Below are 72089 nucleotides of genomic sequence, written 5' to 3'. Positions count from 1 at the left end.
CGATATGACAAACATTTACAAGGTTTAAATATTTCTCTAAATATGTTTTCAGGTGCTTTCATTCTGTAGGTAATATGTGTACTTTAGGAGGATTATTTTTTATCCCATCAGAAATATCACTGTTCCAAAATGTCCGCGATGTTGTGGAAAGACTCCCGGGTACTTTTTCAATGGGCGTGTTGTGTGTTATTCATTTAATATGGTGCGCTAAGGCGGTAAAGGACACTGGTTATCCAGTGCCTTTACTAGTAGCACTCAAATTGAGCATGCGCGTGGCGGGGGAGGTGGGGGTGGGGGAGGTGGGGGTGGGGTCTCCTTTCCCTGGAAGTTGCAAAAGAAGTACAGTGAGATTGAAACCAAGGTCTTGGTGGAGGTAGGGGTTGGGTTTTCACCTGTCTTAGAAAAACACAACGTCCGTTTGTTTACGTTTTCCTATTCTGGCACAGCCAAGAGCTGGTAGGTGAAAAATAATGTAGATTTTCCTAGTAATTTATGACGGAAAGTCTTAATTTTATTAAAGACACGGAGGCGAATATTATGCGTTCTTTTCTTACTTTATTTTAAACAGCAGCAGTCAAGAAACTACAGCTCCCAGGGGGATTAGCGCCAGACTAACCAATGGGAGTGAAACAGTAACTAAGACTAAGCCAATCAGCATAAGCCATCTACCATAGAGAGTACCCTTGACTGCAAACAGCCCTCTTTTCTTGAGCGAGTAAGTTAGATAGAATCATAAAACAACGGGTAAATAAGTCCGACAATTGCCAATGCCAAGGAAACGGAACAAAACTCTTGGACCACCGCGATGAAACGAGAGGCGGATGAAGGAGGCAGGAGGTTCTGCGAAGGTTGCGATGATGCATCCGGAGATTTCCTCTTGAAGGGAGAGAGTGAGGAGCCAGCGGCGTTATCCGGAAGCTGGAGGAAGTGCTGGAGTCGCTGGGTGGGAGAAAAAAGTACATATTAGTAGAAGTACTGTGGTGGGATAATATTCGCCTCCGTGTCTTTAATAAAATTAAGACTTTCCGTCATAAATTACTAGGAAAATCTACATTTTATTTCAAGACCGGAGGCTCTATTATGCGAGTTTAAAGCTTGTCAATAACAATTGAAGAAGCAGATCTAACAGGTTTACAATAGAAAGTTTTAAACACATTGTCATTGGACCAATCTGCAGACCTGAGAATGTCCTCTAAACTGGAACCCAGGGCAAACGCCTTGGAGGCCATGGCTCCCCTGGACGAATGTGCTCCAAAAACGGAGATATCGATCCCCGCTAAGGACATGATCCATTTAACCCAACGGGCTAGAGTTACTGAAGACACCGGCTTGTGGGGTTTACGAAAGGAGATCAACAATTGATTGGAAGAGGACGTTCTCAGGTTAACAGTTCTCTTTTCGTATTCTTTTAAACAAAGGCCCACACATAGTTTTGGTTTGTCGGGGAAGAAGGGGTAGAAGACAGAATGTAAGTTAGTTTTCGTACGTTTGGAAATGTGAGACAAAACCCCAGAGGGTAAGAATTGGCGGGCAGAGACGTCTAGGGACTTAACGTCCGACGTCCTTTTGATAGAAATTAAGCATAGTAACATAGTAAGCTTAGCCGAAAGCATTTTAAGCGAAAGACTTGAATTATTCGGCCAAGAAAGAAGTAGGTTCAACACTAGGGAAACGTCCCAGAGGTGAGAATATTTGGCAGAAGGGGGTCTGGAGAGTTTCACGCCTTTTAGAAGGCGACAAATCAAAGGATGGATCCCGATAGGGTTGCCATCTATGAGTGAGTGGTTCATGGATAGAGCGAATCTGTAAAGATTTATTGTGCGATAGGACTTGCCTAGACCCGCCTGGGCGGCTAGAAAGTTGATAATTAAATTTAGATCTGTTGAAAAGGGATTGGCACATTTTCCCACACACCAGCTTGACCAGAGTCCAAGCTGATGTGTATGCTCGCCTTGTGCCGGGTGCCCATGCGTTATTGATGAACTCTGAAGCCTCTGACGAAATAGCGAAGGATTGTTGGGTAGACCGGAAATGTGCCAGACTGACAGGGTTAATGATTTGTTGAGAATCAGGTTGTGGGGACATCCGAAAGGGTCTAGGAGAAGTGACGGAAAATTTGGGAGAAGGATTGGGAAGTCCACCACGAGTTCGAGTAGGGGTGGAAACCAAACCTGTGATTGCCAAAAGGGGACCAACAGGACGAGGGACGCCTTTTGACGTCTGACCTGATTTAAGACTCTGTTGATTAGGATAAATGGAGGGAAAGCATAGTTGAGAGATCGAGACCAGTCTTGGAGGAACGCGTCTGTAGCTACGGCGAGAGGATCCGGACGCCAGCTGAAAAAGTGAGGAAGTTGAGCGTTGAGTCTGGACGCAAAGAGGTCTATCTGGAAAGGGCCCCATTTTCTTTCTATTTGGCGAAAGACTGAATGGTGTAATTTCCAATCGCTGGAATCGGATAAGTGGCGTGAATGCCAGTCCGCGTTGGAGTTCAACGAGCCTGGGAGATATTCGGCTATGAGGGAAAATTTGTGGGACAGACAAAATTCCCAAAGGCTCTTGGCCAGTAGTGCAAGAGGCTTGGATCTGGTGCCTCCTAAATGGTTGATGTAACGTACCGCTGAAATATTGTCCATGCGGAGCAGGATAGAACATCGTGCTCTGTTTTTCGTAAAGCTTCTGATCGCAAAGGAACCTGCAAGAAGCTCTAAACAATTTATGTGCAATCTGGACTCCTCTGCGGACCATGTACCGCCAGTCGATATCGAACCACAGCGGGCGCCCCAGCCTGTGAGACTTGCATCTGATTCTAACACAAGATCGGGCACAGAGGGGAAGATGGATTTGCCGTTCCAGGCCTCTAAATGGGATATCCACCATTGGATTTCCATTTGGGATTCTTGATCTAGAGACACGAGGTCGGAGAAGGCCAAACCTCGCCGGAGATGAAGAATTTTGAGGCGGTGGAGAGCGCGGTAATGAAGGGGTCCTGGGAAGATGGCCTGGATCGAAGAAGAGAGAAGACCGACGACCCTTGCGAGCGCTCTGAGAGAGATAGAGTCTTTTTGAAGAGTTAAAATCAGCTCTTTTTTGATCGCAGAAATTTTGGAATGAGGAAGAAGCAGAGAGGCCGACACTGAATCTATCTGGAAACCTAGAAACTCTATCTGTTGTGAAGGAAGGACCACAGATTTTTCGTGGTTTATAAGGAAACCGAGTTCTGTGAGAAGGGTGGATGTTAAGTGAAGATGGTTCAGCAGGGAAGACTTGCTCTGGTGCATGATCAGAAAATCGTCGAGATAGATAATAAGTCTGATGCCCAAAGATCGGAGATAGGTCACGACCGGTTTCAATAGTTTTGTAAAGCACCAGGGAGCGGAAGACAGGCCAAAAGGGAGAGAGGAAAAATGAAATGTTTTTGAATTCCAGTGAAATTGTAAAAACTTCCTGTGAGAAGGGTGGATAGGAATGGTTAGATATGCGTCTTGCAAGTCTAGTCTGACTAGCCAATCGAATTGGAGTAAAATATCCCTGAGATGGATAATGGTTTCCATCTTGAAATGGCGATAGACGACAAATTGATTGAAAGATTTTAGATTGATTACTGGTCTTAACTTTTTGTTCTTTTTGTGAACGAGGAAGATAGAGCTGACGAAACCTGAAGGGTCCGGAGCGCAATAGTGGATAGCCTCTTTTCCTAAAAGGGATTGGATCTCTGAAGAGATTAGAGAGGACATTTCGAGAGAAAACTTTGGGAGGGGAGGAAGATAGGATTGGAAGGGGGGAGAAAGAAGTTCGATCTGGTATCCCCGAATAGTGGAAAGGACCCATGGGTCTGTTGAGATTGACTTAAATTTTTGGAGAAAGAAGCGAAGACGACCTCCTACGGGAGGGCCAGAAAGTTGGCTTACCTTGATTATTGGACGATCTGGAGAAGCGTTGACCACGGTTGCGGAAGCCCCTTGATCTTTGTGGGTAAAATTGGGGTTTGAATTCCTGTGGATAGGTGTTGTAGGAGTTTGAGTATCCTCTTGAGCCTTGATTTCTGTATGGGTGGCCGGTAAAGCGGCTCCTACCTCTACCGGCCCGGGCAAAAACACGTTGGTTGAAGACCTTTTTTATTGATTGTTGGGCTTTGTCTAGAGATGAAAAGGTCGAAACGAAACGGCTAAGGTCTTTAATGAATGAAGCGCCGAAGAGGTTGCCATCGGCCTGGATGCCGGGGTCCCGAGTGGCTAAATTAGCCAACTTAGGGTCCATCCTCAGAAGAAGGCCTTTGCGTCTTTCATGGATAATGGTGGAATTTGCATTGCCTAAAAGACAGAAGGCTCTTTGGGTCCAGAGAGAAAGATCTAAGGGGTCAATAGGAGCGTCCTCTAGTCTGGCTGATTCGGCCAGGTCGAAAATTCTAGCTAGGGGACCGACCACGTCCAAGAGTTTATCCTGGCACGTGGTCCAGGCCTTGTCCACCCCTTTGCGGGGGTCCTTGCCAAATTTGGTAAAAAAGGTAATGAGACTCTCATCAATAGTCGGTGTTGCGGTAATGTTGGAATCCAACGATGGTCTAGGACATTCTGATTTCAGTTTGGACCGTGTTTGTTTGTCCAGAGGTAAACGTAGGCGGGAAGAGATATATTCGCCTACATGATCCAATGGGAGCCACTCTGTTGAGTTAGGGTGATGAATGAGGGACGGATCGAACAAAGGAACACCCTCGGCGTCTACCACACTGGTGGAGGGGCCGCTTGGAGAAAGTTTAGTACGTTTACTGGGGGGGGAGGAATGGGAGAATGAATCGTCAGGATTGTCAGACTGGGATGAGTTGTCCATGTCATCATCATCTGTGTCCAATATTTTCGAAATCACAATCTTTTTTGGCGCAGGAATATGCTTTGATTTTGTTTTACATTTTGAGGGAGGTGTCGAATTATGAACGGAAATCCCCTCCTTGGAAGGAGGCCTGGGAGGAATAAAGTCCTCAGTCTGGTGTGAGGCAAGCTCACTCTCTGTGTGTGCGCCTTTACGTGATTTAATTGAAAATAGTTTTCTTTTTCTGCTTTCCCCCGCAGAATGGGCCATAGAATTGGACACCATGGACATGACTGAGTTTTCAATGTTCTTGGACATTTTATCCATTGATGTTTTTAAAGCACTTTTCACTGAGGATTGAATAAAATCATTTAAATCTTGTTTGAAAGATTCCTCATCATCCCCAGAGTCTGACCTTGAAGGTGAATTGCAATCCATAATGGAAAGACATTTTTATAAGTGAAATACCAATTAGCAAAGTGTTTGGGAAACTAAGGGTTAATGAGGGAGCAGGACGCTCCCTGAGGCACGATATGGTACTCCCCCAGAGACAGGGACAAAAGGAAGAGCCGGAGGAGGAGTTCAATGAGAAGCGGCACGTCGAGAAGTGAAGCCATGTGTATGCGCGGGAGGCCAGAGACTCGCAAGCTGCCGAAACCCTGCTGCCGAAGACGCGAGGTAAACTCCTGACAGGCGCGCGTTTGAAATGCAGCGCGCGCTGTCTCAACGGAGTCGAGAGGAGCAGATAGAACGCGGCGGTTGGCGCGCGTTAGGAGCGAACGGCCGCATGAAGGGGGGGGGCGGTAAATAAATATATGCCGTAACGGCAGAATCAACAGAATACAAAGAAACTACTCGGATATAAACAATATCAAGATATAACATAAGAACATTTGAAACAAAACATCAGAATATACGAACGACCAAAAGAGAGTACTTATCTTGACTGCGAGCAGCAAGAAAAGAGGGCTGTTTGCAGTCAAGGGTACTCTCTATGGTTGATGGCTTATGCTGATTGGCTTAGTTTTAGTTACTGTTTCACTCCCATTGGTTAGTCTGGCGCTAATCCCCCTGGGAGCTGTAGTTTCTTGACTGCTGCTTAAAATAAAGTAAGAAAAGAACGCATAATAGAGCCTCCGGTCTTGTCATAAAATTTGTGGAAAACCGTAAGGATTGTTTTATACCATGACAGTTATGCCCCCGGTTTGCTTTAATAATCACTCTGAAAGGATTCTGACACCATCCAACTTCTTTATAAGTGATATTTCATTATGTGTTTGCTGTTTTAGGTTTATGTTTAAAAAGGAAAAAAATTATGTACTTCACTGCTTCTCTCAATGTGTTTAACAACCTGGATCGAAATTTTTCTAGCTTAGGAGTCAAGAGTTTTCAAATCTATTAAGGACACAGAGGCAAGGATTATGCTTCTCTCTCTCTCTTTACTGCAATTTAACAGCAGACAATTAAAACATTAATAACAAAAAAACTATTTTTCCTATGAACCCCAGTAGTCCATAATGTCCACCAATTACAGGTCTGCCCCCTGTATATCTGTCTCTGGCAACACAGTCCTTCCTCTTTCTTTGCAATCAAAACCAAACAAATACTTACTCCTAGGAACTGGAATCTCCCTGTAACACTGGAATACTGACGTCTTCACCATCGACTGTAGTCCGGCCGGAAGAATACCAAACTCTCTTTATCCTCTGTCACCACAAGAACGACCAGGTACCCTTGTTCTCCACTCCTGGAGAACAACAAAAGAGATATGTAAAAACCACCTAATCTCTATTCATGATATAACGGGTGGGCATTACAATTATTCAAATATTATGCATAGCATCATCAACAAATTTAGCAAGATAAATAACACAATAAATTATCTTCAGGATGGGATAATCCTCGCCTCTGTGTCCTTAATAGAATTGAAAATTCTTGACGTGTCAACTAGATTTTTTTTTATTCTATGTCAGGACCGGCGGCATCGGATTATGCTAGTTCAAAGCTGATCCACCACTGCGGAAACAACATCAACAATAGGTTTGTGATAGAAAACTTTAAATGTGGAGTCTGAGGACCAATCAGCTGCTCTCATAATGTCCTACAAACGAGAACCAGCAGAAAGTGCCTTAGAGGCCATAGCTCCTCGAAATGAATGTGCCCCAAACATAGAAGCATTTCTTCCAGATTCCCCCAATATCCATCGAACCCACCATGCCGCAGTTTCCCAGAGACTGGACCAAAGGGTTTCTGTAAAGAAATGAGCAATTGCCCCTGTTTATCTCTCCGAAGCTCATGAGTGCACTCTTCATAAGCCTTCAAACATTTGACAATACATAATTTTTGATGGTGAGGTAAAGTTGGATAAGTAACACATCTAGAAGCTGTCTTCGTATGGCTTGAGATAGTAAAAGAAACTCCAGAAAGGAGTAAATACTGTACCTGCTAAATCCAGTGCACGAATATCTGAAACTCGTCGACATGACTGAAGACAAAGTAAAATAGTTAGTTTCGTTGAGAGTTGCTTACGTGAAAGATCTTCGTTACATGGCCAAGCTCTCAAGAACTGTAAGACTATATCCACATCCCATAATGATGAGTATCTGGGCTGAGGAGGCTTAACCATTCTAATACTGCGCATCAGCTTGCATACTAACAGGTGTTTTCCTACCAGTTTCCCTTCTAGGTGGGGAGGACCCGCTCAAATTGCCGATCTAAAATTGTTAATGGTTCTGTAAGCCAAACCTTGTGAGGCTAGGTCTGAAAGAAAATGAACTATCATACTAATATTCGTCTCCAAGGGGTCAATACTTTGTTCACTATACCAACGAACCCATCTTCTCCACGAAGACTCAAATCTTTTGTGAGTGGAAGGGGCCCAAGACTGGGATACGAAAAACAATGCTTTGTCCTAAACTCCAGGCACTTGCTATGGTCTACAGAAATTCTCCACGCCATAAGCGATAACTGTCCTATTACCATCAGAGGATTTGGAGATCCCACTGGGTCCAGCAATAAACCCGGATCCCTGGGGATCACAATCGGTTGTGCACACAACATTGGCATCACAACTGGGAACCATGGTTGGTCTTTCCAAATGGGTGTCACTAAAATTAATTCTGCCTTCTGTCTCCTCACCTTAGATAGTACTCCCTGAATCATGGAAAAAGGAGGAAATGCATAAAGTATCCCCTTCTCCCATGATTGCAGTAATGCGTCTGTTCCCTACACCAGAGGATCCGGTCTCCAACTGAAAAAGCGAGTCAGTTCAGTATTGAGCCTCAAGGCAAACCGATCTATCGAACAAGGGCCCCACTGAAGATTCAACTTGGGAAATACTAGAGGACTGAGCTTCCAATCGCTGCCATCCCTGAGGAAACGGGAGTTCCAATCTGCTACCACATTGGCACGAGCCAGGATTGTATTGAAATTAAGTATGTTTGACCACTGACTTTGTGTTTCACCATTGTGCATATTAGTTGTTCAATGCTCACCAGTAGCACATTACATTTCTTATTCAGCTTAGCTGCCTATTGGCTTTAACGTGGCATTAGACATTACATTCTGTATTCAGTTTAGATGCCTATTGGCTTTAACGTGGCATTAGACATTACATTTTGTATTCAGTTTAGCTGCCTATTGGCTTTATTGTGGCGTTAGACATTGCAGATGAGCTGTGTAAACCAAGCTTGTATTTTTTGTATTTTCTCTCACCGAACACTAGCATGATAAGGAAGCGCATATTTTGTGTTTTTCTCTAGTGCGGCCTTGGGGGAGACAGCCTTGAAAATTTGGCCAACTTTCGACAGTGTTTCTTCCAACTCTGGCCTACAGTAGCCAGCATGTTTTGAATATTATAAAAGGTGTCCCTGGGCAGCAGTGAGGGGGACTTCAGTCAGGAGTGGACGTCAACTGCCTGACCTGTCCCGTGAGGGTGGAAAATCTCTCTCTCGCAGTTGAACAGTGGTCATCAACTTGCTGGCCTGAGAAAGATTACGAGCATTGATAGGGCCTACGGTGATTAATTTTGACTTTTATTCTTTGCTTTGAAGTCATGCTATAATATAATCACATATATTTGCTGTGTACATTGCAATTGAGAATCACTTTGATATATTTTCCTTTCATTGCTGTGACTATTTTTAAACATGTGCCTCCTAATACTAATCTCCTCTCTCAGGAACCTCGTGGTGAAGTAATAATAAATGTCTTCTTTAAACTAAGAAGTGCATTCCAGAGATTGTTGTCAGCTCGGTCATTAGTGAAAGCAAAACAGAGATACATACTGCTGTCACTGAAATGTGATGTTGTAGGCAACATTGCCAGAACTCCTTCGTAATTTCCACCAGAACACAAGATCTAGTCCCTCCTAAGTGGTTTATATACTGAACTGCTGAAATGTTGTCCATGTGTAGAAGAATGCAACATTTCACTAGCTGAGAAAGGGGGAGGATTGTGAATGCTCCCGCTAATAGTTCTAGGCAGTTGATATGGAGTTTCAGCTCCTCTGGAGACCACCGGCCTCCTGTCTGAACTGAACCATAATGAGCACCCCAGCCCCCTTCTGCACATGGGATCCACTCTGTGGAGCATGGATGGATAATGTTTTCTGGATCAAAATATAAGGTGCAGGGAACCTGGCCACCCTCCTGTATGTTGTGAGACTTGTGTTTGCCTGACGGCTTAGGTTCGTCATGTTCCTGGTCAGAACCTGATGAGTGTGAGAATAAAGAAGGAATCCCTTCTTTCTGAATAGAATATTACATACCGGTCTCAGGGACCTCCAATGCTGGAAAAGAACTATATTCATGGTCCTTTATCACGGACGTAGCCATTAGCGCCAGGATTTCTGCAGATGATGCTGATCTCATTGAGGCGCGTCAGGCAAAGCCCACATCAGAAGTCTTGTCATGTTTGGAGCCAGTGTTAGGAAGAGAGCACCCTCTCAATTCAAGTTGGCCAAATCTCACAAGTGGCTGAGTAAAGGGTTCCAATGCCTTTATAAGAGCCTGATTTACTGAGTCCTGGACATGATATCCCAGGGCTTCCACCAATCTCTCCTCCATATGATGCTCATCAGCTGCTTCAGGAAGGTCCTGAAAATACTCCTCCTCCTCGGCGTAGTATACCATGATTTTAATGAGGATAAATGAAGGAGTTCACAAATGGTCGGGGGGGAGGGCTCCAGCAGGAAGAAGCTCACAAAGTGAGTTAAACAAATATATATATATAAATATATATGTATATAGCAAGATAAAATGTGGAGGGAGCTCCTGCTGATAACCCCTGAGGCAGTGCCCTGCAATGTTTAATCGCCCGTCGGGCATTCGAGGGGCCTAATTATAACTCAATAAGCACAAGCACCATGTTCTCTCCAATCTCATAGTCAAATACGGAGGAGATCAGGGAGGACGCATATGCGTCATGGAAATAGAAAGAGGACTAGTCCTCTTTAAGACGGTCGCGGTCTAGGAGTCTCCAGGACTCCTAAGCTTCCTCACATGGGCAAAGCCCTTTACACACAAGCACACTCTCGAAGGTGACAGCACTTCAGTCCGATGTTAAAATAAACGGACTACTTGGGCTGGAGCGAACGCACAAGTCAATCACGTCCCAAGCGATCGGACGCGCGTAGCGTCCTGAATATTCTGGAAGCACTGCAACGTGTTTCAGGGCTCTGCTTCCACTCCACTCTGCTATTATATGTATTATTAGAATCAATATTATAAATAAGTACCGTTTTTGTACATCATAAGTAGCAAGTGTAAAAGCTCACTTATCTGTTGGCTGCAAGCAGCAAAGAAAGAGGAAGGACTGTGTTGGCAGAGACAAATATACAGAGGGCTGACCTGTGATTGGTGGACATTTTGGACTTCTGGGGTTGATGGGAAAAGTAGTTTTGTGTTATTAAGTGTTTTAATTGGCTGCTGTTAATTTGCAGTAAAGAGAGAGAGAAGCATAATCCAAAGCGTCCGTTCCTGACATAGAATTTAATCACACTGGGCAGAAAAATGGGCCAGGTGGCAACCCGAGCATGAACCAGGAAATTCATAGGGAGCTGGCTTGGCTTTAGGTGCCAAAGAACAATTGAAGCCATCAAAAGATTTGCTATGTGAACGATACAGCTAATATCAAGTAAAATATGATCAACACTTTTGTCATATAAATTATAGCTTATTACTTAAATGCCTTTCTTCCACTGTAAAATACATGCCAACATCTGTAAGAAGGAAAGAAGGACATTTTGAAAAATTAATGGGAGGAAGTAATTTTTCCCATTCACTTGCATAGAAGTTGGAGCAAATTAAAGTGGAAGAAAGTTAAAATTAAGCCATTTTTGGTTTAAAAAATGGGCATCTCCAGCCTGAATCGGGTTTGTTCTCAAAGATGCCATAGTAAATTAGATTATATCATTATTTTATGTTTCAAAACTATTCTTTTCAACTGATGTCACTGCAGTCATGCACTCTAAACATGATTTTTTCCAACCTACACCGCCCTGATCCTAACAAAATTGCTATAAGTAATTCAAGCGATGCCAGTTAGTCATGTGCATTATATATAGGGAGAATATTGTTGTTGTATGCGGAACATTATTGCTTACTAAACCTTAGGTGAGTGAAGTACCCATATAGCATTCCCCTTAAACTGAATTTCTTTGAGGTGATTTAACATTTGACTCACAGTGAAGTAAAGTGATTTGTGTTGGATCACACAGTTTGTTCAAATGTGGAAGCCAGGGTTTGAGCCCAAGTTCCTAGCTGCACATTAAGCAGTTCAACGACTGGATGGGTATCTCCTCCTCTCTTCCACTTTAAATTGTGTGCCAGCTGCTCACCAAAGAGATCAAAGGTCAGAATCATGCAGGTCAGTTGATAGTTGTCTACTGTGAGGATACATTGGCTCCATGCCGCTACACCACTCTTTGTTATTCAGTGTGTTTTCAAGAACTGCAGCTTTGTGGACAGCACTGCTACAAGCTACAGAGGTGGTGGAGATGGCTACGGCCAAGTGAAGGTGCAGCCACCACAGCTGATAGCACCATTGCTGGGGTGCAGGCTTGGGGGATGCCATCCATAGTGACGTTGATGTTGCTCGCAGCCAGTGGTCAATGTATGGTGTGGATAACATGGGCTCTTACCTAAAGAAACCTGAGGTGGAGGTGGCTGTACAGGCGAGTGGAGGCTATGGTCAGCCATGGGGATTGTGGTAAAAGAAGGAGGAGGTGGACAAGGTGCAAGAGGAGCACCTCTGAAAGCACTGTGGGCTTTGGGGACACCACATGGACCTAAATATCACAACAATCTCCATGGCCATACTGGTAGCCAGCCCACTCCACCTTTGTGGCCATGCAGACAGCTGTGTGGTAGAGTGACCTCTCACTCAGTTAAGGGTTTTGGGAACTTAGTAGTGACCGTAGTAAATGCCTGAGAACAGGCCTGCAAGGGTCTAGGGCTGTACTGCTCTGCCAGCAATAGAGGAGTTGTGGCAGGTGCCTTCGACGAGCACCGTACTAGAATGCCTTCGCCATGGGCAGCATGAGAATCTGTGGGCACCGAAGTTGAGGGGTGCAGTAACCCCAAGGGAATGCAAGAGTCAGGAGTACTGGCTACCATTTGTAACTGTAGTTCAACTTTTTATTTAAAATACAGTAGGCATGATGAGCAGTGGGGTGTTTTACACATCACAGCAATTGAAACATAAGGGAGATAGTTCTTGTTTGCTATGAATACTCTCTCCTTAAGTTGAAATCTAGATCCTCCTATGATGACCTTCTGGTTCAAAGTAAACCAGAGCAGCACGGAGTGTAAACCATGAAAACCTTGTTAGAAACAATACAATAATAATATTTGCATGGGTCTCCTTTTTACAAGAAAGCAAGGGAACCTGGAGTAGTCACCGAAAGTGCCCGGGTAAAAATTCAAATGATCCGGGGCTGTCCACTTTTTCAGCTATAAAATAGTTGTTGCTGGTGTCAGAGACAGCATGTTGAGCCGGCGTGCCCTTTCCTGGGGCAGCACATGGATTGAGGACTGAGCTCACACCAAAGAAATGTAATGGTTGAGGGATGTGCTGACACTGAGGCAGTAGAAGACTTAGGAGTGCTGATTGCTGGTTTGTGAGCTCTGGGAGAGTTGTAGCATAATGAGGAGAAAGAAAAAAATTAAGATTGTTCACACAACTTTCAAGTGTATATTTATTTAGTCTACTGAGTCCAACATGGTTGTCAAACATGTACGCTGGAATGTAAATGGTCAAAACACCACCCAGACCTCCTGCTGAATTTCCGAAGATGCACTCTGCATGCTGATGAGGATGACTGTGCCTACCTGGTGAATTTCAGGCAAAACAATATCAAACAAGCATTGGCAAAGAAAATAGTCTTGCCCATGCAAGAGCTATTGGCTTTGCCAAAATGTTCTAGCCATATTGTACTCCAGGGGGGCTGCTGTTCAGCATGGCTAAATGCAAGTGGGGTAAAGGAGAATGAAGTGGAGTAGAGTGGAGTTTTATGGAGTGGTGTAGTGTCATGAAGTAGCGTAGAGAGTCTAGCAAGAAGTGAAGTGTCATGAAGTGGCATAGAGTGGAGTGGTGTAGAGTGTCATGGAGTTTTGTGGAGGGAGTAGAGTGTCATAGGGTGAAAGGGTGTAGAGTGGAGTAGAGCTGAGTGGACTAGAGTGTCAAAGTGGAGTAGAGTTGTAGAATGGAGTGGCATAGAGTATCATGGATTGGTGTAGAGCTGAGCAGAGAGACATAGAGGGTATTGCGTAGAGTGGAGTAAAGTGTTGTAGAGTTGAGTGGCGCGGAGTGGCATAGAATGTCAAAGTGGAGTGGCATAGAATGGAGCAGTGAAGTGGAGTAGTGTGTCATAGAATAGGGTGGAGTAAAGTGTCATGGAGTGGGGTAGAGGGAGTTGCGTAGAGAGTCATGGAGTAGTGTCGTCGAGTGGCAGAGAGTGGAGTAGTGTTGCAGAATAGAGTGGCACTGAGTGGAGTAGAGCATCATAGAATGGAGTAGAGCTTAATGGAGTAGAGGGTCATAGAGTGGAGTATAATGGAGTGTAGTGTCATACAGTGCATTGGAGTAGAGTGTATTAGAGGGAAGTTGCGTAAAGTACAGTGGTGCAGAATAGATAAGAATAGAGTGCACTGGTTTTGAGTAAAGTGGTGTGGAGTCCACTGGCATAGAGTTCAGTGACATAGAGGATGGTGGTGCAGAGTGGATTGCAGTGGCTTAGAGTGCAATGACATAGGGTGGAGTGGTGCAGAGTGCAGTAGATTGGTGCAGAGTAGATTGTTTCAGACTAGAGTTAAGTGGAGTAGAGTGAAGTGGTGCAGGGTAGAGTGGAGTGGTGCAGGGTAGAGTGGTGTAGTGCAGGGTACTGTGCAGAAGTATAGAACCAAGTGGCATACAGTAGAGTGGTGTAGAGTCAGTGGCATGGAGTGGCGTTGAGTGCATTAGTGTAGAGTCCAGTGGCATAGAGTAAATTGTTTCAAAGTAGATTGAAGTGTCTTAAAGTAGATTAGATTGGATTGGCATAGAGTGTAATGGCAGAGTGCAGTGGTGCATGGTAGACTAAGTACGGGGTAGAGTGCATTGGCTTAGAGTAGATTGGTGTAGAAGAGAGAGGCGTTGAGTGAAGTGGTGTAGTGCAGAGTAGAGTGTGGTAACTCAGTGTGGAGTGGTTAAGTGTGTAGTGGTGCAGCGTAGTGTGCGGTGACATGGGGTGGAGTAAACTGGAGAATGCATGGTGTGGTAGTGCACTGCCATTACAGACAACACATCATAAGTTGAAATGATAGTTACATTTGCATAAACATACAGTTTTACTGATAAAAGTGTACAGCGCACAAACAATGTGTGGAAATGTCAAATATTTGTTTCCACCATACTTCAGAATTACCAAAAATGTGATTAATTTGTGTTTTCCATATTGTGAAATATCTGCACAGCTTATTTGGACATTTACACTTTGTTTTGTGCTAGAACAAAATAACATTGTACAGCACACACCGAGTAGCCAGCATGATTGTCACATAAATCCTCTCACTTTGAAGTCAGAGAAAGAAAAGTAAACACCAAAGTCCCTGGAAGACAGTCTGACATTTGACCACTCTTTTTGAATCCACAGCAAATGTGACAGGATAAGAACACAATTTAAAGGCATGTTTACAGAAATTCTGTACTGGTGGAAGAATAGAGTAAATAGGGTTTGGGCAAGGCAAGGGACGAACTCAAGCTGGACAGCCTAAAACAAATAAAACCAGCAGATAGAAAACAAGCAAATGTGAGATACAAAGCCAATAATAAGCAATGGGCGGAATGCATTCCCAGGAAAGCTTTTCAAATGTCCCCAAGATGTTGTTAGCAAACCAGACAGCCTAGTAGACTTCGAACTAAAAAGGACACGGTTCTTAAATATTAGTATCAAATAACCTGTTAAATAGGTCATAGTATCATAAGTCAAATCTTTCAGTATTATTATTCAAATAAAGCCATTCACAAGTAGTTTTTATAAATTGTTCACATTCACTCTGCAATCGTAACAGTTGAATTTGCAACTAGATTTAAAGTGTATAGTTTATGCTAAAAAAAAGTTCAGCATATTGTCAATAACAATGATTGTATTAATCTTACTGGTATTCATATAAATTACGCTGCATAGAGAGGTCAGTGGTAGTAATTTTAGAAAACTCACTCCATGGCAGTACTATTCAGGAGTGGCTACACAAACTGTCAGAATTGGATTTATGGGGTGCTTTTATGCTCAATTGACAACATTTTCTCAACTAAGCATAAAGTGAATATAGTGGAGATATCAATTTAAATGAGTTGGAGGAAACAGGACAATCTTTGCTGCATGAGCACTGGTATAAAATAACGTTTTTGAACAAGTATAAGCAATAACAATTTGATGGATTTAATTGATGAATGTGGTAACTTTAATCAGGTTATTACACTTCTAATTCATGGAATTATATTTTTGTGTTGACCTTAGTAGCTCACCACTGTAAACTAATCCCTGGGAGAGGAGTCAGGGAGTGCCATACACACAACAGCCAGCCTCCCCCCCCCCAACTGCATCAGCTTCTCTCCACTTCCCATATTTTGGAGAAAATATATAACTGGCACTAGGGTTGCTACTTGACTGGTACTTTACTGGTACCACTGGTAATTGACCAGTGCTGGTAAGGAATAAATACTGGCAATCTCATTGCTGGTGCTTCAATGAATGCCCCCTGCGGGCAGAAATTGTTGTACTACTGCTTCCCTTGTCTGCATTCAGTATTAGAGGTATGTAAAGAAAAATACCCACTTGGACAAGGTAGAGATGGACGTTTCTATTAACAAGCTCATAGGCTTTTAGTGGGCCTGGAGTGTTGTTATTATTCACTTCGGAGGGATACTGGTGCCCCCCAGAGCCTGACTGTAAGCCCTCCCTCAGGCACCTGAACTGCCTTCTATTGGATGATTAGGACATGGCAGGTTTAAGGACGGGCTTGTGAGGCCCCTTTTCATTTGAAGTGCAAATCATGCCCTGGGAGGCCTTGATACCAAGGAGTGAAGGTGCAGGCAGCATCCTCCAGGCAACTTAAAGGTTGCTGCTGCAACTGCATGAAGCCCAGTTAGTAGGAAGGAGGACTGGAGCTACTAAAGGTGACTTCGTGAAAATGGCTTGATTTACGGGTTCCCTGAATTAGCATGCATTAATACTTTTAAGTCATCCATGGACAGACTTCGTCATGACAAATGGAATGTAGGTGCCATTTTTCTCCTACAAATGTAGCAACCCTCCCTGGGTTCTGTCATGTTTTTCCCTCCATTTGGCTGTCCTTGCCTCTTTCTGCTAAAAATACTTTAATAAGAATTTACCTGGCATCCTACCAACCTCCCTCAGTCGCCTCCTCCTATGCACCGTACTGACAGTCAATCTGTAAAGCTGCATTAAGAGCATTGTAGATACTTCTACTACTGCAAAGGTCACTTGAAGATAGCTCTTATGACTAAGAGAGGATATCTAGGTGCTGGGACCCAGTGGGAGAGGATAGATGATAATAGCACAGCATCATCCACCATTTCCCTGCATCCTTTGGGTCTCGACAGACCCTTAGCAGGCAGAGCAAAGTGAGGTAGTTGGCGGTTCATCATTTATTTGTTCACTCATAAAGCATTGGTGGTCATCTTAGGATAGGTCCGAGGTGCTGTCATCCACCTTCCCGCTGCTTTCTTTTAAAGTCTGAATAACTGGAGAAGGTGTCCACCCTTCTACCACTTCTCTGATATCTCAGGATGCACAAGATGACTAGGGAAAATGGCTGCTTCCCTACACTGATGCCACTGCAGTAAAAAGAAAATGTAGATTTTCACTGCTATGACATAAGTTCAATTAGTAAGATGAACTTAAATCCATTATTCACAACAACCTCTTGTCATTCAAGCCGCGCATAGCCTGGGCTCACATTGTTAGAGCAATTTCCCCTCTTTAGTCAGACTTACAAGCACAAATAGCTTCATTTACAAGTGCAAAACCATTATTCCTATTCAATTTGGTTTTTCATTAGTAAATGGATTTACACAAGGAGTGGCTCCTCCGCAACGGCAGAGGAGTGTCGCCCCACCTTGGCCAAGAGCCTGGAGATGAAGAAAAAAAATTATAGTTATACTATTGTTTTATTTTTCATCTGCTGGCACTGCCAGCAGTACAGGGAGGGGTAGGGCTGGGTCACGGAAGGTGGGATGGGGGAGGAGTACAGAGTGCACCTAAGTGTGCATGTGTGTTTGGCCGGCCATCTCAGGCTGGCCAAACACACACGCACACTTATGTTTCTCCAGCCCGGCTATGCTGAACAGCCGGGCTGGAGAAACTGCACAGACCCTATGGCTGTGTCTCAGCAGCAGTTACTGCCACTCAGACCAATCCTAACGCTGCTTTCATGCTAGCGTTTGCATGAAAGCAGCGCCAGGACTGCTGGAGAGCCTGTGCTGGCGTCCCAGTGAATGATGGGACACCAGAAGGGGATCGAGGCAGCAAGAAGTGGCAGGAGTCAGCAGAACGGTGAAAAAGGTATCTTTTTAAATGTTTTCTTTATTTTTTTTAATTACCCCCCTTCCTCGTCGTCTGCTTCACCCATGGCCCCCCCACCCCTGACATTTGTGACGTCCGCTGCTGATTTACACACTCACAAAGATACTGGTAGTAGGTGTTCCAAAGTCTGAATTTCCTACAAGTTTGTGCAAACCCAGGAATTTACACTTTTATACATATTCATAAACCAATTTCCTACCCTTTCTTATCCCAGAAAAGATTAGACGTCTAATGTTGTCAAGTGAAGGAATAAATCCCTTTCAAGCTTGAGGATGGGCCGGGTTTCCACCAACCCCTTCCCAGTACACAACACAATATCAGTGGGGTTGCAGGGGAAAGTGATGCTCCACAAAGGAACATATTTCCCTGGGTAGGATAGAAATCGCGTGCTAGAATTCATGTGTGTAACATTGTAGCACGTAAGATTAGAGCTCACAAAACATTAACAGGTTAGTACCTGGAATGCAGCAAATGAAACAGGTATCCTAGTATAATCAAAAGAGTGTTGCATTTAATTTGTGAAATAAGTGAATCTACACCTAGACGAGGTAGTACTCCTCCCGTTGCAGATTTACTCATTTCTTGGAGGATGAAGCCCGTAATCATCATAGTATACGCACTGGAATTTGGTTTGTATGTCAACTGACTGAAGTGCTTTCGCCCACACATTTATTTTGTATTTAACAGCTCCAGTCCTCTTGACTACTGCTGAAACAAATCCAAGTACTGTGGTTGAATCATTAGGTGTCAATGACCCCCCCCCCCCCCCCCCCCAAACCCTTCTTCCATTGTATCCCAGTGCAGTGAACTTTCAACCTCGGCCCAGCCTTCTCAAGATTCTTGGAGGACAGCTCGGTTTACTATTGAGCCACAGCTTCTGAGCAGAACTCCGTATTTAGTCAAAAAAGGCGCCGCTCTTCTGCAAAATTCAAGCATTAATCTCTATAGCTGTTTTTTTTTTCAAATTTCGAGCGTAAAGTAAACTAGCTTTCGTTTTAAAGGACCTAATGAGACCCGTAATGATGTGCCTGAAAAAAAAACTAGTATTTGGCCAACATAATAGCAGGCTGCATACAGTTAAAGACAATCATATTGAAGAAGTTGCTTGCCATGGTTCTAATAGTGCACCTCTTTTCCCAAAAGGCCGTTACTTTTTATAGTCCTGCGCCTGAACTACTAGGTAGCACTATATCTCACTTGCACTGCAAACAGTAAGGAACGACTGATTTCCTGTACTGCACCAGCTTGCGGTCTCAAGCCATGATATTCATTATTTATAGTGCTACTTTCCCTTGTTTAAGTCCTTCCGTTGTATCAAATACCCTGCCCTCCCAAAAAGGTACCCAGCTGCCTTATTCTCACAAATCAACAAGCTGCACCTACTCCTGTTCCCTGTAAGCCTGCTGAGTCACAAAGGCAGTGTCTTCTAGAAAGTCACTGTGCTGAATTTTCACCTACTCAACCTCAATAAGGAGTACACGCTGTAGAGATCTCTTCATCAGGAGGGGATGCTTCCATGGAGGATCTATTGTAGGTCACCCACTGACGGAGGCAATAGTGGAACCCTCCCCATTCTGATTCAAAGGGGCCCCTCTTCAATGTCATGAGATCCTTCCAGTCTGATTTTGGTGAATATTCAAGTGATCGAATGAAAGGGATGGAGAGCCTCAACCAGACACAGAGACTGCCAGGATACAGCATCCACCACACATTGACGAGACCAGTGCAAAATGTAGGGAGCAGATTCTGCTGGAATGAAGACAGGGCCAATGAGGGTCTGCCAGACTATCTACACAATTCTTGAAAGCACAAGGAGTCAGGGAGTATGACTAACAAGTGAAAATTCAGCTTAGTCTTTCCACCTCAAAGTTCATTACCCATGAATGTAAAGGGTTAGCATGCACAGACATTGGATTCTACCTAACACACCAACTGACAAGTTGAAACTGCCAAGAAACAGAAATTGATATAAGCCATTTCCACTATCCCGGTTGTCCACTTTGTGATCCTGTACCAGTCAAATAGTGGAACATTTCGTACCATTGTGCCTCAGCTTCCTTGTGCTCCTTCAGGGCCCCTCCTCAGAATGCTCACGTCCATCATCAGAATACCTCTCTCAGGATAAGCGGTATGCAACCACCACTCCAGTGCTGCCCTACTGGAATGAGACACCAGAGTCCCTACTCCACAGTTCCGAGACCTGGGCTCAAGTGCCACATTATGTGAGCCACCATTAGCCTCAGTTGCAGATTTGCCCATAGAACCATCAATAGGTAGGCCACTAAGACCCCACTGAAGCAATTGCCACCTGCAAGAGCAGCCTTAAACTGTAGAGCAGGGACTCACCCCACCCCCAGAAGACTTTCCATTCCGATTTATATTCTGAAACCGGTGCTAAGGAATGGGATGTGGAGTTGATGCAGATGGGACTCCTTCAGTGTCAGTATTAAACTCTGATCCTTTATTACCTTGGAGACTTGTGCCACGCCTATCGAAGTCAGATCTAAAGTTTACGCCTAAACAATTCAATCCTTCAAGTAAACATTGTTGTACAGAATAGGCTCCATGAAGCCAGGTCAGGTAAATACCCAAGGAGCTGATTTGAGACCAAAAGACAGAGCAGAAAACTGGTAATGAATCTTCTAGATGTTAAGTAAATGAGACGTTTGAGGCACTGGTGGATCGATAAATGCAGTTAGCTATTCTTTTGAATCAATGCAAAATATGCATATACAACCATTCTAAGAGTAAGCCATTTTCAAAATCAATGTGCTAATATTTAACGACAACAAATTAATGCATGCGTATACTCCAAGACTGAAAACAACTTACTGAATAACTGAAACTAAATTGTATACAGATAGAATGATAGTGCTACATGGTGTGTATCATTGAGTCTCACAGCTACACACCATGACATTCAAGTTAAAACAGTCCTTAATATAAACACAGCTAGCTGACCAATAAACCTTTTACTTCAAGTGTGTCCATGCCGATTTATACAGTCGCAGATTGCACCTGTGGCGTAGAAATGCCGAGGACTATCGTTACAGTAAGAAAAGTACCCTTTCTGCAATTAAAACTTCTCATGCAATGTATCACATTATTTGTATTGTTAATAATGAAGGACCAGATATTAATAAGCAACCACGCAATTATATGTCATCTTGAAACGTTTTGTGTTACAGAATTGTACTCTTTGGGAAAGAGCATTACAAAGATTTTAAGTTGTTGGGGAGCCCATCATCTTGTGCAATTAAAGTGCTCATGTTTGATCAAAAAAACTTATGAGGAATAATTTTTTTTTTTAGCTGCATTATGTAATACAAAGGTGTAAACTTGAATCAAATAACGCCTGTACTGTATTGCGACTAAAGTTGTATTATATAGATTAGCTCTCTGGGATCCATAGTTCAGTGTGATGTGCAGATAGGACCTGGGTTACACTCTATCAATCCTCGGCCATTATAAGAATTAGTCATCAATGCTGCCATGTTCCTGCCTGCATAACACACAGCTTCCCAACCATAATAAACTAAGGAACCGAAAACCAAATCCATGTAGTCCCACTTTCATTGCAACACGGAAGGACTGGTGTTATTTGACTCCTTGTATTACAGAAGGACTGATGTTATTTGATTCAAAGTTGCCATTAATCAAGTAGTGTGAGCAGTGGAAGGATACAAAGTAAAAGGATTCCTCGCCACCATGGAAGTTTCAAAACGAATCCACTGTTTTAATGTACGTTAGTAACATTGTATCGGTTAACCCAGTATCACAGATTCTGATGTGATAGAGTCCCATCAGGAGTTAAAACTCTATTTGCATTAAGCAAATACAGTGACTTTCTGGGAGTGGGGACTAGAACACCACATTAATACTAAATAGCACATTAACCCCTTCGCAGCCAGGCCTCCCCCCCTCCCCTAACCCCCCCCCCCCCCCCCCCCCCACGTGGCAGGCCTTTTTTTGGCCATTTGTGGCAGTTCGCGCTTAAGCCCTCCTAACTTTTTGTCCACATAAGCCACCCATGCCAAGTTTGCATCATTTTTTCCCAACATCCTAGGGATTCAAGAGGTACCCAGAGTTTGTGGGTTTCCCTGAAGGAGGGCAAGAAATTAGCGAAAATACAGCAAACATTTTGTTTTTTTCAAAAAAATTGGAAAAAAGGGATGCAGAAGGCTTGTGTTTTTTCCCTGAAAACGGCATCAACAGAGGGTTTGCGGTGATAAAATGACCATCTTCCCATCTTTCAGGAACAGGCAGACTTGAATCCGAAAACCCAATTTTTCAACACAATTTTGGCATTTTACTGGGACTACCCCATTTTAGCAATTTGTTGTGCTTTCAGCCTCCTTCCAGTTAGTGACAACAATGGGTGTGAAACCAATGCAGAATCCCAGAAAGCTAAACATTTCTGAAAAGTAGAAACATTTCTGAATTCAGCAAAGGGTAATTTGTGTAGATCCTACAAGGTTTTTCTACAGAAAATAACAGCTGAAATAAAAAAATATTGAAATTGAGGTGAAAAAACAGCCATTGTTCTAAACGTTTTACTCTGTAACTTTTTCCTGCGATGTCAGATTTTTTAAAGCGATACGCCGTTATGTCTGCTGTACTCTTCAGGTTGTGGGGATAAATAGGGCTTGTAGGTTTATTGTTGGACTTTTGGCCATTCGCATGGTCATCCCTAGTCTTTTTGCCTCCTTCCTCCTGGTTTTTCTGACCTTTCGCTGTTGGCTCTAGGACTCTGAGCACTTTATCACTGCTGACCAGTGCTAAAGTGCAGGTGCTCTCCCATCTAAAGTTGGTATGCTTGGCTTATACCCAATTGGCATATTTAATTTACCTATAAGTCCCTTGTACAGTGGTATCTCTATACCCAGGGCCTGTAAATTAAATACTACTAGTGGGCCTGCAGCGCTGCTTGCGCCACCCACTGAAGTAGACTTTCAAACCTGTCTCAGGCCTGTTAGCGCAGGGCCTGGGTGCACAGTTTTCTGCCACAGGGACCTGGCATCTAAATTTACTTGCCAGGCCCAGAACTCCCCTTTTACTACATGTAAGTCACCCCTAAAGTACGCCCTAGCTAGCCCTATGGGCAGGGTGCCATGTATGTAGAAAGGCAGGACATGTGCCATATTGCATGGCCTGTCCTGGTAGTGACAAACAGCCTAACTTGGTGTCTCACTGCTGTGAGTGCTGCCTTCTCATAGGATTGCATTAGAAATGCCCTGCCTTATGTGTAAAGGGTATTGTCTGATTTATGTGGGGTAGCGTAGGCGTGTTTGGTATGGTTGTGATGGTGATAATAAATACTGCTTACTGGTGTGGGTGTATTTTTTATTACTATCACAGAAATGCTACTTCTAGAAAGTGCGCATTTATCTGTGCTTATGACTCTGGTGTTTTGCAGCTTGACTCCAATCCACGTCTGGGCAGAGTGACAGTTGGGGCTTTGTGCATACTTTTCAGACAGCCTGTACACAGGGAGGGTGGAGGTGTCACCAAGGTGCATCTGCATACTGAATAGTCTTCCTGGGCTGAGAGAAGGGAGAGGCGGGGCACACCTACATTTGTAAAGGCTGTGCCCTGGCCTCACACAATAGGGTTGTTAACCCCCCACTGATGTTTGGAGCCTGTGCTGAAAGGAGAGAGGGGGCACTCCCAGAACCAGTTGTAACTGGCTGGAACCTCCTCTCCCTATCATTGTAAAACACTGTAAAAATGGACTATAAGTACAGGGGAATTTTCCCCACAATTTGAACATTCTTGAAACTTGAAACTGGACACAGGACGCTGATGAATGGACTCACCAGGAAACCGCCATGGACTGCTGCTGCTGTGCTGACCTGTGACCTGCCTGGTCACTAGGAGGAACTGCCACCATCTGCACCCCTTGTGCTGGCCTGTAGCTGGGCCCACCAGCCCTGTGCTCCTTCTTGTGTAGTTGTTACCAGGGGCAGGGTGCTGTGGCCCCTGACCCCTGCAACGATCTTTTACACCTTTGCCCAGGATGCTTTAAGAGAAAAAAGGCATCCTTTCAATTGCTGGAAAAAGATCACTGCCGCAGCCTGGGCTTTGGAGGTGTCCTAGTGCTTTGAAAGCGCTTTTCTTTTGCCCAAGGAAATCACCGCCGCAACCCGGGCATAAAGGAGGACCGTTGCGCCTTCCTAGAGCGCTTTATTTTGAGCCCTGAAATCACCGCCGCAGCCCGGGCTTGTAAATGAGCCCTCGCGCTTTCCTAAGCGCGCTGCCGTCAAGGTGCCCAAAAGAATCACCGCCGCAGCCCGGGGAAGTTAATTCGGTGGAGCGCGAGGATCGCGCTCAGCTCCGTGCCCCCGGGGCACGAGAAATCCACATCAGAAGTAACAAGGAGCAAGCCTGCTCCTAGCGGTGCCCCCGGGGTAGGGATCGCTCCGAGGAGCGCCCCCTGGGCACCGGCTGGCCCGACCTGGTGCCGGCGTTTGTTGTTCGAGCAGGAGGGAGAGGAGGACGCCTCTCCCTCACCTGCTCCAGCCCCGGAGGGCTCTCCCCGACGTGTGCGGGCAGGGAGGCAGCCTCATCGGAGGCTTGCCCCCGCCGCCAGCTCTCTGGTGGGCCCCCTAGTGGGCCCTAGGCCATCATAAGGGGGTCTCCCCCTCTGAAAGGGCCGACAGAGGCCCCAGGAGATCTCAGGAGTTTGCGGGCCCCCAGAGGGGCCTGTGCGCAGATTGGAGGGGGTGCGGGGCGCCACCCTCCTTACCCAGAGGATTTCCCTGACTTGGGCCCCCCCCTGGAGAGGGCCGGTGGAGGCCCGTGGGCCCCCCCAGCGATCACAGGTCCCAGAAGGGGCCCGTCAAAAATTCAGAGAGGGTGCGTGCCGCCCCTCTCGGTCTGCCATGTTGAGGGAGGCCCCCGTTTTTACGCAGAGGAGCGCCGGGGGCCCCATTAGTTGTTTTAGGCACTGGAAGTGCCTCCCCATCAAGACAGGTACTTTTAAATGGACCAATATGTTCCTAATCTAAAGTTCTTTCTACAGACTTTGCTATTGTGATATATTGCCTACCTGTTCTATGATGCTTTTACATATGTGTGCACATGTTCCTTTTATGGGCGTGACTTGCTAATATGTTTCCCTAACTTGCCATAGGTTTTCTAATGTTCCTACTATGGGCGTTTTATGATATTCTTATGACAAGTGTTCTAATGTGATTACGTGTTTCCTGACTACTGCTTATGTTGCAGAATACTGAGTAACCTGTGTGTTATGTGTGACTACTGCTAGTTTGCAGAGTAACTAATGTGTAACGTTCTGACAACTGCTAAGGTAGCAGGATAGTACTATTATGTGATGTTGGTCTGATAATTACGTTGTGTACAATACAGTATATTTTCATATAATCTGGTGTTGTGTTTCCTTTGTGGTGGGGATATTGCGTCACATGTGTGTGTGAGTTGTGCAAACGCTTTACACATTGCCTCCGGGTTAAGCCTGACTGCTCGTGCCAAGCTACCAAGGGGGTGAGCAGGGGTTATCTTGGACGTGTAACTCCCTTGCCCTGACTAGAGTGGGTAAGTTCTGCCTGGCTGAGGTGCATACCCTAGCCAACCAGAAACCCCATTTCTAACATTTATCAAGAACCCTAGGTACCCAGAGGCAATAAATGAGCTGCACCTTGCAATGGGTTTTCATTCTATACCGGGTATACAGCAATTCATTTGCTGAAATATAAAGAGTGAATAATAGGTATCAAGAAAACCTTTATATTTCCAAAATGGGCACAAGATAAGGTGTTGAGAAGCAGTGGTTATTTGCACATCTCTGTATTCCGGGCTGCCCATACTAGCATGTGAATTACAGGGCATTTCTGAAATAGACGTCTTTTTTACACACTGTCTTACATTTGGAAGGAAAACATTTAAAGAAAGACAAGGGGCAATAACACTTGTTTTGCTATTCTGTGTTCCCCAAGTCTTCCGATAAATATGTACCTCACTTGTGTGTGTAGGCCTAATGCTCGCAACAGGAAATGCAACATGGACACCACATTTTTACATTGAAATCTGACTTATTTTTTGCAAAGTGCGTAGCTGTAGATTTTGGCCTCTAGCTCAGCCGGCACCTAGGGAAACCTACCAAACCTGTGAATTTTTGCAACTAGACACCTAGGGGAATCCAAGATGGGGTGATTTGTGGGTCTCTCACCAGGTTCTGTTACCCAGAATCCTTTGCAAACCTCAAAATGTGGCCAAAAAACACTTTTTCCTCAAGTTTTGGTGATAGAAAGTTCTGGAATCTGAGGAAAGCCACAAATGTCCTTCCACCCAGCGTTCACCCAAGTCTCCCGATAAAAATGGTACCTCACTTGTGTAGGTAGGCCTAGTGCCCGCGAAAGGAAATGCCCCAAAACACTATCTGGGCACATCAAAATTATCAAATACAAAACAAACTGTTTTTGAGTGGGGGGGCCTACATTTTTGGTCCTGGGCTCAGCAGCCATCTTGGGAAACCTACCACACCCAGATATTTCTGAAAACGAGACACCATAGGGAATCCAGTGAGGGGTGACTTGCGTGGATCCCCCAGTGTTTTCTTACCCAGAATCCTCAGCAAACCTCAAATTTAGCTAAATAAAATCAAATTTTTCCCACATTTCTATTTGGGATCACCGCACTGGGACTAATTTCCCACCCCCGAACGTTCCCCTGAACCTCCCGGTAAAAATGATACCTCACTTGTGTAGGTGGGCCAAGTGCCTGTGACAGGGAAGAGCCAAAAACATGTCAAAATAGAGGGGGCACCAAAGTGGGTCTAAAAGGGCAGTTGGAAAAAAAAAAATTAGGCTGGTGGGGCAGAAGTGTTATTGGTATAGATGAGAGAATACTGGGTGGAAGGAATTTTGTGGGTTCCTGCAGATTCTGGAAGGTTCCATCACAAAAAATGTGAAAAAAAATTAGTGATTTCCAGCAAAGTTGGAGGTTTGCAGGGCATTGTGGGTAAGAAAATGGTGCAGGGTGCATGTTGAAGCACACCACCCTGGACTCACCCAGATGTTTAGTTTTCAGATGTGTCTAGGTCTTGTGGATTCTTCTACATGGCAGCGTCCCAAGGTCCAGTAACTGCAGCCCTCACCATTCCAAGTGGAACGATTTTGAGAGTTAGCCAATCTCTCATGGTCCAAATGTAAAACCAAAACCCAAAATAATCAAATGTCCTCTTGCTTGCCGTGGGATAAGATGTTTTAGTGTGGGGGGACAGCTGAAAGACTGTTACCCCCTTCAGTTGGGGTGGGGGCATAACCATGCCCATACTGGTTGGTATCCACCACCACACTATTTTTTTAAAAATTCCCTGGCAGCTAGTAGACTTTCTGCCCCCCCCCGATGGGGTGTGGATCGGGGGTAATTTCCCCATCTGCCCACTAGTGTGCAGAACAACTTTGGCCCCATTTATTTGGGAAGGGGGTATGACCCACCCTCTTATTTTGAAAAAAAAATCATCCCTGGTGTCTGGTCAGCTTTCTGCCCCCCTTAGGGGGGTGTGGGGGGGGTTAGTAGAATACATCGTATTAATCCATAGAACAGAGGTTCTCATCAAGGACCCTCAGAGGTTGGGATAACTTGTCCGCAATATCTGCTCCTACAATAGAGGCCAGTCACAGACACACTGTATTTTGAGATGACCTAGGAAGAATAAAATTCAGCCTCTAAAATCTCCCCCCCTCCCTTCACACTGGCAGCCCTATGCATAATATGTAACAGGCAACAGTTAAATAGGGCAAAATCAGTGCTATACATTGGGAAAGCTGGGTAAATAGTGCTGAATCCATTTATTTCTCCAGACACCAAAATAAACAGTGCAGAATCTAAAAACTTAAACAGAAAGTGACAATAAATACTGCAGAATCAGTGCAAAACAGGGCCTTTCAATACATTGTGCACAATCATTAATTTTAAGGGGGCATCTGGTAATAGTACCCAATCTTCATTATTTATATTGACAAACTTCTGGTTTAGTGGTGCAAAACTTGCTCTGTTTACCAGAACACCCAAAGAAATAGTAAAGAATCAAACCTATGCTACTTAATATGGCATGTTCATAGTCAGCCACTACATTGTTGTTACTAGTCTTTTACGTGCTTTCCCTGGCCACCTCACAGTTCGTACCCAAAAGCACACCTGCCTTCTCGAGGTCCTTTTTCAAATTGTTTTGACGTCCAAGGCATGTGACATAGTGTTGAAATCTGTGACATAATTCTGCCATCAGCCATAATATTGTCCAGTTAGACCAAGGCCTACCTACTCGCTGTATGTATTGGATCTGTACACTGTAAGTAGATTCATGTTATCTTGAAGCACTGCACTTTTTAATTCACTTCCACCAAGCGAGACACTAGCTATTATTAAGGCTCCTGGTTTTCTACTCTTCCTGATCTTTACAGATAAATTAAAACATAAAACCATCTATTTTTCTGTCTTGAATTACTTTTAAACATAGAAAAATACAGAAAATAGGTCTTATTTTGAGTGATATTTGTTAGTGCAAATCGTGACAACTAGGCCAAAAGCTGTTTGGACTAACACACAAGGTTGTTAAAAAAGGAAACATTTGTGTAATAGAACTTTAACCAGTTGCAGTTGTGCTTTGTATTAACATGTTAATGTCATGTTAACATATTGCATATGAATGATGCATTTTATATAGCTTCTCATTGCACTACAATGCATGAGTTGTACAATTACAAGTGTACCTTCGTCACTTTAATGAATGTGTAAATATACTAGTTTCAGGTTATTCATTTCACAAAACACAACATAAATACAGATAAAGTGCAAAAATATGGCTGATTACAGAGAGACATGTTTAACAAATAAATACCATAAAACTGGGAGCCCTAGCTATAATCTAGTTAGTCAGGTGTATGAGACTCTCAAATACAGTAAACCACATAGCTTTCAGAATACATTTTTCACTAAGATTTACATATAATTTAAATACAAATATTTACATAAAATTATAATACAAATATAATTCGATTCTTAGAACTAGAATAGTGAAGGAAAGTCCTGATTTTATTAAAGACACTGAGATGAACATTATGCTTTAACTTGCAACTTTTATAGCAGTCACAAATCACAAGTGTAGCCTTTTGTCTTGAGGTGAAGACAAATGAAACTCCATAAATGAAACAGCAGAACATCATTAGAACAAACCCATTAGAAATACTAAAACAGCTTATTGTGAATTCCCAGGGTACTCGTCAGGAATATCCAGAAGCCTGGACACTTGAGCTTCATATGGGTCCTATTGAGATGAAGCCTTAAGAAGAACCAGGGCTTGTAACAATCTAATCTAAGAGAATCAAGAACAATTGTAGAATAGAAAATTAAACGGGAGGGAAACAAAACATCTGACATGATGTAGACAGGGGAGGAATAACATTTACCTCAGTGTATTTCATACATTCAGGACTTTCCTTCACTCTTCTAGCCAGAAACATCACAAAACCAGACGTTCATTTGATGCTTGTTTAAGATCATTCACTAATACCAAATAGACATGAGCATCCAGCCTATTTGGTAGTAATAAAGTAATCAACGTTAATACTCTGGACCAATCAGCGGGTCTAAGAATGTCCTCTAACCTAGTTTCAGCCAAAAAGGGGCTGGAGACCATGTCTTCTCTAGTGGAATGAGCCCCAAGGTTTTTTGTATCTTTTTTAGCCAAAGACGCAGCCTAAGCTCATCTGATTAAAGTAGAAGGTACAGGTGCATGTGATTTGAGAAAAATTAACAAATGAGGAGTGGGCATTCTGGAATCAGTAGTCTTTAATTCATATTATGAATATGACGGAAGGAAGTTCAGAACTGAAGGGAAACTTGCTAAAAATAGATGAGGATTCCTTTTTACAGGCCATCTAACTCTAAGCTTGCCAAGCTTTCTTGTAAGTCTTGATGGTACCCAAGGCACAAGAACATTTTATGAGGTTAACAACAGAAGATGAAAGGGCCATCAGTGACCAAGAATATCAGAAAGTTCCAAAGCCATTATATGTAACTTAGCAGAGAGGTTCAGATTGTGGCTCTTGTTGTGTGGATCCTTGAATTTGGTGACGGTGAAATGGGAGCAATGCAGGAATATCTATGGCCACTTTGAGGAGAGATCTGAGCCTTCCACAGTGGAGAAATTAGAACCACCACAGCCTTCTGTCTAAGGCACTGAGCCCAGCACCTGGAATCATCAGAAAAGGAGAAAAAGTGTAAATGTGACCAATCTTGGAAGAACATGTCTACGGCAAGAGGTTAGTGTAATAGCCAGACAACAGTGAGTTCAACTTTAAGACAAATATCTATTGGCAACAGGCCCCAGTGATGAGTCACGGTTTGGAAAACTACTAGATGAAGTCTCATGTCATGAAGGCACCTGGAGTACCAACCTGCCACCATGTGAATGCCAGGAACAAATTCTGCCCTAATAAACTTCTTACAGGGACAGAACTGCAAAAATGCCTTTGCCAACCCTGTCAGGGTTTATGTATTGGACTTCAGAAATGTTCATCCACAGAAGTATGGTGAAATGTGTCTTATCTTTAGTGCAATCGAATGGCAAAGGAGCATGCACAAGCTCTAAACAATTGATATGAATTGACAATTCCTTTACAGATCATGCCCCCCAATTGAGTACTGAAGCTTCTAAAGAGCTCATCTCCACACACTGGCATGTAACTTAGACTAGATCTGGGTACCTGATGAAGATGGTTCGACGATTTGAAGCAACTAAATGGTCTTGCCACCGCATTATCTCTTCTCAATTGTTGTTGTCTAAAAATACTTTCTCTCTATAGAGAGATGCTTCCATAAATGTCTCATGCTTGCAATCTTGCATACGTGGTAATGAAGGAGTCATGCAAATGCAGCTTAAATAGATAATGCCAAATGTCCTGCCATTTTGGCCAGTTTCCTGAGGGTTGTGTGAGGCTGTGACAACATCCTTATATATTCCGATAAGCTATCTAAGACTTTGCAAGTTGTAAAATGTCTTATTTATTTGGGTTCTACAGAAACACCTGGTTAAACATGGAGCAGAAGACATGATCAAAGAGGTGAGACACAAATTGGCAAACCCTTGTGTGCAAAGTGAAACTGAAGTATCCTCCTTTGACCACAATAATTGGAACAGAGGTAGGAGGCTTTACAGTCTAGTGTCACCAACCATTCTCCTGGAAAAAGAACATCCCTGAGATTAACATTTACCTCCATTTTAAAGTGACCTGTCTTTTTTTGTTTTTCTTTTCCATTTTTGGGTCTCAATCGGTCCAAAAACCATTAGGATGGCATGAATGCATCCTCTGCACATAAATTAATTGGTCTTAGAGAGAACCTTGAAACAACAGAGAGAAGAACCATTTGGGAAAGCCTGTATGGTTTGAAAAACCCAGTGATTCTCTGAATTGCATGCTAAATTTGAAGAAATACATTTTGCAACGTATTAATAGAAGGAAAGAATATGTGATGCTAGCCCTTAGAAAAAACTTTCCTTTATTACACAAGACATATTGAACCAGTCTCCTTTAGGGGAAAAAAAGGAACATGTGTGGATTGCTGAAATTGGCCTCCACATGGGCACAGTTGTAACTAGTTTCTGAAGTATTAATGGTTGGCACAACAGTTCCTAGACCAAACGGCTTTGTAAAAAACGGTTTCCCAAACTCTCTCTTCAAACATAATTGTACTTTGTATAGTGGGTAAAAGCTTTGACCTATACCCCCATTTTATTTATAAAATGGTCACCGACCTATGTCCCCATTTTATTTATAAAATGGTCCCTTAAAAATGAAACACTGAGGTACTGGACGAGTTGCTGAGCTTGCAAGCTCACACAATACGTAATCAATCTTAAGCAACAAACCATTGGGTCTTTCCAATAAAATAGCCAGTAAAATAGCCACATTGGGATAATCATCAGAACACAAAGCTCATTGAAGTCAGTTAGACAAGACAATATACTGAATCCTTAAACTCCTTGGCTCATTCTCAGGGGTCTATAATCTTAGTAAATAGATCCACCAAATCTAATGGCTTTTCATGGCAGGAGACCCAGGACTTCTCAATACCATTTTTTGGATCACAGAAACAAATGACATTTTACTTGTTTCATTAAACCTTTAAACCCTTTATAAAAAAAAAACAGACACATGACAGTGGATCCTCCAGACGTCGATTCTTACACCTTAACCTTTAGGTCCCAAGTGACCCTCCCATGTTTGGTGAAAAAGGTATACAAGGGAGGGGCAGCTGTGGAATTGGGGTGCTGTATAAGAGATGGATCCAACATAGGGTTACCAATGGGATGTGGAACTGACCATAGTTCTGGAATACTCTTGTCTTTAGGGACAGGGGCAATGGACAATTTTTGTCTTTCGAGCAGGTCACAACCAATAGCAGAAAGTATTGGAATCATTACATTAGAATTGTCAGAATCAGTGGTATTATACTTATCACATTCATACTTTTGTGCTTTCTCCAGAACAATATTAGGTTATTTGTTTCTCTTTCATTCTACCTCCAGACATGTGTCAAAGGACTGAGTATTGTTACCTTGGCCAGTTAAGAACCACTATTCAGAAAACACTGAAAGTCCTGGAATGATTAACAGTTAGCATTATCTGAATCAGTAATATACCTACCTTTTAAACATTTTCCAAAACAACATTAGGCAATTTCTCCATCTTGCATCCTCCAGACATGAAATCAAAAGATTAAGGGGGTCATTCTGACCCCGGCGGTCTTAGACCGCCGGGGCCAGGGTCGGCGGGAGCACCGCCGACAGGCCGGCGGTGGCCCGCAGGGCATTCTGACCGCGGCGGTAAAGCCGCGGTCAGACCGGCAACACTGGCGGTCTCCCGCCAGTGTACCGCCGCCCTTTTGAATCCTCCAAGGCGGCGCAGCTAGCTGCGCCGCCGAGGGGATTCCGACCCCCCCTACCGCCATCCAGTTCCCGGCGGTCCGCCCGCCGGGAACCGGATGGCGGTAGGGGGGGTCGCGGGGCCCCTGGGGGCCCCTGCACTGCCCATGCCACTGGCATGGGCACTGCAGGGGCCCCCGTAAGAGGGCCCCTACGAGTATTTCACTGTCTGCTTGGCAGACAGTGAAATACGCGACGGGTGCAACAGCACCCGTCGCACCTTCCCACTCCGCCGGCTCGATTACGAGCCGGCTTCATCGTGGGAAGGACGGTTTCCCCTGGGCTGGCGGGCGGCCTTTTGGAGGCCGCCCGCCAGCCCAGGGGAAACCTCAAAATACCCACCGCGGTCTTCCGACCGCGGTACGGTATTTTGGCGGCTCCCGCCGGGCGCGCAGTGACCGCACCCGGCGGGAGTCAGAATGACCCCCTAAGTGCCAATATCTTTGAGCATTTAGAAACAGCTAATCACAATACCCACAAATGGAAACCCATTTGTGGGTATTGTAATCTTATGGGAATGCAAAACTTTATATTTAAGATTTTCGTTCCAATCAGAATTTCTTTGGCTATAGAGAAAGACTCACCAAAAGAGTGTACAACTTTAGAATGGGATGTGTGCAACCTGTTACAACCACCAGGTCAGGGTGAGGCTTTTCGCAATTGTATAGGCGTAGAAGCCAGCAACTTAAGCCAGGAACTTCAAAACAGAAATAGAGAAGGGAGAAATTAGATATAGGTGTAATCATTTCTTCTCCTTCAAATTCAGAATCTTGAAACATATTTGGCCCTTCATAACTATTGTCATCATAAACTCAAATTTACATAAAAAACAACTGGAACAGTATAAACACACACAGACAGGTATATTTATTTACTGAACTCTAAGGATTAAGTATTGAAAGGGCCACATGTGTAATCTATAATTTTCATTTGTACTATTTATACCATGCACCAAACAGTCTGTTTTCTGTATGCACAATACTATCAGAAATCCACCTTCACAAAATGTTGCCAAAGCTTCCTTAGTGATATTGTAGGTGTAGACATAAATGCATATGGGCTGTCATGTGACCAATAATTAGTACATTGCTCTAGTGCTGAATCTATTTTACATTAGCAATCCATGCAAGAAAGAAACATTTCCAGGGTTCAGCTTTTCAGATGGACAGTATAAACATAAAGGTGAGGGCCCAGGTACAGAGGACTTGTCTGTCTTATCACTGTGTTAAACAACTGGGATGAGTCTCATGTAGTGTGCCTCTGCTCAGTGGCATCACACAGAGGTCATGACAAATATTGGCCAGATAGCCACAGCAGAAGCTTCCTCTCATCTGTGGAGTACTGCATAACTCCCCAGGTTTTCTCCACATTATGTACAAAGTGCAGGTGTCCTATGCAGGACTTGTTTATCACCAGGCGCATGGCCTTGCTTCCTCTGTACTGCTTTCAGTGTCAGATTCTGGCTTCAAAGGTTGTGGATACCTTCGCCTGATAATGGCCTCAGGATTTCCACGATATGCAGAGGCTTGTCCTTTGTATCTTGAGATTTTGAGCAAGGGTGTCGGTGATCAAACTTTTTTGGTGCAGAATGTTTTGCGTTCTTGTTCTCAACTTGACATGTAATACCCACTCCCCTTTTGATGGCTCTATGTTCAGTTATTCAACGCCAGCTAAGGTTGACAACCTGGTTTGGGGATTTTCTAACGAGGGGATTTTCTAATGAGGTGACTACCGCGGACTTGCAGGTATTCCCGTTTGAGGGCATTTTTTCATTGCTGAGCCTCCTTTCGGGCTTGTAGGAAAGGCATGTGTGATCCGGAATTGTAACAGGATCCATATTTAGTCAATTCTGATGGATGGCATTAACAACGGATACCTGCCTGTACTCTGAGGGTTCAAAGGTTAACCACCAGGGCTTGCAGGAAAAATAAGAGTATTTTAATGAAGCTGGAGTATTATGCAATGTGTTTTCTTGAGGGATAGTCTGTGGCTAGGCCTCTGTTCAAGATGGTGGTTCTCTCTTGGGATCTTCCAATTCCTTTTCAGGCCTTGTGTGCCTTTGGGTGAGATGTTCTCAAGGTTCTTCTCTCTTAAGAATCTGTTTCTTACAACTATCAACTCTGCCAAGCAGTTGGAGGACCTGAGTTCTCCGGTTGGTGCTCCTGTTTTCTTAGTTGTTTCCCTAAAAGTACTTCTCAGGTTGGGGCCACACTCCAGTCCAAAGTTTTCTTCAAGGCTAAATCCGGAGCAGGAACTTACTCTTACTTCCTTCTCCCCAAACCCAGTCTCTGGGAGGTTACAGGATCCTTATACTCTTAATAGGCACAGGATAATTGCTTTCTATTAGTCCAAGACAGCTGATTTTCACTGCTGTGATTCAGTTTGTCACTTTTTTGTATGGCTTGAAAGGACCTTAAACTTTCAGTGCCTTCTCCCATCAGGTGGGTCAGATTTGTGATGTCTGCTGCCTCAGCTCGGCTACAGTTAGGGAAGCAATTTCTTCTTTCATTCATTTACGAAGAGGATGTCTGTCTCCTGAGCCAAAGAGCAGGGAGGAACCATTTTTTTAGATCAGCAGGGCAACATCTTGGGCTTTGCCCTCAACTTTCATTCTTCATTAGCAATTGCAGACTGGAGGAGGTGATGATTTGGAGTATGGCTTCTAGGCATTAGCTTCTAATTCCATTGGTTAATGCCGGTCTGTTGCCTTACATGTTTTGTTTGCAGTATGTTGGTCACAGATGGGTTGAAGGCATAGGTTGATGCTCATGAAGTAAAGGAGGAGGTGGCAAAGAGACCACAGGAGGCAAAGCCAGATTACTTACCTCTACCCTACATTTCTCCTGGGGCCATTTTTCTCATCCCATATGTTACTATCCTACCCTCAAGCCCAGTTTGGACTTGGTTTCCAATTGGAACTGTTGGATTTGTAACTAAAGGACAATCTGTAGGTGTTATGTTCCATTATAATTTCTCCCTAGGGCAGGAAATAAAGGTTTTGGGGCTCTATTTAACAAGAGAAGGTGTACCCTGCACCTTAAGTAATGAATGGGGCAGGAAAGATGGTCTTATGAGTAATGAAGATCACCAATAAGTAATCAGGTCAACCATACAAAAACACACTCCAAACAAGAATATTACAGGCCACAGACATGCAAGGTTTACTCAACACAAAAAGCAGCAAAGCAAGCTTTAGTCACACATAGAACAAATACAACTGAGTGCAAACATCTCTTATGTGCAAACGTAGTAAAGCAGTGTAGGCTTCCCAGACAGAATAGCTATTCCATTGACAGAAGGAGTCCTAGCTTCCCCATGGATGTCATGCAGGGGTCACCAGGGGGTGCAATTGCGACCACTGGCTTCCCCTCTGCGACCCCTGGCCTCAGGCGTGGCAAAATCAGTTTAAGGAATGCACAGGCAGGCATGCTTATGGACTTGGGTTGGAGCTCTACTTTCCTTGTTTTTTTCTTTTCTTATTACACTATTATGCTACATTATTCACTATTAGTGTAATAAAGAATGGAGTACAGTTAGCTAGAATATGACCATCCCTAAGGTGAGTAAAACAGGCTTTTAAATGTATGTTGTGTGTGTGTGCTTCGGATGAGAGTTTTTTATGTGAGCGACAATTTATGTATGTGTGTGTATATGTAAGCATGTGTGTGAGTGAATGTAAAGGTCAAATGGCATGTCATGTCACTTCCGCTACCCCTGGCATTTTGGTGAATCGACGTTCATGCCCTTCCCTCATACAAATAGAGAGTATCCCTGATATACTACAATCGAGAGAGCAGAATGTTTCCTAATGACACTTATCCTCCACATGAGCCACCATACAGAAGCCAAAGGCAGGTTTCCTGGTGAGGCACGTGTGTGCATAGCAGTCAGGACTCTCAGTGTGCAGGTAGACACTGGGCAGGCCACTGGAAAAGTAGCTTGCATATCTTGTTGGAGGAAATCCGAATTTCCACTAAACATTAACATTTATAATTAATATGTCAGGACGAACTATTGAAGAACATTGTCAACGTATCTTTGAGCATATTTTCTTCCTAACCTTGTGTCCTCAAACTTGGAGAGATGTTTGCTTAAGACAATTTCTTGGTTTCTGTAATGTTTGAAGACTTCTCCTGTTAAGGCTTGCAAATTTTTTTTATTTTGAATGCACCAACTAAGGTGAACAACTACAGACTTTAAGCAGTAAGAACGAACTTGTACTGCATTTACTATGATGCAATGGATTTGACTGCATGCTGGAGTGTAAGGCAGGGTGCTCCTGACTGTTTCTTGTTTTTCTTTTAGTCAGCTTTGCAGTTGTATTTCTGTTTCTTTTAGACCCGAGAAGCCACTTTTAACTCATGAACAAATTGTAAATGCCCAGTTGCAGGAGTAAATGAAGATAAACTGAACAGTTCACATGCTTATTTACTGCAAGCACATGAAACTGGACAAGAACCTCAGGTGTGAACCAAAAGCTAAAGGTAAACCAGTAAGCCCCAGAGGAGCCAATGTGATGCTGGTAGCTCAGCCCAGAAAAGTCAGAGCCTCAGAGCCTTCCTAGCTGTCATGAGTAGAATGGAATTTTATGACAAGACCGGAGGCTCATATTATGCTATCTTTTTTTGCTTTTAATCGAATTAGAGCCACAGTCAAGAAACATAGAAACAATCCCAAGTGCAAGTGAGCAAGCAGCCAATGGGAGAAAACAAAATATATCATACACAAATCAGACCCAGGCAGCTACGTAAGGTATATCAATCTTGACAGCAAGCAGCCCTCTTTTCTTGCTGTTCGCAGTCAAGATAAGCATACTTTCCATTACATGCCAAATGTTATCCTTTATCGTATATTGTGCAAGTTGTGTTTAGTTTGAGACGTATTTAATGGTTTATTGACTTAACCTTTTGCTCTTCATTGCTTTGCGATGTTATTTTACAGTTTTCAGGCTCCCCAGTCCCCACCCATTACCTCTTAGTGCCAGCCTAAACCGCTTCCGGTTACCGCGTGCATCTTGTTAACGATGCAACTCTACTGTCTGTCAGAGCGCGTCGTCTATGCGCTCCTTCCTCGTGCCTAAAAATCATCGCTGTGCCACTCCCACGTGGCCCTTCATTACAGAGCTCCAGCAGCAATAATTCCTTGTTATTTCCTGTGAGGGCGCGACCTTTCCTTCAGCCGGTCACACCCCTCTTCATTGGCCTCAACATTTTGCTCCTCCCTTCCTCACTGAAATCTCCTCCCAGAACACTCCCCTTAATTTTTTAACCCTTTCCTTACCAAAATTGATTTTTCATCATTTCTAAAAAAGACTAATGACAGTGAAGAGGGGTTTAAAAGTAATTTAAATAAATGTATTCAATCCTCTATCGCCAAGGCGGTTTCTGCCTCAATGACCAAGGTTTCCAAGCAATTTGAGAATACTGTGTCATCTTCTATGTCACAATCTACCCTGGCCCTATCTGCGGGGGAAAGCAGTAAGTGCAAAGCCACAGTGGCTTCTCAAAACACCAAACTAATTCTAATTCTGCGCATTTGGATGGTGAGTCTTCCTCACAATTGATAGAGGACGATGTTCCTCACAGGCCTCCTAATCAGGAGAGAAAAACTTCAGGCAGTAAACGTAAGTCAAAAAACAAAACAAACATTTATCTCCTGCCCAAAAGATTGTGATTTCTACTATAAAAGACACAGATGACGATCTGGATGATCCTGATTCAGATGATGATGCAGACGACACGCATAGTTCAGATTTCTGGTCTGGTTCTCTTCCTAAAAAGCAAAAATTGTGTCTCTTGACTGATCCTTTTGATTCCAAAACAATTTTTATGATTTTACGATTCCGTTATGAATCCAGGACCTAAAGCTGATGGGTTATTGTTTGGAGATTCCTTCATCAAGGAACTCAGCAGGTACGTCACTATGTTTGCATCCCTGGTCCAGGATCAACAGTCACTTAAGAAGGTTTTCAACAATCATGTTTTTGCCAGGGCTGGTAGAGGAAGGAGCCGCTTTACCAGCCGCTTTGCCAGATCTCAAGGCTACAGAGGCTCCTCGAATTCTTCCAAAAAGAATATCGCCCACAGTTCTACCCCCAGAGAACAAGAGGGGCTAGGGTTGAAATCAGCTGAACTTCAGAGCACATCACCCAGCAAGTAAGTGTTCCTTTTGGCCATCTTTCCGTAGGGAGTCGCTTAAAATGTTTTCTCCACAGATGGAAACATATCCCCTCAGATCCGTGGGTTCTAAATACAGTTCAGGGCCATTGCATAGAACTCTACAAAAAACCTTTTCAAACGTCTCTTCCCTTTCCCCTAACTTTCTCCTCAAGAATATCCTCCCTAATTTCACAAGAAATTCAAACGCTCCTTCACAAACATGCAATTCAAATAACCCATCAACATCCAACAGGGTTTCTAAGTTCTATTTTTCTGGTTTAAAAGAAGAACAAGAAAATGAGGCCGGTCATAAATCTAAAACAGTTTAACCAATTTGTTGTGTATCAACACTTAAAAATTGAGACTATCTTGCATCTCAGGGATGCTTTACTACAAAACGATTGAATGGCATGACTCGATCTCCAAGAAACTCACCTCACTATTCCTATTCATCATCATCACAGAAAATTCTTACAATTTCAGTGGCAGAATCAAACTTATCAATTCTCCCCTCTTCTTTTTGGTCTGTCATCAGCCCCAAGGTGTTTCACCAAATTAATGAAACCCGTGGTGGCTCATCTCAGAGCTCAGGGCATCAGATTATTAACTTACCTGGACGACATCCTCTTAATGAGATAAAAATCTTCATACACTTCACAAACAAATCTTTTATACTTCTTTTCTTCTATCGAACCTAGGCTTCATAATAAAGAGAGAAAAGTCTATTTTGACTCCTTCTCGAGTCATGGAGTTTCTCGGATTTCTGGTAAACTCCACATAAGAGACTCTTCATCTGTACCAATCGAAAATAAATGCTATAAAATCAGAGATAACCCAATCTTTACGGCTTCCCTCTCTCTCCCTCAGGTCTCTTACAAGGATTGTAGGTCTACTTTCTTCTTCCATTCAAGCCATTTTTCCAGGAAGTCTCCACGATCGAGCCCTTCAGAAATTGAAAATTCGTAATCTCCGCAAAGATCTTGCTTACTCAGAATCCATCCCACTGGATCAAGACTCCTGTGTAGAACTTCCATGGTGGCTAGATCACCTAGACGCTTGGAATGGCAAGGCTATCTTTGCATCAGCACCCGATCTTGTGTTAGAATCCAATGGAAGCCTAACATGTTGGGGTGCAAGATGTGGACCTATATCGACTGGAGGTACATGGTCTCCACAGGAGTCTTTATTGCACATCAATTGTTTAGAGATGCTTGCAGACTCCTTTGCAATCAAAATCTTTGCAAAGAACAAAGTTCACTGTTCTATCCTTCTACAGATGGACAATCTCTCTGCCGTCAGGTACATCAATCATCTGGGCAGTAACAAATCCAAACCATTAGCAGAACTAGCAAAACGTTTCTGCGAGTTCTGCCTCCAGAACAGAATTTCAGTTCAAGCAGAATACTTACCACGAGATCTCAACTCGGTTATGGATTGGTATTCCCGTCACTTGCGTGACGCCAGCGATTGGACGCTCCATCCATCTGTCTTCCATGCCCATTCACAAAAATGGGGTCTTCTACACATAGATCTCTTCGCGTCCCACCTAAATTCCCACCTTCCTCTCTTCTTCGGTTGGAGACCGGATCCCCTAGCCTTAGCAACAGATACCTTTCTGCAGGACTGGTCCCAGTCAACAAACTACGCTTTCCCTCTTTTTCTGATGATCAACAGGGTACTTGCCCAGGTGCGACAACAAAAAGCCATTCTGATCTTGGTGGTTCCCTTCTGGCAATCAATGGTTTGGTACCCTACCCTCCTAGAACTGCCAATGAAATTCCCAATTCTCCTCCCCTCCTTTCCCGATCCCCTTCTCAACCCTTAGGGTTTTCCTCATGACCTTGTCCTCAACAACACATTTCATCTTTCAGCCTGGAAGGTCACGGGTCTTCCCTCTCTTATCCAGGAATTTCGGCTGAAGCTTCAAACTATATCAGCAACTCATGGGCTCCAGGCACAATGAAGGCATATAAATCAGCCTGGTCCATTTAGTCTAGCTGGTGTTTGGGAAAATCTTGCAATCCCTTTTCAGCGGATATCTCTCTAATTGCTAACTTTCTGGCTTCTCAAGCTAGTTCAGGCAAATCTTATAGAACAATCAACCTCTATCGTTCAGCTATTTCGATAAATCATCCTTTCATAACGGCAAGCATGTTAGTGAACACCATCTAAAATTCTCTAATCCTCCTATTCCTAAATACAGTGAATTATGGGATGGTAATCTCGTTTTACAGTTGCTTTTGTCCTGGCCTGATAATGATTCATTATCTCCCAAAATGCTTTCAGCTAAATTAACAATGTTATTATGTTTGGTTTCGATAAAGCAGCTTTCAGATGTAAAGGCTTTAGATATTTCAGCATGTCATTTCACTCCTAATGGTATTCTTTTCAATGTCACAAGACGTACTAAAACTAACATTTCTACTGTCTTCTATCCTTTTTTCCCAATCAACCAAAACTGTGTGTTGGAAATTGCCTAAAATCTTATGAAAGTAGAACTTCCCATTTCAGAACGTCCTCTGTTACCCAACTCCTCATACCCTTCAGGAAACCCCACAAACCCGTTTCATCTCCCACTCCAGCTCGATGGGTTAAATGGGTCATGTCCCAAGCAGGTATTGACACCTCTAAATCTGGAGCCCATTCTTCTTGGGGTGCCATGGCTTCTAAAGCCTTTTGGGCAGGTTCCCGTTTAGAGGACATTCTGAGAACGGCCTATTGGTCTAATGATTCTATATTTTGTACTTTCTATTGCAAACCCATTTATACATCATTGTCTGTGGTTATTAATCTGCTTTAAAAAAGCATAATATGAGCCTTCGGTCTTGTCATAAAATGTAGATTTTCCAAATAAATTATGTAGGTAAGTCTTAATTTTATTAAAGACACAGAGGCGAGTATTATCCCGCCTCAGGATTTCATTAACAGTGTTTATTTCTCTCTTTCCCTCCCTTAGTCTCAGAAAACATAAGATCATCTTCCACCTAATCATCTTCATTACAACGTTTCTCCAGGCTGGAGTTTTCTAATGGTGGCTGCTTCTTCCAAGGATCCTTCTCTTTATATTCCAGACAGAACTGTTACATACCTCCATTTGGACTGGATTCAAGATTATTTCTGTCTAGTTTTGGCTGTTGGTATTATTGCATGTATTTTACCAATTCTTAATACTTTCTCATGACTATTCTCACACAAGAAAAGAGGGTTGCTTGCGGTCAAGATTGGTATACCTTACGTAGCTGCCTGGGTCTGATTGGTGTATGATATATTCAGTTTTTTCCCATTGGCTGCTTGTTCGCTTGACCTTGGGATTGGTTCTGTGTTTCTAGACTGTGGCTGCTATTCGATTAAAAGCAAGAAAAGATAGTACAATACTCGCCTCCGTACTCTTAAATGACTGACACCAAAGCAAGAACATATCATCATGAATGTAAGTGTACATTTCTTCCAGAGTTTATTAAACAGATTAACGTATTTTTTCAAATACTTCAGTGTCAGTTATGAAATGAATCCAAAAGGCCATTGTTGGTAGTCAGCAAAAAGTCTGGAATACCCATACTAAAAAATATAGGCCCTCATTATGACATTGGCGGTAAATTCCACCTACCGCCATGCCGTCTGCCGCCAACATAACGCTGCCGCGGCGGATATCCGCCAGCTATATTATGACACACACATACCAATCCGTCACTATACAGTCACACACACAAGTCCTCCAGCCTAAAGGTCTGTGATGAACTGACGGCATCCAAACCCACACCGTTACGCCAACAGAAAAACGCCCACAACATTATGACCCACGAATCACCGCAGCTGACATTCAATGGCAGTAAACCATTGGTGGTACATACCACCGCGCTCAAAATACACACACACACACATACAAAACAACACCACATTGGACAATTTAAATAACACACACCTGACATCTATACACACACCACACCCACACCACTATAAAACACACACACACATTAACCACAACCCTTTACAACTACAAACCATTGCCAACAGAGAGAGAGACAGCAAGAGCACTCACACAACCCAAGCCACATACCACCATCACCTATACACCACCCACGCACCTCACAACACGCATCCCAATACATCACCCTACACACCCTCACCCACACCACTCACACCACACTCATGGCACCACAACGACACCCCAGGTTCTCAGAGGAGGAGCTAAGGGTCATGGTGGAGGAAATCATCTGGGTAGAGCCACAGCTTTTTGGATCACAGGTGCAGAAGATATCCATTGCTAGGAAGATGGAGCTATGGTGGAGAATCGTTGACAGGGTCAACGCCGCGGAACAGCGCCCCACAACAAGGGATGACATCAGGAAGAGGTGGAACGACCTACTGGGGAAGGTGAGTTAAATTGATGCAAGACACCAGCTCGCAGTACAGAGGACTGGAGGTGGACCCCCACCTCCTCCCCCACAACTAACAACATGGGAGGAGCAAGTCTTGGCAATCATGCATCCTGAGGGCCTGGCAGGAGTAGGAGGAGGACTGGACTCTGGTAAGTCAACTCTCTATTACTATCACCCCCCTACCTGCATGCCATCACATACCCCACCCTTACCCTCACTCCCATTACTCCACCACCTCCCACACACCCCACCATCACAACCTACTCATCCCAGTGCCAAACCCTGCATGCAACACCAATGCAGGGACACCACTCACAGACCTGCAAGGACACCTATCACAACAGCATGCACACAAGAGAGAATCACCTAGCCCACCAAATAACAACTCACACAAGGCAAAGCTGCCAGGGCAATAACAACCATAAAGGGCAACACAACAATGACCAATATGTCACACACAGAAACAATGACACTGCATTTACATCCCCACAGGTAACCCACCCAATGTCCCCAGCAGAGAGGTGCCAGCAACATCCAGTCCACCCACAGAAGAGGCCCACAGTGATAACAGCAGCTCTGCTCGCCTGGATCTGGATGACCAACCTGGCCCATCAGGGGCCTGCGGACAGTTGGTTACCCTGGCACACTCTCACACCACCACAGAGCCTCCTCCTCAGGAAACACCACCACTGCACCCACCCAGCGGGCCCATACCTCTGTCCCCAGGACACGTCAATCAGCAGTGTGTTCACCACTACAGGGACCCCAGGCCACCCAACAAACACAGGACAATCAGGGACCTGGGGTCAGTGGCAGTGGGCACACGGTTCAGGGGACAGAGGCACATGACAACAGGGAAGCTGGGAGGACTGCTGTGCAACAGGGGGAGGACAGGTCCAGGGAACCGACCCTCCAGGAGGCACTCACCGCAATCCTGGGAGCATACCAACATTCCCAGGATACGCTGGGCCAGGTTCTGGACAAGTTGCAGGAGAACATGCGGCTGCAGGAGGGACAGTGCCTGGGGATCAGGGAGGACTTGAAGGCCATAAACACCACCCATTGCAGGGGTGTTGGCAGACATAGTCAACAGTATGAGGGAGGCAGTGGCACACCACCGGGCCCCTGACACGAGCCAAACCACTGAACAGCCCTCCACGTCCGCTGCCGCTAGTGGATAGGGGGTCCCGCCACAGGACCAACAGGCCACCAGCACCCCTCCCCCTGCAGAAGGGGAACCACAACGCAAACGTTCCCTGCGATCCAGGCAGAAGCCAGAGACTATTGCCAAGACCCCTGCCAGGAAATAAGACTCTCCTGATTGTCACCCTTGTGTCCTACTCTGTCACCCTGTCCACCTTCAACTGCCATTGCTCCCCTTCCTATGCCCCCTTGGACAATGCACCTGTGATACAAATAGACTGGACCCTACCTGGACTTTCCTCCATCATCACTCCAGCCCATTGCACTACCCCCTCTTCTTCAGGGCGCTGCAATAAACACACTTTGATGAAATACAATTATGGTGCATGTCAAATGTTTTCAAAATGTATTTGTTTAGCCAGAGTAAAACATTGCAATTCAACTGTACAGTACTGTTTACATTGGAAAGACGTGTAGTTGGCTGCACTGAACACACCAGGAGCTATAGTGGGGAACCAACATCTGCAAAAAGAGATGCCAAAGGGTACAGTGAGTGGACATAGAAGTAGGAATACACAGCCTGCCAGTGACAATGTTACACATAAAACTGTCAATTATATATGTATTAACACTGTGTCTCATTGGAAGTATTGATGAATAAGTGCACTTCTGTTGTCCTCATCCTCATCCTCTCCTTCCTCATCTTCACTGTTCACAGGATCCACTGCTGCCACACAGCCATCTCCAGCTTCCTCCTCCTGCAGAAAAGGCACCTGGTGACGCAAGGGAAGGTTGGGCAACATACAGCATGCCATGATGATCTGGCAGACCTTCTTGGGTGAGTAGCCCAGCGATACACCTGTTAGGGGGAGACAAAGAAACCTGGACTTCAGAAGGCCAAATATCCTCTCTATAATCCTTCTTGTTCGCCCATGTGCCTCATTGTAACGTTCCTCTGCCCTTGTCCTGGGATTCCTCAAAGGGTCAGTAGCCATAAGAGGTTGGGGTAACCAGAGTCACCTGCAAATATCGATGGACAACTGTTAGCCACACACTCACCCTTAGGGCCCATACACCAACATCCACTGGGTAGGAACCAGGGCTCACCTATTAGCCACATCCTGTGCATCTGTAGTTGGACCATCACATTTGGGATGCTGCTATTCCTCAGGATAAAGGCATCATGCACAGACCCAGGATACTTTGCATTGATGTGGGAGATGTACTGGTCCACTAGACACACCATCTGGACATTCATGGAGTGAAAACTCTTTCGATTTCTGAACACCTGTTCATTTCACCGGAGGGGGGGACAAATGCAATATGTGTTCCATTGATTGCTCCAATGATGTTGGGGATATGTGCCATTGCATAGAAGTCAGCTTTCACTGTGGCCAAATCCTCCACCTGGGGGAAAACGATGTAGCTGCACATGTGTTTGATCAGGGCAGACAACACTCTAGTCAGCACTATTGAGAAAATTGGCTGCGACATTCTTGCTGCCAATCCCACTGTCACTTGGAAAGAACCAGTTGCCAGTAAATGGAACACAGAAATAACTTGCACAAGAGGGGGGATACCAGTGGGGTGACAGATAGCAGATATCAGGTCAGGCTTCAATTGGGCACACAGCTCTGTGATTGTGGCCCTGTCAAGTCTATAGGTGGGGATAATGTGCCTGTCCTCCATTGTTGCCAAGTCCACCAGGGTCTGTACACGGGGTATGTCTCCATCTCCTATTCATCCGTAGCAGTTGCATTCTATGGGTTAAAAGAGTGAGCAGATGGTCATAATCTGTGCATTGTAACCACTACAGTTCAATGCATAGTGTGATTCTTACAATATTTTGGTTGCATATGTCCGGAATGTGAATTTGTGAACTGTGACGCAGTTAGGATCCATGGCCTGCCCACCCCACCCCCTGAAATGGGGGTCCGCCTGTCCAGTATGGAGGGAGAGGTGGAAATGAGGTAATTCTGCTGATGTTGTGCGCAGTTGCAGGAGGCGGTCGAGAACCGCAGTGCAACTCCTCATTAGTTATCATTGGGCCCTATGGGTTACAGTGGTCAATGGTGATGTACACTGGCAGTGACGGTACTCACCGCCGCGTACGTGACCGCCATTTCCTATCTGTTCACTCACTTGTTACCTGACCTTCAACAGGAGAGGACCTACACAGCATGTGCTGCTGTGACCTGTGTCTGGAACCTATCATGGCTTGTGCGACTGGGGAAAGAGCCCCTGCCTTCACCTTGGCGGAGTTGGAGAGACTGGTGGATGGGGTCCTACCCCAGTACTGACTGCTGTATGTGCCTCCAGACCAACAGGTGAGTACACTGTGAGCACGATGCATGGGGCATGAATGCATGGAGTGGTGTGTGTGCAGGCCTCGTGTAGCGGGGGTTGGTGGATGTCCCCTGGGCAGCGTGCAGCATGTATGCAGGGCCATGTCTGTGCGTAAGGGGATGGGAAGGGGCATGGTGGGCCATGAGTGTAACAGGCAGGACGGTCTGACTAATACCTTTCCCTGTGTGTATTTCTCTGCATGTCAGCACCCATCAAGAGAAGGGTATATGGCGTGTCATCGCCAAGGACGTGTGGACCCTGGGGGTCTACGGCAGGCGGAGCACCCACTGTCGGAAACGGTGGGAGGACCTGAGAGGATGGGCACGGAAGACGGTGGAGGCCCAGCTGGGGATGGCCTCCCAACGAGGAAGAGGTGCCCGGCAAACCCTAACACCCCTGATGGCCCGCATACTGGTGGTGGACTATCTGGAGCTAGATGGGCACCTAGGGGCATCACAGCAGCCACAAGGGGGTGAGTAAAGTGCCCTCGTTTACAACTTACACCTGGTGGTGTGGTATCCGGGTGGAGGGTGTGGGCCCTGTGGGTGCCCCTATGCCAGGCCTGGCATTGCAGAGTAGGTCCCATGTTGGGCAGGATTCTGATGTGAAAGTCCTCCAACCAAGCTAGTAGGCATCCACTACTGGGCAGGGGTCTGTGGGTCTAAGGTGTGCTGCAATTTGCATTAGATATCCCTATCCATGGGCTGGTGGCTAGCATTGTGACCGGTAGTGCATTGCCTAATGCGTAGGGCTGTTCCCTGTGTGTGAGTGTGTTGTGTACGCCAAGAGTGGTGTTGGTGCAGCCATTGACCAAGTGTATCTTTTGTCTATTCCCCCCTTTTTGTTTTGTCACCCTGTCCTTATGTGCATTAGCATCATCTGGCGGAGAAGCAGAGGCACCGGCGACGGAGGGAGCTTCATCCCACAGGACCCAGGAGGCCAAATCCACCGACGGTGAGGGCACCACTGGGATGGAGGGCGAGGAGAGCACCACGGCAGAGAAAGGAGGGGACAGTTCGGACACGGATACCTCCTCCGATGGAAGCTTCCTGGTGGTGGCAGACACCTCTGTGCCCACCCCAGCTACAGGTACCACCACCACCACCACCTTCCCAGAAGCCCCTCAGCAAGTTTCCTGTGCCCGCTCACCCAGGAGGGTGGGCATCTCCTTTGCCGGAGGCCCCTCAGGCCCTGCCCCAGTTAGCCCTGCTGCCCTGAGTGAGGAGGCTATTGACCTCCTGCAAACTTTCTCTGTTGGGCAGTCAACCATTGTGAATGCCATCCAGGGGCAGGCAGCCCAAATGCAACAGTCCAATGCATTTCTGGAGGGCATTCACATTGGCTTGGCGGCCCAACAGAGATCAATCCAGGCTCTGGCCTCTTCTCTGATGACAGCCATTGTCCCTGTTTCCACCCTCCCCCCTCCAAATTCATCTTCCCAGTCCCATTCCCCTCAATGCCAACCTGTCCCAAGCACACAGTCAGACGAGCATGCGCCCAGGACAACACACAAGAGCGGACATGGCAAACACAAGCACCACACTTAATCCCACAGGCACTCACACACCATCTAGAATCAGACATACCAACATCCACTGCCTCCACTGTGTCCCCCTCCTCCTCGTACTCCACCTCCCTCCCAGTTGCATCTACACTCACACCTGCATGAACTACATCCTCATCCATTACCACCATCACCAGCACACCTATCAGTACACAACCGATGCTGGCAGTCACCACCCCCACATCCATGCACACGTCCCCTGTGTCCTCTCCCACTGTGTCTGTGCCCCCTCCTCCCAAAGTACATAAATGCAAGCACTCAGACACCCAACAGCCATCCACCTCACAACAGCATCCAGTGCATGCACCTGCACCCAAACACAGCAGACTGATACCTCCTACCACACTCTCTCTTCCTCCACTCCCAAACCATCTCCCTCTTCCCACCCCAATGTCTCTAAGAAGTGTTTCCTCGCCAACACTGACCTCTTCCCTAGCCCTCCCCCGTCCCTCACGTCAGGCCAGGGTGGTCAAAACCCAGGCAAGCACCTCAGTCACTCAGTCCACGGGCACAACAGTGCCTCAACAACTCCAGGTGGGAAAGGATCCTGGCCACCAGCCAGCCAGACAGACAGGGTACCTGATCCAAGTGCATCAAGGAAGGGCAAGGAGGCAGCCCCAGCTGCAGGAAGGAAGGGCCAAGAGGCAACCCGAGCTGCAGGAAGGAAGGGCAAGGTTGCAGCCCCAGCTGCAGGAAAGAAGGGCGAGGAGGCAGCCCCAGCTGCAGGAAGGAAGGGCAAGGGGGCATCCCCAGCTGCAGGAAGGAAGGGCAAGGGGTCTGCAACAGCAGGCAGTAGAGACAAGGGGCCTGGTGCTGGGACTCAGTCGGAGCCCCCACCACCAACCATGGTGGTGCAGCCAACAACAAAAGGCAACTCATAACTTGAAATAAATGCACATTCTAAACATATAGGAAAAAACTTTTGAGTGCTCATACACTGACACACATTGTTGCCTTGATATGTACTTCCGGATTTACAATAGTAGACCCGTTTTAATAATGAACAAACAATTCAGTGGGGCACATCAACAATCAATGTCTAAACTATTATATTATCAAAATGAGATGGCATGAGAGAATCTAGTATGATCAAACTAAATTGCTAATTGATAAATCTTCCTTTTCTGAAATAAACAATAACTAACCAAAGAGAAAAACCATGTACTCATATAAAACTAACCAAACAGAAATGTCCATGCAAATAGAGAATTTTAATACAAAAGAATATATTGTATTATACACATAGACATATAAACATATATACACAACATGTAGAAAAAGAATGAAAAGCCATCAGCCGACACGTGTTTCGTCCTGACTGGACTTCTTCAAGGCTTTATTTGCTTCTATGTCCGTATAATCATATACCATTTGTCATCCTCTGTTTTAATCATAATCAGTCACTTCCTTGCTGTCTTCATCGAGGGCCTCTGTACCTCGTCTCACTCTCCCCGACTTTTCCAAAGGAAGTGTACAACTTCCTTTGGAAAAGTCGGGGAGAGTGAGACGAGGTACAGAGGCCCTCGATGCTCTCGCTGAGATACATTGGGAAATAAAACAGGGACGAGATTTAAGAACAGAGAGAGAGGCATATAGTTGGTTCCTCAATACATGAGGTTTACGGTTCCTGTAATTTAGATTCATTTTGAAGACAGCAAGGAAGTGACTGATTATGATTAAAACAGAGGATGACAAATGGTATATGATTATACGGACATAGAAGCAAATAAAGCCTTGAAGAAGTCCAGTCAGGACGAAACACGTGTCGGCTGATGGCTTTTCATTCTTTTTCTACATTTTGTGTATATATGTTTATATGTTTATGAAGGCTGATGGCTTTTCGTTCTTTTTCTACATGTTGTGTATATATGTTTATATGTCTATGTGTATAATACAATATATTCTTTTGTATTAAAATTCTCTATTTGCATGGACATTTCTGTTTGGTTAGTTTTATATGAGTACATGGTTTTTCTCTTTGGTTAGTTATTGTTTATTTCAGAAAAGGAAGATTTATCAATTAGCAATTTAGTTTGATCATACTAGATTCTCTCATGCCATCTCATTTTGATAATATAATAGTTTAGACATTGATTGTTGATGTGCCCCACTGAATTGTTTGTTCATGGTGGTGCAGCCGTCCGAGGCTGCAGGGGATGGGCTGGAGTCTCCCCCCACCACTGCCAGCACCGCCACCAGCACTGCCACCAGCAGCAGCAGACCCAGTGGGTAGCCATCCGAGGCTGCAGGGGAGGGGCTGGAACCTTCCCCTACCGCTGCCAGCACCGCCACCACCACCAGCAGCCCCAGTGGGCAGCCATCTGAGGCTGCAGGGGATGGGCTGGAGCCTCCCAACACCACTGGCAGCTCCAGCAGTAGCACCACCACTGCCACCACTGAGCAGCTGTCACCGCCGGCGGACAATGTGATGTCCTGCATCCATGGGCTGTTGTGCGGCCTGGCCCCTGCAAATCCTGTGGGTGTGACACCCAGGAGAGAGACTGTGACCTTGCACTCCCCAAGGTCTGCATCACAGGGCACAATGCCCTCTCCAGAACCAGTGGGGAAGCCATCCACTCAACACATCCTCCCCAGGATGAAGCTCACAGAGCACGATGCCCCCTCCAGAACCATTGGAGAAGCCACCCACTCACCCCATCTTCCCCAGGATGAAGCTCACAGAGCATGTTGCCCCGTCAAGAGCCAGTGGGCAAGTCACCCACTTGTGAGACTGTGGCCTTGCACTCCCCAAGATCAAGCACAGGGCATGTTGCCCCCTCCAGAGCCAGTGGGCAAATGTCCCACTTGAGAGACTGTGCCCTTGCACTCCCCAGTCTCAAGCACAGGGCATGTTGCCCCCTCCAGAGCCAGTGGGCAATTCACCCACTTGAGAGACTGTGGCCTTGCACTCCCCAGGCCGGAGTGATGGGCATGTTGCCCCTCCAGGACCAATGGCATTGTACCATCTTCCGGCTGAAGTGCCCCCCCATTCCCCATTCCCCTGAGGTGCAGGCTATTTTTGACCCGATGCCCCTGCAGTGTTCTCTCCATGTTGTTACAGGAGTGAAGTGAGGCCTTGGACTTTGTGATGTGGCCCTGTGGCCCACGGACACTGAGGACTGGGCAGAATCCCTTGATTTGTAAATATGTATATACTTTTTTATTTTGATGCAGGTATTGCTACTATATTTATCTTATTACACTCTTTTTACTCTATTGTAGTTGTCCTTGCATTATTCCTGAGGTGTACGGGGTGAATTTGTAACTTTACAGCATCTGCTTGTGTGTATGGTGTTGGGGGTGGGGGTGTTGTGTGTTGCATGTGTGTGTCACTCTCTTTTTCCTACCCCTCCACCTCTCCCTCCCGTGTGTGCTAGGCATCAGTACTCACCGTGGTCCTCTTCTCTGGCATTGGTGTTCGTAATGGAGCAGAACGTAGAAGAGCATGGGGAAGACATGCAACTTGAGCTCCATGGCGGCGTGGTTCTTCCTTGAGTCTCCAGAGGTTAGTTGTTTTCCTTCTGTGCAGTGTTTCCGCCAGGTTTTTGATGTTGTTGGTACCGCCCTGGAAAAGGTGGCAGATTGGTGTGTCATTATACACTGGGCGAAACATTGTCTTCCGTCTGGCTGTAGGCGGTTACCACCATGGTGCCTGTTGCTTTCACCCTGGCGGTTGGTGTGTTAAAGTGGCTCTTTGTCTGAGCGGTTTCCGCTGTGGTCATAGTTATTACTGCTGACCTATTGGCGGCATTACCGCCACTTTATCACCGATAGCCAGGGTTGTAACGATGGCCATAGTGAGCAACTAATAACCTTCACTGTTGCCAGGGGGGCTCTTCAAGTTCCATTATATTGCTTCTTCAATAGAAAGGAAGCAATAATCCACTGCCAGTGTAGCTTACAAGACAGTGTGAGAACCGTGGTCAGTCTGACTTTGCATTCTTTGCACTAGTACTCACATCAGCAGGATAGCCTGCATACTAGTGCAGCTGCTCCATACAGGTCCTACTGGTGCTAATACAGGTCCCATAGAGACAGGAGGAAGATGGAAATTAGATGAGTGATGAGGGACAAGGAAATAAACCCTTCTATGCTGTTCATTTAGAAACCTATGGCCACATGTACGAAAGTTTGAAATTGCGAGTTCCTAATTGTGATTCCATACGAATTGCAATTAGTAAATCGCAGTTTCAAATTTACAAAACTCTTCAATTTCATTAGTGATTCCCAGTGGGTCACAAATAGACCTACCTCATTATTATTCATGAGGTAGGTCTTGCTTTGCGACGCACTGGGAATTGCATAAAACACAGTAATGGTGACCTTCTGGGGTCAGTGGACCACGTCTGTTATTGCTTCTAAATAGAGCATTTTTTAAAAAAATTTAATTCAGCCTGTTTGCCCTAACCCATTCGCTGCCAGGCCTTTTTCCCCTCAGGTGCCAGCCCTTTTTTTTGGCTATTTGGGGCAGTTTGCGCTTAGACCCTCATAACTTTTTGTCCACATAAGCTACCCAAGCAAAATTTGCGTCCTTTTTTCCAACATCCTAGGGATTCTAGAGGTACCCAGAGTTTGTGGCTTCCCATGAAGGAGACCAAGAAATTAGCCAAAATACAGCGAACATTTTGTTTTTTTCAAACAAATGGGAAAAAAGGGCTGCAGAAGAAGGCTTGTGGTGTTTTCCCTGAAAACGGCATTAACAAGTGGTTTGCGCTGCTAAAATCACCATCTTTCAAGCTTTCAGGAACATGCAGACTTGAATCAGAAACCACATTTTTCAACACAATTTTGGCATTTTACTGGGACATACCCCATTTTTACTATTTTTTGTTATTTCAGCCTCCTTCCAGTTAGTGACAGAAATGGATATGAAACCAATGCTGGATCCCGGAAAGATAAATATTTCTGAAAAATAGACAGAATTCTGAATTTAGCAAGGGGTCATTTGCGTCGATCCTACAAGGTTTTCCTACAGAAAATAACAGCTGAAATAAAACAAAAATTGAAATTGAGGTGAAAACAACAGCAATTTTGTCTCAACGTTTTACTCTGTAACTTTTGCCTGTGATGTCAGATTTTTTAAAGCAATATACTGTTACGTCTGCTGGACTCTTCTGGTTGCAGGGATATATAGGGCTTGTAGGTTCATCAAGAACCCTAGGTACCCAGAGCCAATAAAGGAGCTGCACCTTGCAAAGGGTTTTCATTCTATACCAGGTATACAGCAATTCATTTGGTGAACTATAAAGAGTGAAAAATAGGTATCAAGAAAACTTTATTATTTCCAAACTGGGCACAAGATAAAGTGTTGTGAAGCAGTGGTTATTTCCACATCTCTGAACTCTGGGGTCCCCATACTAGCATGTGAATTACAGGGCATTTCTCAAATAGATGTCTTTTTTACACTCTGTCTTACATTTGGAAGGAGAAAATGTAGAGAAACACAGAAGGGGCAATAAAAATTGTTCTGCTATTCTGTGTTCCCCCAAGTCTCCCGATGAAAATGGTACCTCACTTACATGGGTATGCCTAATGTCCGCGACAGGAAATGCAACATGGACACATCACATTTTCCCAAAGAAAACAGAGCTCTTTATTGCAAAGTGCCTAGCTGTGGATTTTGGCCTCTAGCTCAGCCGGCACCTGGGGAAAGCTACCAAACCTGCACATTTTTTAAAACTAGACACCTAGGGGAATCCAGGATGGGGTGACTTGTGGTGCTCTCACAAGGTTCTGTTACCCAGAATCCTTTGCAAACCTCAAAATGTGGCCAAGAAAACACCTTTTCCTCAAATTTCGGTGACAGAAAGTTCTGGAATCTGAGAGGAGCCACAAATGTCCTTCCACCCAGCGTTCCCCCAAGTCTCCTTATAAAAATGGTACCTCACTTGTGTGGGTAGGCCTAGTGCTGGTGAAAGGAAATGCCCCAAAACACTATGGGGGTCATTCTGACCTCGGCGGTAAAAGCCGCTTACCGCCGGTCAGAAGGCCGCCACAATACCGCCGCGGCCGCGGTCAGCCGCCACGGACATTCTGACCCACAACTGCAAAACCTCCGAAAATCCGCCCTCCACTGCAGTCCGCCACATCAGCGGCCAGCGGTAAACTGGAGAAGACCAAACCTCCACCGCCACGCCAACAGAAATACGCCCATCCCATTATGACCCGCAAATCGACGCGGCGGTCATTCAACCGCGGTATTCCATTGGCGGTAGACCCCGCTGCGGTCAAAATACACACACCTTTACAAACCCCTACCACATTGGACAATTTGAAAGGCACACACCTGAAACACATACACACACCACTCCCACACATCCAATACCATATAAAACACACACCCACATCACCCACAAACCCCTACCAACAAAAACCAGAGACGAAGGAGAGAGAGAGACACATCAGAGAATAGATAGCCAGACACACAGAGGCACACCGCAACATCACACACACCACATAGAAGCACAAAGCACCACACACCAACACACACATCATCACATACCCCACCCCACACCTCATACACACCACCCCGGCACCCACGCTTTTCGGACCAAGAACTCCGGGTCATGGTGGAGGAGATCATAAGGGTGGAACCCCAGCTCTTCGGCTCACAGGTCCAGCACACCACCATAGCAAGGAAGGCGGAGCTCTGGCAGCGGATCGTGGACAGGGTCAACGCGGTGGGACAGCATCCCAGAAATAGAGAGGACATCCGCAAACGATGGAACGACCTACGGGGGAAGGTGCGCTCGATGGTCTCGCGTCACAACATCGCAGTGCAGAAGACTGGCGGGGGACCCCCACCCACTCCACCCGAATTCACAACATGGGAGCAAGAGGTACTCAACATCCTGCATCCTGATGGCCTCGCTGGAGTACACGGAGGGATGGACTCTGGTAAGTACAAGGCCAACCACTTCACCCCCCCCAGCATGCTAACCCCCACCCTCACCCCCAACCCCCCAGCACACATCCTCCCTGAGAATGTCTCCCCAGCACAACCCACCCAACACCAACCCCTGCATGCCACCCCCAAACTATGGACACCCATCACCTAAGCATGACCACTGCACATACCCATCACCCTCCCACCCCCACAAAACACCCTCACAACACCTCCCCCAAGGGAATGCCAGCACTGGGGGACAAGGGCACCTATAAAACGCAAGCTAATGCACACACAGAAACAATAACCATACCCTCTTACCCCATGCAGGACCCGAACGACAACACACCGGTCAGGAGGGACCAGAAATGTCCATCCCACCCCCGGACCAGGCCACCAGTGATGACAGCAGCTCTGTCGACCTGGAACCTGACGACCAGCCCGGACCATCGGGGACCTCTGGGCAGTCGGTTCCCCTCACCCAGACACAGGCCACTGCAGACCCAACCCCCTCTGGGAACAACCGCACAGCTCCCACCCAGCGGGCCCATGCCTCTGTCTCTAGGACAGGTCAAGCAGCGGTGTGTCTACCACTACAGGGCCCCCAGGGTAACCCACCAACCCAACAACAACAGGGACCTGGGGGCAGTGGGAGTGGGCACACCGTCCAGGGGACAGAGGCCCAGGGAAACAGGGCAACTCGGAGGGCTGCTGTGCGACAGGGGGGGGAGGAGAGGCCCAGGGAACCCACTCTCCAAGAGGCCCTCACCACCATCATGGCTGCCTACCACCACTCACAAGAGACGATGGCGACGGTACTGGCCAGGTTCCAGGAGATCCAGGCACAGCAGGAGCAACGCTACATGGGGTTCAGCGACCAACTCAGCAACATCTCAACCGCTATGGGGAGCATAGTCCAGGCCCTGAACCGCATAGAGGACACGTTTCGGGACCATGTGGCATCACACAGGGCCCCTGTCACTAGCCAGGAACAGCCTACCACCTCCGCCGGCGCTAGTGGACAGGAGGCCCCACCACAACGACAGCCCACCAGAACCCCACCTCCTGCTGAAGAACAACCGCCCCGCAAAAGGAGCCTGAGATCCAAAAAACCGACAGAGTAGGATGTCAAGTCCCCCGCCAGCATCACATACCCCCTGAAGTCCTCCCACTGTCCCACATTGCCACCCTGTCAAACCTTGAACTGCCCCTGCTCCATCCTGCCACAGGCATATGGACAATGCACCTGTGAGACTGAGAACTGGACTCCGCCATGGACATTACTCCACCCCCACCCATCACTGTTTCACTATCATGTACCAATATCTATGCACTAATAATAAATCACACATTGCACTGAAATCAATCAGGACTCAGCCTGTCTTATTTACAAATGTATGACACATTACATATCAATTACGTATTGTGAACATTGCGAATTACACATACCGAGGTAACTTAGCATTAGTCCATGGGCCAACCAAGCCGAGGTCACGCAGTGGCTCATACAGCACAGAAAAGGGAAGGGAAAATCAAACATCATGTTCATAGGTCTGGGGGGAAACCGACAAAGTTGAGATGCAGGAGGCTTTCAGGAAATGTAAAATGGCATGGGTGATCATTACCTGTGTGCTACTGGAAATACTGTGCTATTACTCTGTCCCTGTTGTCTGTGTCGTCCTCTGAGTCTTCCTCCTCTTCACTCTCCGCAGGCTCCACAGCTACTTCAACACCACCATCTGCACCATCCTCCTGCAGGAAAGGAACCTGACGTCGCAATGCCAGATTGTGAAGCATACAGCAGGCCACGATGATGTGGCACACCTTCTTTGGTGAGTACATCAGGGATCCCCCAGTCATATGCAGGCACCTAAACCTGGCCTTCAGGAGGCCAAAGGTCCTTTCGATGATCCTCCTAGTTCGCCCATGGGCCTCATTGTACCGTTGCTCTGCCCTGGTCTGGGGATTCCTTACTGGGGTCAGTAGCCAAGGCAGGTTGGGGTAACCAGAGTCACCTATTAGCCACACACGTTGTCTCTGTAGCTGCTCCATCACATAGGGGATGCTGCTATTTCGCATCACATACGCGTCATGCACTGACCCTGGGAACTTGGCATTTACATGGGAGATGTACTGGTCAGCCAAACAGACCACCTGGACATTCATCGAATGATAACTTTTTCTGTTTCGGTACACCTGCTCATCGTCTTTTGGGGGTACCAAAGCCACATGGGTCCCATCAATGGCACCAATGATGTTGGGGATATGTCCAAGGGCATAGAAATCACCCTTCACTGTAGGCAAGTCACCCTCCTCTGGGAAAATGATGTAGCTCCGCATGAGTTTCATCAGGGCAGACAACACTCTACTCAAAATCTTTGAAAACATAGGCTGAGACATTCCAGATGACATGGCCACTGTGGTCTGGAATGACCCACTTGCCAAAAAATGGAGGACTGACAAAACCTGCACCAGAGGGGGAATCCCTGTGGGTTGGCGGATGGGGGACATCAGGGCTGGCTCCAGCTGGGCACACAGTTCATGGATAGTGGCACGGTCAAGTCTGTATCGAAGTATTATATGGCGTTCTTCCATTGTCGACAGGTCCACCAGCGGTCGGTACACGCGAGGATTCCTCATTCTCATCCCAAGTCCCAGCGGACGGTGCCTAGGAAGGACAACATGGAGCACAGAGTCAGCCAAACCACAGGTACGTACAGACAGCTTGCACAGTTAAAGAATGGCAATGGGTTGAAAGGCGTGTATGTGTGGCAATGCAAGGCCTAGGCCTGTGTGTCACAGTCAAAATTAAGCCATGTAGGCCCTTGAAATGGCGGCTGCCTGACCTGTGAAGTGGGACAATGGGATGTGAGGTCAATGCGCTGGCGGGGCACACCGTGGCGGTAGGCGGTCGAAGACCGCGGCGCAAAGCCACATTGGTTAACATTGAAGCCTATGGGTTTCAGGAGCCAATGACGAAGTGCGCCGGCGGTCGCGGTACGCACCGCCGCGGGCGTGACCGCCATTTTCTATCTGCTTAATCACTCGAGACCTGATCATCCACAGGAGAGGACCTATACTGCAAGTGCTGCTGTGACCTCGGTCTGGAAGATACAATGGCTGCTGCGACTGGGGAAAGGGCCCCTGCCTTCCTGTCTGAAGAGTTGGAGAAGCTCGTGGATGGGGTCCTCCCCCAGTATGCGCTAATCTACGGTCCTCCAGACCAACAAGTGAGTACACCGGGTGCACATGGAATGGGCTATGCCTGTGTGGATTGGGGTGGATGTAAGTTGGTGGGGTGGGGGGCGAATGAGGAGTGCAACGCCCGACAGATGAGAGCATGTGCCATATGGCAAAGTTGGTGGGGGGGGCCAATCACATCTAACATGCAGGTCATTGATGATTTCCTCCTTTCCACCCTGTACATGTCAAATAGGTCAGCGCCCATCAGAAGATCGAGATTTGGCGTGCCATCGCCAAGGAAGTCCGGAACTTGGGGGTCCACAACAGACGGGGCACCCACTGCCGCAAGAGGTGGGAGGACATCCGCTGCGGAACAAGGAAGACCGCAGAAACACTGCTGGGGATGGCCTTCCAACCTAGGAGGGGTGCCAGTCGCACCATGACCCCCCTGATGTCCCGGATCCTGGCGGTGGCCTACCCAGAATTGGATGGGTGCTTTAAGACATCACAGCAGACACAAGGGGGTGAGTATCAGCACATTCTCCTATCTTTCTGCGCAGTGGAGGCGTCTGGGTGGGGGAGGAGGGCTGTGGGTGACATTAGGCCAGGGCGCTTTCTGTAGTGTAGTCCTCTCCCTTAGACATGGCCCTGTGCCCCCGGCCCCCACCTCGGTAGGGTGACAAGTACAGCCATTGAAGGTCCAGCATCTCCCATGTGCGCGTTTGACGTCTCTTGGCCTGTTGTCCTAGTCAGTAGTACTGAGTAGTGTACCCCGAATGCGTGGCTTAGTGCATTAGGCTCCTGTGTCTGTCCTCTCCGCCAACGGTGTTGACATTGCATGCACTCAACCTGGTCTTCTTTTTTCTCCCCCCACCCTTTCTCTTCATCTTCTTGTGCATGTGTGCATTAGCATCATCAGGCGGAGGAGATTTGGCATCGGAGCACGAGGGAGCTGCAGGACACAAGGCCCCGGTGGGCCCAGGAACAGACACCGAGGGCACCAGTGATCCGGAGGGCGAGGGGAGCACCACGACGGGGACCGCTGGTGAGAGCAGCGAAAGCGACACGTCCTCGGATGGGAGCTCCCTAGCGGTGGCGGCAACATCCGTGCCCCCCGCCTCTACAGGTACAGCCGCACCCAGCGCACCAGCCCCGCCCTCCCAGCAGCCCCTCAGTCTTCGCTCCGTGCCGGTTCGCCCAGGAAGGCGCGCGTCTCCTTCGCCCCAGGCACCTCAGCCCCTGCCCCGGTTGCCCCTGCTGCCCTCAGTGCGGAGCTCATTGACCTGGTAAGGACGCTCATTGTTGGGCAGACGACCCTTTTGAATGCCATCCAGGGTGTGCAAAGGGAGGTGCAACAGAGCAATGCGTACCTGGAGGGCATTCATTCGGGTCAGGCTGCCCATCAACGAGCGTTCACTGCTCTGGCCTCAGCACTGACGGCAGCCATTGTCCCTGTTTCCAGCCTCCCTCTTCTTACTGCCTCCAGCCTTTCTCTGTCTCCTGTTCCTCAGCCTATCCCATCCACACCATCAGACCAGCCTGCACACACCTCAACACCCAAGAGCAGCTCATCCAAACACAAGCACCACAGATCCCACAAACACTCACCCAAGCAACACCCAGATGCAGACATGCCAACAGCCACTGCCACCCCTGTGTCCCCCTCCTCCTCGTCTCCCTCCTCCCTCCCTGTGACGTCTACACTCACACCTGCATGCACCCCAACATCAGCCAGTGCTTCCATCACCACCTCACCCTCCAGTACAGTCCACACTCGTGCAGTCACCACCCCCACTGCCATTTACACGTCCCCTGTGTCCTCTCCCACTGTGTCTGTCACCCACTCTTCCAAGACACACAAACGCAGGCAGCCACCCACCCAACAGCCCTCCACCTCACGACAGCCTACAGCACCAGCACCTTCACCCAATGACAGCACACCTGACTCTCCTACAACCACCTCCTCTACCTCCACTTCCATCTCCACTTCTCCTGCCCTTTACCTTGGCCCTAAAAAACTTTTCATGGCTAACCGTGACCTCTTTCCCCCCGATGAGCTCCCCCATCCATCTTCAAAGAGTCCCAAGAGCACCGCAGCCACCACCAGCCCAGCTTCGGGTGTCACTGTTGTGCATGGGTTCTGGAGCCCACCCTTTGCCAGCAGTGACACATCGATCAGCAGCAAGGACACGTCCAGCCCCCCCCCCTGGCAAGAGGACCCGCAAAAACAAGGGCCGCCGTGCGAGGAGCGACAGGGCTGCCCCCAAGGAGCAATGTGCGGCCACTTCACCACCCACACCATCTAGGGGAGGCAAGGGCCCGAGAGCCCCATCAAAGGAGCGGAAGGGCAGCAGGAGCGCGGAGAAGGTGGACCCCACATGCCACATCCCAGCTGGGAAGGAGGACACTAAGGAGGCCAGGAGTCCGCCCCCGAAGGGTCCAGAAACGTCACGGTCCGAGGGCGACTGAGCCGGGAGTCCATGCCAGGTCTGGCTCCCTTGACCTGCTGGATGAGCACCGCTGAACAGGGCCCGCGGGGCAGAAGAGCACCGCTGAACAGGGCCCGCGGTGCAGAAGAGCACCGCTGAACAGGGCCCCGCCGTGGAGAAGAGCACAGCTGAACAGGGCCCGCGGTGCAGAAGAGCACCGCTGAACAGGGCCCGCCGTGGAGAAGAGCACCGCTGAACAGGGCCCGCCGTGAAGATAGGCACCGCTGAACAGGGCCCGCCGTGGAGAAGAGCACCGCTGAACAGGGCCCGCCGTGAAGATAGGCACCGCTGAACAGGGCCCGCGGTGCAGAAGAGCACCGCTGAACAGGGCCCGCCGTGGAGAAGAGCACCGCTGAACAGGGCCCGCCGTGAAGATAGGCACCGCTGAACAGGGCCCGCGGTGCAGAAGAGCACCGCTGAACAGGGCCCCGCAGTGGAGATAGGCACCGCTGAACAGGGCCCGCCGTGGAGAAGAGCACCGCTGAACAGGGCCCCGCCGTGAAGATAGGCACCGCTGAACAGGGCCCGCCGTGGTGATAGGCACCGCTGAACAGGGCCCGCCGTGGAGAAGAGCACCGCTGAACAGGGCCCGTGGTGCAGAAGAGCACCGCTGAACAGGGCCCGCGGTGCAGAAGAGCACCGCTGAACAGGGCCCCGCCGTGGAGATAGGCACCGCTGAACAGGGCCCGTGGTGCAGAAGAGCACCGCTGAACAGGGCCCGCGGTGCAGAAGAGCACCGCTGAACAGGGCCCCGCCGTGGAGATAGGCACCGCTGAACAGGGCCCGCGGTGCAGAAGAGCACCGCTGAACAGGGCCCCGCCGTCTCAAGCACCGCTCCGCTGGGCACCGCTGTTTCGCCACCTCTCCGCTGGGCCCTTCCTGTCAAGCACCGCTCCGCTGGGCCCTTCCTGTCAAGCACCGCTCCGCTGGGCCCTTCATCTCAAGCACCGCTCCGCTGGGCACCGCTGTCTCTCCACCTCTCCGCTGGGCCCTTCATCCCAAGCACCGCTCCGCTGGGCCCTTCATCTCAAGCACCGCTCCGCTGGGCCCTTCATCTCAAGCACCGCTCCGCTGGGCCCTTCATCTCAAGCACCGCTCCGCTGGGCACCGCTGTCTCTCCACCTCTCCGCTGGGCCCTTCTTCTCAAGCACCGCTCCGCTGGGCCCTTCATCTCAAGCACCGCTCCGCTGGGCCCTTCATCTCAAGCACCGCTCCGCTGGGCCCTTCATCTCAAGCACCGCTCCGCTGGGCACCGCTGTCTCTCCACCTCTCCGCTGGGCCCTTCTTCTCAAGCACCGCTCCGCTGGGCCCTTCATCTCAAGCACCGCTCCGCTGGGCCCTTCATCTCAAGCACCGCTCCGCTGGGCACCGCTGTCTCAATCACTGTTTATGGTTCACTGTGCCCACCATGCCTCCTCCTTGACCAGTGGAGACTGTCATCCACCTGATGGACTGTGGCTTTGCACTCCCCAGGATGGTACAGTGGGCAGCCCACCCACTGTAGAGACATTGAGAGACTGTGGCTTTGCACTCCCCAGGATGGTACAGTGGGCATGGTGGCTCCTCGTGGATCTGGCGTCGTGGACTCATGTGGCTGTGGTGCCCCCCCCTTCCCTTCCCCCTGAGGTGCCTGTAGTTTTTACATCTGATGCCCCTGCAGTGTTCTCTCCAAAGGACTCAGGTCTCCTGTGTGGGCTTTGCCCTTGTTTCTCAAAACTTTGGCCCACGGACATGATGAATTCGTAGGATGTGCAGGACTTGTTACTTCAGTTATACACTGATGTGTATGTCATTAGTTTTGTTGTGAATATCTTTCATGGTTGTACGATAATTTTCAGGAGCTTTTTGGTACATAAATATTTATTCCAAATTTGATTATGTCCTAGCATTTTTCAGGGGTGTTTGGGTGGTGTCACTGTGACTTGTTGCTCTGCATTGGTGTGTACATAGTTGGGGGGGGGGGGGGTGGGGGTCGCATATGTGTGTGCCCGTAACCTTTCGTCCTCACCCCTCCCGTGTGTCGTAGGTGCAGTACTCACCGTTGTCGTCTGCGCCGGACTTCGTACTCGTGGTAGATGAGAAGATAGACGAGAGCAGGTAGGATGTTTAATTCGGGTTCCATGCTGTCCTCCTTCCTCCTGGAGTGCGTAGTGGTGAGTGTTTTCCAGTCCGTAGTCTGTTTCCGCCGTGTTTTTATCGGCGGTGCTCCCGCCCCGGAAAAGGTGGCGGATTGGTGAGTTGTGATAGTGTGGGCGGTACATTGGCTGCCGCCTGGCTGTTGGCGGTGACCGCCGCCCTGTTTGTTTGTACCGCCGTGGCGGTCGGAGTGTTAAAGTGGCTGTCTGTGTTGGCAGTTTCCGCCAGGGTCAGAATCCCATATTTTTTACCGCCAGCCTGTTGGCGGGTTGGCCGCCGCTTTAACACCGACCGCCAGGGTTAGAATCACCCCCTATGTGGACACATCAGAATTATCAAATACTAAACTACCTGTTTTTGCGGGGGGGCCTGCGTTTTTGATCCTGGGCTCAGCAGCCATATAGGGAAACCTACCTCAAACATTTCTGAAAACTAGACACCCGAAGGAATCCAGGGAGGTGTGACTTGCATGAATCCGCCAATGTTTTCTTACCCAGAATCCTCGTCAAACCTCAAATTTAGCTACAAAAAACTCACATTTTTCACACACTTCTGCGTGGGATCATCGCACAGGACAAATTTCCTACCACCCAACATTACCCTCAGTCTCCCATTAAAAATGATACCTCACTTGTGTAGGTGGACCAAGTGCCTGTGACAGGGAAGAGCCAAAAACATGTTGAAATTGAGGTGGAAAGAAAGCGGGTCCAAAAAGGCAGTTTGAAAAAAAACATTTTTAGGCTGACAAGTGGGACAGAATCGGTATTGATGAGACAATGCTGGGTGGTCGGAATTTTGTGGATTCCTGCAGATTCCAGAAGGTTTCATCACAAAAATGTGGGGAAAATGTGTGATTTCCAGCAAGGTTGGAGGTTTGCAGGGCATTGTGGGTAGGAAAATGGTGTGGGGTGCATTTGAAGCACGCCACCCTGGAATCACCCAGATGTTTAGTTTTCAGATGTGTATATGTCTTGTGGATTTTTCTACATGGCAGCGTCCCAAAGTCCAAAATGTGCAGCCCTCACCATTCCAAGTGAGATGATTTTGAGAGTTAGCCAAGCTCTCATGGCCCAAATGTAAAACCAAAACCCAAAATAATCAAATGTCCTCTTGCTTGCCATGGGATAAGATGTTTTAGTGTGCAGGGGGAGAGCTTATAGACTGTTACCCCCTTCAGTTGGGGTGAGGGCAAATCCAGGCCCATACAGGTTGGTAGACCGATCTGCCCCCAAGGGGGGGTGGGGGGTTGGGATATCACCAACAGTAATGTGCCCCCATGGGGAGTGACCCTTGCCCAACGGGTTGCCTGCCCAAACAAAACACACACATACACACACACACCAATCCCTGGTGCCTAAGTGGTTTCTGCCTCCCCGGGGACAGATTGGCCTAATAGAAATAGGCAGATCTGTCCCCAAGGGGAGCAGATATGGCCTAAAATAAATTTGCCCCAGAGGGGAACAACCCTTGCCTAAGGGGTCGCTCCCCCTGAGTGAAATTGACACAAAAAAAATAAAAATCCCTGGTGTCTAGTGGTTTTTGCCCCCCTTGGGGGCAGATTGGCCTAATAAAAATAGGCCGATCTGCCCCCAAGGGGGGCAGAAATGGCCTAAAGGCAATTTGCTCCCCAGGGGAGCAACCCTTGCTTAAGGGGTCGCTTCCCACATATAAAAATATAAAATAGACAAAAAACAAAATCCATGGTGTCTAGGGTTTTCTGTCACCCCCCACCCGGGTCAGATCGGCCTAATTACAATAGGGGAACAAAAATGGCCTACAACAAATTGACCAGGGGAGTGACCCTTGCTTAAGGGGTCTCTCCCCTCAAATGAAACTGACAAAAAATCCCTGGTCTCTAGTGGTTTCTGACCCCCATGAGGGCAGATTGGCTTAATAAAAATAGGCCGATCTTCCGGGCCAGATATGGTCGCACCCCACGTATAAAAAAATAAAATAAAAACGAAAAATCCCTGGTGTCTATGGTTTTCTGCCCCACTCCGGGGCTGAAGCATTTCTCCTGCAATGGGGGAGGCCTCTGATGAAGTCAGTGCGCGATTGCGCGCTGACGTCATTAGACGCCACAGGGGCATGGGGGGAAGTGATTCCCCTTCCATCCCTGCCCAGGGGAGGGGGGTGCTCTAGCGCTCCCCCCGAGTGGCCATAGCAGGACGAGCTGGTCTTGTCCTTGGCACCAGGCAACTGTGGGTTGAAGGAAAATGTGATGCATTTAAAAAGAAATAATGAGAAGTTTTCTTCTCATTTTTTACATGCAGCCTGCTCTTAAAAAATGCTTTTACAAACACTCACAAAGGGGAAGAGGTCCCTTTCAGAACCATTCCCATTTGCAAATGGATTACCACCAATTTGAAATTGGTGGTAAATTGCAAATGTTTTGTGACCGCATTTTGGTCGCAAAACATTCACATATACCACTGCAATTCTTTGTTAGACAGGGTCGCCCCTTCCTAATATTGAATTGCAAAGCCAAATTATGATTCGGCAACAGGCTCCCTAACCACAATTTGGCCTTGATACATGCCAAAATACTTTTTAGCAATTCTGCTAATTGGACCATTTGAAACCCTACAAAGTTTTGCAAGTTTGGCTCTTAGTGTGGAAAGCAGGTACCACACACATGAATATAAATATTAAGTCTAGTTCCAGAGTAGAATCAGAAGAGCTCACAAAGGTGCAAGTTGATACAGCAAGGTGTGGTGTCCAACTGAAGAAAATCAGCTGAAACTACATGCAAGCCACAGAATGCGGCATAACATTCCATTAGACTTAAAGAGCAAGGCAATTACATAAAAAAAAGAAAGGTACTTACCATAATGAAAGCAATGCTGGAGGCCACATGCAACATATTTCCTCCCTTTAAAAGAAAAAATAAATCTTACAAGCAAAGACATTTAAACAAATACAACCTCTTCATCAATACATCATAGTCTTGAAACATGGACGGAATCTTAGAATCTCTTGATCTAACATATCCATAGTTCTTTCAAGCAGAAAGTGTATTTCTCATATTAGCTCTAATATCACCATTCTCAGATGCCTACGAACTTTCATGCCCAAAGACAAATTTGTTGGTAAAATTTTGCTCAATTTCCGCCAGTGCTGTGCTCCAAGCGCCATATTACACCCACGGCTGTAGCGTTGCGGTCGACAGCCAGCATCACCAGATTTTGACTACAGGATGGCCTGGCAGTGCTGGCGGTCCTAATATGCCAGGGCAGCGCTGCCCTTGGGATTAAGACCCATTTCTCCGCCATCGGTTTCATGGCAGTAGCACTGTCATGAAAAGTCTGGCAGAGATGTGACCCAGGGGGCTCCAGGGGGACCTCTGTACTGCCCATGCACTTGGGATGGGAAGTGCAGGGGACCCGCTGCCCATCCCCGTTGCCATGGGTGCTGGTGCACCTTACACACTACAGCATTGCCACCGGCTCTATTACGAGCCGGAGAAAATGCTGTAGGCCTTTTCCCACTAGGCCAACGGGAAACTCGTAATGGCCCGGCGGGGAGGCTGCCACAGTGGCAGCAAACTACTTGTCGGAACTGCGGCGGACAGGCTTTTTCATCCACCCAAGTCATGATCATAGCCACAGTGTCAGTTACATCATTCAGAACACTCCTCTTGTCAGCAAAATGCTCACCAACCCTCCAAAGTACTAATCGCCTCCATTCCCACACATTGAATTTGGTAGCAGCAATGTCACCTGCTCCTGCTGGAGTGTCATGACGATGCTCATTTATTCCACCATCTCACACCTGTAGCAGAACAGCATCTCGGGCAACTCTGTCACAAACTGGGCCTGAAAACCTTGATGTATCCTTTATGACCTTCCATCGTTTCCTCACAATAACCCAATCAACTTCACTGAAAAGAAGTCTCTTAAATTTTTACATTTTTTTCTGATCCTATTTTACTTTGCTCCCCCTTTTATACATAAGATCGCAGACAATGTCCTTTGGTAAAAGAACTTCGGATCTCTGCACATCTTTGAAATAGTTTGAAACCAACTTAGTATTCACTTTTCTGCCTCTCAAAAGCAGGAAAGGTAAAACTCCAGTAGTGGAACGGGGAGTAGTGACATTGTTTCACACTTCCCTTTACATAAACAGATATGTGAATGCTGAGGCTAATGCTGTCTTTATGCATTCTTTCAAAAATCAATTTGTTCTCTCCACCAGACCACTTTTAAAGAATACATTCACTTACGGAAATAATCTACCAGCAAAATATTAACAGAACACGTTAACAGGAAGAAAATTAGAAGGCCCTGTAAAATCTATGGCCACGTTTTTCCAGGGCTCCTCTAGCATGGGCACAGGGTGAAGTGTTTTCTCCACCCCCTTCTAACGCTTGTCAGATAACAAACACTTGCAAGCAACTCACTTCCACAGTGTTTTACACCTGGCTATCAAAATGTGGCCACCAATAATGTGTCCTTAACCTATTCTGATGAAGTACTATAATACCCATCATGCACAAGCTGAACCTGCTACATATTTTAACAGGAGAAAATAACATGTCACTATGGCAGACTCAATTTGATAACTCACCCAGTCGCGGCTTGTGGGAGGGAAAAGGGGCAGGTGGCGCATGGCGGGAGGGAAAAGAATATATAATAATAAAAAATAATTGTACTTACCTTTCTCACCGTGCTGCTACAATCCACTCTGGTCGCCAACTACAGGCACAGGCTCCTACCCCTCTCAGTGTCCAATCCTAATGCTGCTTTCACGCTACTGGCAGTATGAAAGCAGCATTAGGATTGGATGCGCTCTGAGGCAGAGTGAGAGTCTCTGCCTGCTCTTCCCCACCCGGCAAAGCAGTGCTGGGTTGGAGAGAGCCTAGTGCGTATATATGTTTGGCCGGCAAGAAACGACTGGCCAAGCATACATGCGCACTGAGGGGGAGTGTTGTGCACTCCCCCTCTGTCCCTGTCACGTCCTATGGTCCATCCCTTTTACAGTAAAACCATAATAAACGTAGTTTATTATGGTTTTACTCTAAACGTTTTACAACTGCTGCTGCTGCTGGCAGGGAGGTGAAGATCCTCTGCCATAGCAGAGGAGCCGCCCCTGAACTCGTCGCAGTCTGAGAATAATTATGCATCTCCTTGCTTAGACACCTAGCTAAAGACCAACAATGTACAATATAAGTTTTCTCCTCTTGCAGTGCACTCTCTCAATCATATGTATTGTTCCAAATCTTAACCAAAATAACTCCATCATACTTTTGTACAGCATCTACCACTGCCACACTGCAATCTGCATAGTTCGCACAATCCAATCCAGACACAGAAATATGTGAAAAGCATCATGCCCTAACATTACACCCTCTAGACAAATACTTCACCTCGAAATTAACTATTGTATATTTTATACCAAACTGACTAATCTAGTTAAGGATGTACCTGTTCCATTACCACTTCTCATAAAAATTAAAGGCTTATGATCTCTGTACAGATAACATTTAGAAGCCCACAAAAATGTCTTGAACTATTATACTGGCCAGCATGCTAATCCCTCTTGTTCAAAACTACAATAATTCAGTCCTGCTCTTCTGAGTGCAAGGGAAATTTATGTAAATGTGTGTTCTTTACTTCTGTTATATTGGCCTACACTGCCTCAATGCCAATAGAGTTAACATGCACTGATATAACACACGAGTCATTACTGTTGAAAGGTTGAAGTGACAGGGTGATACAAATGATTTCCTACACACATGCAAGTTCTTCATCCTGTACTTTTTTCCAGACATACGTCACACTTTTTTCAACAATTCCCTAAAAGGTTCTGCTACTAAAGCATAGCCCCCCTCAAACCTTGCATAGTACTTCCTTACCCCAAGAATGAGCATACTATAAAAAGATCAAGCATTGGCAAACTCAGTATGTCTCAACAATGCAAGAGCTATTGCTTTGTCAATGTTTGTTGGCCATTCCCTAGTGCGTTGACATTGGCATTGGGGAGTGCACTAAAGTAAACAACACAGACTTGCATGAAAAGAAAGCAACAGATTTAAAAAAGGCACGATGGAAGAGAAGATGAATAAAAGGGTAACAAAGTAAACATTGGTAGTACCTTAAATTAAAAAAAAAAAAAAAAACGAGGGAGCACTTAAGGAGACAAGCATTGGCAGAGCCATTAGATCTGGTTTTGACTGTTATCTTTAGGCTTTGCCCATATTTGTCAATTTTTTTGTAGAACTGAATAAGGGGACTACTATTTGTGTGTATGTATGTGCAAAAGCAGAATGCCATCACTCTCGGAGAGGTAAGCTAATGGCTTAAGTGGACTGACCGATTGCCTAATGTAGTATGATTTGATGGGTGGGAATAAAATGTAAATGACGCAAGAGACCAATAGAAAAGAAGAGTTGGTAAAACACCCTATATGTTAAGTACACTATAAACTTTTATTAACGCCACAAGATCTTGGCTAACAGCAGACTTTAAAATCAGAAGTACAGTATGAAGCGGTATATGCAGAACAAGTTATTAGTATTTGAAGTGTTGAGGGAGGACATCAGACCGAGTCTGCATACAAAACAAGTTATTAGTTAAGTTACATTCACTGAGAGCAATCGGAGACGTATGAAGATAAAGTGAGTTATCCAAAACGAAGCACTGAAGTTTGAAAGCAAAGTGTTTTGTTCAGATAATCAATGCTCTTACGACCAAAGCTCACCCTTTCTTCATTTACTGCACACCATCTTTATATACATGCACACTAATATAATGAGGCCTGCATAAGATTCCCACGCCAATGAGTGACACGTGGTTCCATGCACTCTAAAACAGTATACCCACAGTTGGCCTTTGAAGAAAGAGCACCCAGGATGAAACCAAATTGGGAATCCCATCCCCCCCTTCTTGTTGTCAGTGTTTTGGAAAAACGGGACGGGGTGGCGGAAAGATGAGGGAAGAGTATACAAGAAAGGCTGGCCAGGAGAAGAAAAACATACAAAAGATGGACTTGGCTACCAGTGTTTAATGCACTCTTTTCTGCAGCCAAGTCAAAGTGAGACTGCTGTAGGCAGCCCGTGTGCCACTCTGAAGGTCGGCATCCTTTGTGCGGACTCAGCTCTCCCATGCTAAAGGTTGGCCTTGAGTATACCCTTTATTCTGTGTCAGGACCGGAGACTTTGGAGTATGCTTCTCTTTCTTTACTGAATATTAAACAGCAGCCAATCAAAAACTTTTAAACAAAAAACTACTTTTCCCAAGAGCCCCAGTAGTCCATACTGTCCACTAATCACATGCCTGACCCATGTATATAAGTCCCTGCTAACAGTCCTTCCTCTTTCTTTGCTGCTTGCAGCCCGTCAGATAAGTGCTTTTCCCTTATACTCCATTATCAATATTGTGAAGTGTATTTTCCGTATATTTTGCAGCGTGGAGTGGGAGCAGGAATATTACAACAGTGTGTCATGGTGCACTCCTGGTGCGGCATTCTTGCATGTCCTGATCAACTCATATATATGATCAGCTCACGTTTGAGGCCCAATGCCTCTTTTCTATTTTTGCCGGTTCTCTGACTTGTCCGAACGCCTGACGGGGCGATTGTACATTAAGGGAATTTCCCCTCTTTGTTTGTGCCTGGGGTCTGATCGGACGCCTAGAACATGACAGCTGAACTTAGAGGACTATAATCCTCTTTCTATGACGTGGGCTCAGAACTGATTTTCTCTGTGTTAGGTAGAAGAATGGACCGGGCACTGCACGCACGTGTGGAAGAATAAATTATCCCCCAGAACAAATAAACGTTTAAGGGGTTTACCTTAGGGGTTTTATTGCAGGAGCTCCCTCCACTTTTGATCAGTGCTGCCTGAAATTGTTTATTTGGCTGATTGCAGTTCGTCTGAATATCTTTCACGCTTATATCCTGCCGGGGTGGTCCCCCCTTTGAACCCCTGCATTCCTCTTGCTCGAAAGCCATGGCGTACTACGCTCTCATTAAGGCCTTTTACTCAGCCCCTTATGAGGTTTGGCCTGTGTGAATTAAGGAGGTGAGTCCTCCCCGAGAATGTGTCCAGAGATGACCAGACTTCTGATTTGGGCATTGGCCAAAGCGCCTCACTGGGACCAGCCTCTTCAGCCGAAATCCTTGCACACATGGCTGCATCAGCCATGAGTATGGCTCCTCCGCTTTGCTGGGTGCACCTGATTCATTTATGGGGCCTTCTACACAGGTGGAAGCACCTCTATCTTCCTCTTCCCAATCTTCTGATTCTGATCAGGTGCAGGACGACCCCAAACATCTGGGTAAGCCAAAGAGTAAGACCTGCACTCTGCAGGAGGGCGACCAGATATCTCGTACCTTGTCTTTCGATTCGGAAAATATCATCCACCCTCACTCCACAGAGTGGATCCATAGTGTTGAAGTGGCACATTATGTGCAGGACAGATTAAGGAAGGGTTTTGACAATGTGCACAGCACCCTACGCTCTGAATGTCCTTGTCCCTCCCTTTTAGGCAAGGTGGCGAATATGCCTGAACTAGACCTTAATATGGCGACATTCATTAAAAGATTCTCTAAGGATATAAACAAGGGCCTAGACCGTGCATGGAAGGGTTGCTAGGACAAACTGCCTGACATTTCCAATCCCATCACAAAAACCCTGGAACTTGAATTTCAGGCAAAATAAATTAATTCTCCTCTGTATCCACAGTCTGTTTTGGAATGGGCTCAATGAGCCATCTGTCTTTTGGGCAATACCAATTGCGCTATGTCCACCAAGCGCAGACAGTCCTTTTTGATGTGCATTGACCCGGAGCTGATGGAATTAGTCCTTAATGAGGCAGGAAGTATGTTGATTGGTATGTTATTCAGAGACAAATTTGCCAAGGACCTGGGGAAATATGTGGCTACGTTCTCTGCACTGGATAAGGCCCATCCTCTATGAAAAATATGGGGCCGTTTTGTCAGGGCCGGATGCTACAGGGGCTGA

General features: G+C 46.5%; 1 long non-coding RNA gene across 1 annotated transcript; it reads right to left on the bottom strand.

Annotated features, from left to right (window-relative positions):
• Positions 1-28950: 28950 nt before the first annotated feature.
• Positions 28951-66053, bottom strand: LOC138294219 (uncharacterized). The gene is made up of 3 exons (XR_011203278.1): positions 65955-66053; positions 33428-33540; positions 28951-30110 (listed from the first exon to the last, which is right to left on the bottom strand). It is a non-coding gene; the product is annotated as an uncharacterized lncRNA (long non-coding RNA).
• Positions 66054-72089: the final 6036 nt, after the last annotated feature.

This window comes from Pleurodeles waltl, chromosome 4_2, assembly GCF_031143425.1.
Source record: "Pleurodeles waltl isolate 20211129_DDA chromosome 4_2, aPleWal1.hap1.20221129, whole genome shotgun sequence".
Classification (NCBI taxonomy): Eukaryota; Metazoa; Chordata; class Amphibia; order Caudata; family Salamandridae; genus Pleurodeles; species Pleurodeles waltl.
This window is presented reverse-complemented; position numbering and strand designations above follow the sequence as displayed.